At 41.8% G+C, this 65,245-nt stretch overlaps 3 protein-coding genes and 1 long non-coding RNA gene across 10 annotated transcripts in view; all 4 read left to right on the top strand.

The window, feature by feature from the left end:
• The first annotated feature begins 17,305 nt into the window (after positions 1-17,305).
• Positions 17,306-32,465, top strand: LOC129821256 (N-chimaerin-like). Of its 3 annotated transcripts, XM_055878707.1 has the most exons (8): positions 17,306-17,562; positions 17,717-18,046; positions 19,789-19,873; positions 27,702-27,875; positions 28,525-28,602; positions 29,460-29,597; positions 31,303-31,408; positions 31,555-32,465. In XM_055878707.1, the coding sequence occupies exons 2-8, from the start codon at positions 17,792-17,794 to the stop codon at positions 31,724-31,726; spliced, it is 1,008 nt and encodes a 335-aa protein (XP_055734682.1). In that variant the 5' UTR covers positions 17,306-17,562; positions 17,717-17,791; the 3' UTR covers positions 31,727-32,465. The 3 variants fall into 3 exon arrangements, with proteins under 3 accessions (XP_055734682.1, XP_055734681.1, XP_055734683.1); XM_055878706.1 differs by having other exon boundaries at positions 17,306-18,046; XM_055878708.1 differs by lacking the exons at positions 17,306-17,562; positions 17,717-18,046 and adding an exon at positions 19,344-19,546.
• Positions 32,466-36,340: 3,875 nt separating this feature from the next.
• Positions 36,341-42,393, top strand: LOC129821257 (acetylcholine receptor subunit alpha-like). Its single transcript, XM_055878709.1, has 9 exons — positions 36,341-36,600; positions 37,413-37,555; positions 37,661-37,705; positions 38,055-38,164; positions 38,549-38,744; positions 38,962-39,199; positions 40,684-40,907; positions 41,464-41,703; positions 41,796-42,393. The coding sequence occupies exons 1-9, from the start codon at positions 36,555-36,557 to the stop codon at positions 41,925-41,927; spliced, it is 1,374 nt and encodes a 457-aa protein (XP_055734684.1). The 5' UTR covers positions 36,341-36,554; the 3' UTR covers positions 41,928-42,393.
• A 401-nt stretch (positions 42,394-42,794) lies between these two features.
• On the top strand, positions 42,795-57,221 carry LOC129821258 (integral membrane protein GPR155-like). Of its 3 annotated transcripts, none has more exons than XM_055878710.1 (15): positions 42,795-42,940; positions 43,695-44,217; positions 44,414-44,813; positions 45,585-45,756; positions 45,851-46,006; positions 46,766-46,849; positions 47,052-47,172; positions 47,347-47,431; positions 47,534-47,624; positions 47,710-47,932; positions 49,296-49,426; positions 51,695-51,790; positions 51,891-51,955; positions 52,052-52,189; positions 53,664-57,221. In XM_055878710.1, the coding sequence occupies exons 2-15, from the start codon at positions 43,791-43,793 to the stop codon at positions 53,857-53,859; spliced, it is 2,385 nt and encodes a 794-aa protein (XP_055734685.1). In that variant the 5' UTR covers positions 42,795-42,940; positions 43,695-43,790; the 3' UTR covers positions 53,860-57,221. The 3 variants fall into 3 exon arrangements, with proteins under 3 accessions (XP_055734685.1, XP_055734686.1, XP_055734687.1); XM_055878711.1 differs by having other exon boundaries at positions 43,700-44,217; XM_055878712.1 differs by having other exon boundaries at positions 42,796-44,217; positions 53,612-53,804.
• A 5,280-nt stretch (positions 57,222-62,501) lies between these two features.
• Positions 62,502-65,245, top strand: part of LOC129821262 (uncharacterized) — a 5,755-nt gene continuing 3,011 nt past the window's right edge. The window contains exons 1-5 of one of the 3 annotated variants that reach the window (XR_008754290.1): positions 62,506-62,638; positions 63,468-63,587; positions 63,856-63,906; positions 64,391-64,487; positions 65,159-65,245. The exon at positions 65,159-65,245 is cut by the window's right edge and continues 20 nt beyond it. This is a non-coding gene — a long non-coding RNA (uncharacterized LOC129821262). Of the gene's footprint in view, positions 63,588-63,855; positions 63,907-64,390; positions 64,540-65,158 lie in introns of all 3 variants that reach the window. The other 2 variants (XR_008754289.1, XR_008754288.1) reach the window with 2 other exon arrangements.

Genomic DNA, 65,245 nt, shown 5'->3' on the forward strand with positions numbered 1-65,245 from the left:
TGAATAATGATGGATATGAATATCATTCTATTCATGGTGATGTATCCTGAATAGATACACAAAGGTAGAAATATGCAATATCCTTCTTTTGCATGTTTGGGTATTATTCTACACACTGGCTATTATTGTAATGCTCTCCGCCCCCAAACAAGATAACATTTGGTTGGTCCAGGCCAGACCAAATCTGAAACAATCCTAGACGTCTATATTTCACAGAGAAGTACAGCACAGTAAAGCACAATAGAGTACAGTACAGCACAGTAGAGTTCAGTACAGTAAAGTAGATATGTACAGTAGAGTACAATACAGTACATTATACTGTACTCTTGAGTGCTCTACTGTACTGAACTCTACTGTACAGTACAATATAATACTGTACTGTACTCTATTTAATTGTACTGTTCTGTACTGTTCTATAGTGTTCTCTACTGTACTGTACCACGCTGTCTAAACTTGTGAAACATAGACGTCTTTGATTGATTCAGATTTGGTCCGGCCAGGGCGGACTGACCAAATTTAAACTAAGTCTCAACGTTCACGGACAACACAACGTCTGGTGTCGGTCGGTGCTTAGTGGGTGAGGATGCTTGTTACAGTAAATGGAAAGAGTGTAGATGGTAGGTGTCAGTAAGAGTCAGGAGAAGTGACATTAATTGGGGAGATAGTGAGAGAAGAAAGAGCGGGCAGAAGAGGAAGAGGGAGAGTGAGAGGGAGGAGTTGTCCAGACTGTTTTCACACTCTTGCTTTGAAGACCAGATGACAGAAAGAGAGAAAAAAAAACTGTTATGAGCTGAACATAACAATATGTAAGTGGAAGGGAGGACAGTAGCAGGTGACCAGACTGTGACCCAACTGTTTGTTACTACTATGATTTCCCATTGTAGCAAATTCAATTGCAGTAATTATGTTACAGATTTGTTTTACTTTACTTCAACATTATTGTGTTTTGATGTACTTCTAATACTGTTTAAGACTTTTTCTGCTAAGTATTGTTGTCACATGTGCTCCCTGTCCGGCCTCTAGGTCACCAGGCTGCTCGTTATGGTGCACACCTGTCACCATCGTTACACACATTATGACACCTCCTCCTCACCTCCTTGATTACCTGCCCTATATATGTCACTCCCTTTGGTTTCTTCCCCATGTGTCATTGTTTCTGTTTCATGTGTTTGTGTGCTGTTAGTGTTTCTTGTTTTGTATTAAGTTCCGTTTATTTTATTAAAACACTCACTCCCTGAACTTGCTTCCCGACTCTCAGCGCACATCGTTACAATTGTCTAAGACTCATTTTCCATCTGTTTGACCAGAAATCAAAGCATTTGCTTATTCCTCATTTTTAGCATAGATAATGGTTGAAAAATGTATATATGCATTAATTTAAAATAAATAAATAGATATATCCTCTTAGCTTTCATTTGACACCAAATTTGATGTGCTCCTATGAACTTCACATGTTGGTTCTCATGGGTCCTTTTACATGGAAATTACTTGGTGCTCATGGGTCCTTTTACATGGACATCCCCTGATTCATCCCGTCCCTTCCTAGCTTTGAGTTGGTGAGCTTTATGATTCTTTACAATGAAATGCACATCTTTGTCTTTATGTGAAAATGGTCATGCAGCCTACAGAAGCACTGTCAGCGCTATCGCTTATGAAATATTCCGCTTGTGAAACATTTCTTGTAACTTTAATGCGCAGGGAGCTGCAGCTGTGAGGACTTCTCTCTGGTCATGCGGGGGAGTGTTACAGAGGTAGCAAGGTTGCATAACCACAGAACACTGAGAGAGATGGACAGAGTGGTCGCAACAAATGCAGGTATTAATACTAGGCCGCTGTGTGCTGTATGATCTGTGAACTTCTCAACCAACGCTCTCTGTAATCCCTCCCTGCTATCCTTCATCAGTTTCATGAAGAGAAATCAAAAGGCAGGAGAGTTTATCTGATAACTGGGATTAGATAAGTGTAAATCTGTGGACAATGTATTTGATTGCTTTTTGGAGAGGATTAATGTTGCTAGCGTATGCTGATCGTCATCACTTGTTCAGTCAGAGACAGAGCATCGTTGTCCTAATATTAGACATGGATAAAGATAGTAGACGTTTAACCAGAGAAGGGTCAGTCTGAGTTTACATTTGCTGGTTATTTAACATATTTAATGAGATCGACAAGTCATTCTTATCAAGGTTGACTGTCACAGTTTCTCTAATATAGCTAAATGAGCATGTGTTTCAAGTTGATGAAAGGTCATCGTTTGTTCAGGAGAGAGATACTGTATTACCCTATACCCCACATACCAGTGTAGTGTGGATTAACACACAGTACAGTACCTATGCATCCCATAAGCTGCGTGGATGTGTCCTTGTATAACCCTCCTGTGTGGAATCCACTGTGGATGGCAAAGTGGGATAGCAGCACAGCATACATCACTTTCGAGGCAACAGCCAAAATCACAGCCAGGTAATGTTTTTGTCTCAGAGAAATACGGTGTGAATGGTTTCTCTTTTTTGCTAGGCAAGCAAAAATGGTGAGATTTTCAGCAACAGTACCATTTCCCGGGGAAAGGTTGCCCAAGCCACAGCTGTAATAATATCAATAAACTGTAGTCTTCCCCTCTATGGAAGCTCTCAATGACATGTGGAGGGATGTGTAATGAGCAGGTACAGTAGGGATGGTACCATTCTGTTGCCAGATTTCAGTGGATTGTTCTCTTGCCCCTCAGTCAATTAGCCATTAGGCCATAGTTGATTCCAGCCATCACAGTTCCTATGAAGACATTAGTTATGAAAAAATTGATAAGCCCCAATTTAGAGTCTGTTTAGCTATCATTGCACTCATGTCATGATTAACACTCTTTGCCATCTTTAATTTAGCTAGGCATGTCATTTAAGAACAAATTCTTATTTACAATGACGGCCTACCCCGGCCAAACCCTAACTCAGACGGCGCTGGGCCAATTGTGCACTGCCCTATGGGACTCCCAATCACAGCCGGTTGTGATACAGCCTGGAATCAAACCAGGGTCTGTAGTGACACGTCTAGCACTGAGATGCAGTGCCTTAGACCGCTGCGCCACTCAGAAGCCCAACATATCACATAGAGTACAAGGAGTGGAATGTTACCTAAACAGACTGTTCCCCCAGCCTGGTCTCATAGACTAGACATAACATAGTAAATGTAAATCACGGACACTCAAATTAGTAGGATATGTTACGTTTGGTATGGTTACCTAAGACATACAAGTATGGTTACTTAAGGCAAAAATGAAAGTTTGGTCGGGGTGGATGGGTGGGCATATAACACTAACGTCAAGCAACGAAAAAGTTGGTAGTTCAAATCTCATCAGACAACTTTAGCAAATTAGCAACTACTTAGCATGTTATCTCACCTTAACCCTTTAACCTAACTCCTGAACTTAAGCCTAACCTTAACCTTAACCCCAACACCTAGCCTAGCTAATGTTGTCAACCTAGCCACATAGCTGGAATTCGTAACATATCATACGTTTAGCAAATTCATAACATATTGTACGTTTTACATATTGTATGTTTAGCAATTTCCTAAACTATAATACAACTAGTAACATACTGTATCATATGAAAAATTATGATAGACATCCACAAATTAATACATGCCATACAAAACTTAACATATCATACTAAATGGAGTGTCTGGGATTTACGTACTAAATAATACGAAGTTGTCACGTCCACTCCCACTCCCCCTCCAGCAATCGATGTTGCTCGTCTACTAAGCACTGGTCCTGGCAACCCATCCTGACGCACACCTGGCAACCTTCATTACGCACACATGCGCCTCATTAGGCACACCTGGACTTTGTGACCTCCCTGATTACTGCCCCTTCATATAGCACTTCGTTGTTATCACCAACAAGGCAATATTGTTTATGTTTCCATGTTTAGATGCATTTCTTGTTTTGGTTTGTTCAATGTTCTTCATCATTAACCTCTCTTGGGTAGGGGGCAGTATTTTCACCTCCGGATGAAAAGCGGGCCCAAAGTAAACTGCCTGTCACTCAGGCCCAGAAGCTAGGAAATGCATATAACTGGTAGATTTGGATAGAAAACACTCTAAAAGTTTCTATAACTGTTAAAATAATGTCTGTGAGTATAACAGAACTGATATGGCAGGCGAAACCCCGAGGACAAACCCCCCCCCCAAAAAATCAACCTACCACTATTTTCAATGGCTGTCACTTTTATTATAAGGCGAAGTCCTCCCAGATTGCAGTTCCTAGGGCTTCCACTAGATGTCAACAGTCTTTAGAAAGAGTTTCAGGCTGGTTTTTGGAAAAATTTGCCAGAAATTGTAGTTTTTCTAGGTGGCTCCCATTTTGGTTGTAGTGTTTCCACGCGCATGAATGAGAGCACGTTCTTTGGTATTTTTATCCGGTAAAGACAATACCGATTCTCCGTCTTAAATTGTATTGTTTATTTACGTATTAGGGTACCTAAGGTTTGATTATAAACGTTGTTTGACTTGTTTGGAAAAGTTTATTAGTAACGTTTGGGATTCATTTTGTATCCATTTTGATGGAGGGAAACTGGGTGGATTATTGAATGAAGCACGCCAGCTAAACTGAGTTTTTATAGATATAAAGAAGGACATTATCGAACAAAACCATTTGTGATGCAACTGGGACCTTTTGGAGTGCCAACAGAAGAAGATCATCAAAGGTAAGGCATTTTTTATATTGCTATTTCTGACTTTCGTGTCGCACCTGCCTGGTTGAAATATGTTTTTCATGGTTTTGTATGCGGGGCGCTGTCCTCAAATAATCGCATGGTGTACTTTTGCCGTAAAGCCTTTTTGAAATCTGACACAGTGGCTGGATTAACAAGAAGTTAAGCTTTATTTTGATGTATTACACTTGTGATTTTATGAAAGTTAAATATTTATAATTCTGTAGTTTGAATTTCGCTCTCTGCAATTTCAACACTACCGTCCCACCTGCCCATAAGAAGTTAAACTCACTAACTGCACTTGCTTCCTGACTCATTGCATCTACGTTACAGAATATTGCCTCCCAGAATAGAAGCAGCAGCCAACCGAGACATCGCCCAGATTCGCGGCGAACAGGAAGACCTACTTTGCCAACACCACAATCAGCTGGCGCAACTGGAGACGACGATGGATGAGGTCCTCTGCGTTCTTCAATGTCTAGATCTTCCCCAAGGGGCGTCACTCCCAACGAGCGGAGGATCCTCTACCATGAGTCGACCCAGCAAGCCAGTACCCCAGCCTGTTCAGCAGTCTGCCTAGGTCGGCGATGCCCATTTGTCCCTTTCAGACAAATATGACGGGACTCCATCCAAATGCCGTGGCTTCCTCTTCCAGTGCTCCCTCTATTTTGCTCATCAAACGGGAGCCCTCACCTCCAAGTTTGCCATGGTTATTTCCCAGTTGACCGGGCGGCGTTGGAATGGGCTACGGCCGTCTGGGAGAGAAGAGAGGAGGAGCTGGGTTTCTATGGGAGGTTCTTGGCTCAGTTCAATCATCCACCGGAGGGCAGAGAGGGGCGTGAGCGCCTACTGGAACTTCGTCAGGAGGACCAGACCGCTGCGGAGTACGCCTTCACCTTTCGTACAGTAGCAGCATCCAGCCGATAGAATGAGCCGGCACTCCGCACCTTATTCAAAAGAGTTCCAGACGGGGCTGGCATGCCGAGATGACACCCTCTCATTGGACACATTCATCCCGATGGCCATCCATCTGGATAACCTCCTTTGGGAGCGTCAGCACCCTCATCGCATCTCTCCCTCCTTCGTTGACCGATCTGAGTCAGTGCCTGAGCCCATGGATGTAGGAGCCACATGCCTCCCGCGGCTGAGCGACGCCGTCGGAAAACGACTGGGCTCTGACCCTTTTGTGGCCAGGAGGGACACCAGCTTCAACGGTGTCCGCTACGTTCTAACCCGAGAGTCACTAGAGCAGAGAGACGGTCCGGTGATCATCCGTCTCCTGGGGTAGGTGTGAGTATCCCATCATCTTCACTCTCCACCAAGCCTTCTTCGTACAGATTTCACTAGCTGGCTGTCCCTCATGTGTTGTTTCCACAGCTCTAGTGGACTCTGGAGCTGCGGGGAATTTTATTGACCAGGCCTTTGCCTCCTCCCTGAACATAACATCATACCCGCTCTCCTCTCCGTTTCTGGTTCAAGCACTGGATAACCGACCACTGGGATTGGTTGAGAGTCCTGTGGTTGCCTTCCAGGCCGACATCCCGGAGGTTTACCAGGATCTCCGTGAGGTTTTCTCCAAGACTTGCACCACCTGTCTCCCTCCTCATCGCCCCAGGGACTGTGCCATCGACCTGCTAACAGACTCTGCTCCTCCGCGGAGCCACATCTACCCCCTGTCGGTGTTTGAAACCAAGGCTACGAGAAGTACATCCAGGAGGCTCTTCAACAGGGTTTCATCCGCCCATCCACCTCCACTGGTTTGGCTGGTTTCTTCTTGGTGGCCAAGAAGGAGGGGGATCTTCGTCCGTGTACTGACTAGAGGTCTCAATGCCATCACCACCAAGTACCACTACCCCCTCCCGTTTGTGCCGGCCACCATTAAACAGCTCCGCGGGACCCAGTTTTTTACCAAGCTGGACCTGCGGAGTGCATACAATTTGATCCACATCCAGGAGGGGGATGAATGGAAGACGGCCTTCAGTACGGTGTCTGGACACTACGAGTACTTGGTGATGCCTTATGGTTTAGCCAATGTTGCGTCAGTGTTCCAGGCATTCGTGAACGAGGTGTTTTGAGACATGCTTGGGCGCCAAGAGGTCGTGTATATCAATGACATCCTGATCTACTTGGCCACCTTGGAGGAGCACATCGTCCACGTCCGGGTAGTACTGAGACGCATCCTGGAAAACCATCTGTACGTGAAAGCAGAGAAGTGCCAGTTCCATCAGGTCGCCGTCTCCTTCTTGGGATATCGGATCAGCCCGCAGGGAGTGGTTATGGAGGAATGGAAGGTAGATGCGGTCAGGTCATGGCCAGTCTCAAACACCATAAAGGGACTACAACGTTTTTTGGGGTTTGCCAACTTTTACCGCCGATTAATCTGGAACTTCTGCTCCATTGCCTATCCTCTCACCTCTCTCCTCAAATGTGGTCCCTGTAAGTTGGCGTGAAATCCTGCAGCTGATGAGGCCTTCCACCTGCTGAAGGGGCGTTTCATCTCTGCTCCATTGCTGAAACACCCAGACCCTACACTGCCCTTCGTGGTGGAGGTGGATGCCTCAGAAGTGGGCGTGAAGGGCGTCTTGTAACAACGTCAAGGTAATCCACAAAAACTGTATCCATGTGCATACTACTCTAAAAAACTGTCCCCTGCAGAGAGGAACTATGACGTTGGTGATTGGGAGGTCCTGGCGGTGAAGTTGGCATTAGAGGAGTGAAGACACTGGTTTGAGGGCACCACGGACCCGTTTCTCATCTTCACTGGCCATCGGAACTAGGAGTACATATGGACAGCGAGGCGACTGAACCCACGCCAATCAAGGTGGGCCCTTTTCTTTACTAGATTCAACTTCACCTTGTCATACCGCCCAGGTTAAAAAAACATCAAAGCCGGTGCCCTGTCCCGACTACACGATTCGGGAGAGGTTCCTGTCCTGCATGGTCCCATCATACCACCCTCCCAAATCATTGCCCCCGTGCTCTGGGACATAAACGTGGACATCCACCAGGATCTGGAGAGGGAACCCGCTCCGGCTACCTGTCCTCCGGAGCGTACCTATGTTCCCACAGAGGTAAGGGATCGGCTTTTGACCTGGGCGCACATATCCCTTGCCGCTGGACACGCAGGTATCACCCGCACCACTCAATCTATCTCCATTAACCTGTTGAGGATGGGGGCGCTGTTGTCACTATTTATGCTAATCGTGTAATTTTTGAAACGGCTTCCCACAAAATTCTTGATCGTACAATATGCATATTATTATTATTATTGGATAGAAAACAGTCTATAGTTTCTATAGGAGTTGAAATTTTGTCTCTAAGTGGAACAGAAGTCATTCTACAGCAATTTCCCTGACATGGAGTCAGATTTCAGAAATTTTGGCCCCTGATCTGGAGTCAGTTAAAAGGCCGCAGTTATTGCTATGAGTATACGGACACTGCTTACGTCTTCCCCTGGATGCCTTTACGTGATGACGATTTGAATGGGGTCGATTGCGCGTTCACAGGCACTACAAATTAAAAAACCCTGTAGCTAGGAACTCTTTTCTTGCTGCGTAATGCGCCTGGAGGACATCGACCCGCACTTGTTCCAAGCATTAGTGGAGGGAGTAATATTACTCTGGTCATGTTTCTACTCGTTATGGGAGTTAAAAACATCATAAGGTAGTTAATTTAAAGCGTTTTATAGCAATTTATATCCGTTTAGTGCGATTTTGGACCTTACTGACGCTCAAGTCTCAGTCTTATCTAAGGGCCTCTCTTTTGTACCTACATGTACAGATAAACCATTCGATACGAAAGTAGATCTGTTTAAATTCTTTCGCAAGATTAAACTTAAGCATGTGTTTTCACACAACACTGATTCGGGCCTAGTAACACATCAAGGAACTGGCACCCATTTTAAGCCCAAAAGCAAATTCTGTCCTATGGTTAACAACTCCTCGATTAATACCTATTGTAGGTTAGTCGAACAAGAAGCCATGTCAGTATATACAAGACAAACAAAACATATTCAGAAGAATCTCACGAGAACAGAAGAACTGGCACTCAAAGAATTAATGAAAGATTCATCTTTGGTTATAAAACCTGCAGACAAGGGTGGTGCTGTGGTTGTTTTAGACTATGAAAAATATAAAGAAGAAATTCAGAGACAACTCAGCAATGAACGTTTCTATAGAAAACTGAGTGTTGATCCCACACAGGTGTTCCAAAGGGATATTTGCTCTAATTTGGAGCAAGCCCTATTAAACAACCTTATCTCAAAACCTGAATATGAATATCTTTGTTGCAAATGTGCCATACGTCCATGCTTATACATTTTACCGAAATTACACAAACCTAAAACACAACAAGGCAACTATCCAGGCAGACCAGTGGTTGCAGGAATAGGCTCAATGCTAGAGCCATTGACAAACTTTGTAGACTCTTTTATTAAATCTCATGTGCAATCATTGCCATCATATGTAAAGGACTCTATAGACTTCATAAACAAGATCTCACCAATAACGGGTTTAAAAGAAGACTGTATTTTGGTCACATTAGACGTCGAGAGTCTTTATACCAGCATTCCCCATATGGGGGGGCTGGCAGCACTAGCACACTATTTGGGAGACAGAGATACTAATGAATATCCACCAACAAACTTCATTCTAGAGTTGGCTGAATATGTTTTGACGTACAACTATTTCAGGTTTGATGATGAATACTACCTCCAAACGAATGGAACATCGATGGGCTCTACTTTTGCTCCGAGCTATGCGAACCTCTATATGGGTCTTTTTGAAGAACGTTTTGTTAATAATGAAAACGAGAATCCATTTTTGAATAAAGTCCTTAAGTGGTATCGATATATTGATGACATTTTTTGTATATGGGTAGGAACTGAAGAAGAACTGTCAGAGTTTATGGCACTACTCAATGACATTGACCCTAATCTCAAATTCACTATTGAACGTGACACTAAACGTGTTCATTATCTCGATATGTGGATTGAGAAATAAAATGGAACCTTGTTTACAAGTCTATATAGAAAAGAAACGGACAGAAATACTCTATTACAGGGTGACAGCTTCCACCCTGAGCCATTAAAAAGAGGACTTCCAAGAAGCCAATTTTTTAGACTGCGCCGTATATGCCACTCCACAGATGATTATCTAGAAAAAGCAGCGGAGATGCGCATGAGGTTTCTAAAAAGAGGCTATTCGTCACAATGTGTGGATGAAGCTCATAACTTGGCATTGGAAAAAACACGAGATGAACTGCTACAAAAAAGACCCGCTAAAGCTACAGAACACTCCGTAATGTTCACAACTACATATACTTTGAATTCGCGAAAAGTGGGAGAGGTGGTCAAGAAACACTGGCATATTTTATCATCGGACCCAGCTTTGCCGGCTGAATTTAAATATCCACCACGTATTGTGTATAGGAGAGGTCGCAATTTACGCGATAAATTGGTTCATGCCAACTGCCAGCCACTTAAGAAAATTAGCCAAGCACTTTTACGCCCTCTACCAAATGGTAGCTATAAATGCAGAGGATGCGCACAGTGCAACAACATGATGAAGTGTCAATATTTCTGTCACCCACACACAGGAAAACGGTTCCAAATAAATGACATTATTACGTGTTCCACCACCCATGTTATTTACATTATTAAATGTCCATGTGGGCTCTGTTATGTCGGTAAAACCACCCGCTCTCTTAAACAGAGAATTAGTGAACATAAAAGTTCAATCAGGAGAAACGACAGGGAGTATCCAGTCGCTGTACATTTCAATGACATGAAGCATGACATTTCCACCTTTAGATTTTGTGGCATAGAGAAAGTTAAGATATCAGACAGGGGAGGTGATATTAATAATACTCTGAGTAAAAGAGAATGTTTTTGGATTTTCACCCTCCAGACATTGTTTCCAAAAGGACTTAATGATGAAATGCCTTTGTATGTTATGCTGTGAATTGGAACATGAAATGTGTGTCTCTTGTAGATTATTCTGACGTTTTTCATATGATGTACCCAATGACTAATGAACTTGCTATGTCCTCATTGAGATTATACAGAAGTGTTCAATACGCCTTATTTATACACTTTTGTAAGATTTATGAAATGCACATTGTTATATTTGGTAGCACTTATTTATTTTCCTTTGCTTCCAACCCCCTTCGATGTGTAGAACGGATGTGGGTGGAGCCAGGTCTACATAAGGGTGCAACTTTCAAAAAATCCCAAAAGCTCTGACGAAGGCCGTGTGGCCGATACGTAAAGCTTATTAAATATCGGTGATACTATCAAGAGCAGTGTGCGGTTTCCTTTTCCTTCATCTTGTTCAATTGATGCCATGCACCTGCAAATAAGATTGCTCAGATGTGCGAGTGCCTTTTTGTATTTGCGTTCACAGGCACTACAAATTAAAAAACCCTGTAGCTAGGAACTCTTTTCTTGCTGCGTAATGCGCCTGGAGGACATCGACCCGCACTTGTTCCAAGCATTAGTGGAGGGAGTAATATTACTCTGGTCATGTTTCTACTCGTTATGGGAGTTAAAAACATCATAAGGTAGTTAATTTAAAGCGTTTTATAGCAATTTATATCCGTTTAGTGCGATTTTGGGACATTTATTTCTGAAACGCTGTGAATTGCTGGGCACGCTTCCAGTTCATCCCGAACGCAGTTGGCATTTCCACATGGCAAGAGGACAGCTTTCCACCAAAAGACGATTAGACCCAAGAAAGGATCCTTTGCCCAAGATACTGATGGAAGAACAGCTCAAAGTAGGACATTTTTATTATGATAAATCGTGTTTCTGTCGAAAAATGTTAGTGGCTTAGGACGCCATGTTTTTTGACGTAGCTTCGCTTGGCGCAAACTGTATTGAAAAGTAAGGATAATTTAAAAAATGTAATTCCGCGATTGTATTAAGAATTAAATTGTCAATCAATCCTTGTCCACCCTATATTTTTTAGTCACGTTTATGAGTATTTATGTATAAGAGTAGATCACTGTCTAATATGGCGCACGGACATTTTCTCACCAGCTGGGCTACATTTCACATTGTCTAACCATGATTTTGGTGGCTAAATATAAACATTTTCGATCAAACTCTATATGGATTGTGTAATATGATGTTACAGGAGTGTCATCTGAAGAATTCTGAGAAGGTTAGTGAAAAAATTAATATATTTTGGCGATGTTGACGTTATCGCTCACTTTGGCTAGAATCAATGCTGGGCTGCTATGTGCTATGTGCTATGCTAATATAACGATTTATTGTGTTTTCGCTGTAAGACACTTAGAAAATCTGAAATATTGTCTGTATTCACAGGATCTGTGTCTTTCGATTAGTGTATGCTGTGTATTTTTACGAAATGTTTGATGATTAGTAAGTAGGTAAACACGTTGCTCTATGTAGTTTTTCTAGTCCATTTGTGACGGTGGGTGCAATTGTAACCTATGCCATCTACCTGAAATATGCACTTTTTTCTAACAAAACCTATCCCATACCATAAATATGTTATCAGACTGTCATCTGATGAGTTTTTTTCTTGGTTAGGGGCTATAAATATCTTAGTTTAGCCGAATTGGTGATAGCTACTGGTGTTGGTGGACAAATAAAAGATGGTGGATTATGCTAATGTGTTTTTAGGTAATAGATGTACATCTTTACATATTGTGTCTTCCCTGTAAAACATTTTAAAAATCGGACATGTTGGCTGGATTCACAAGATCTGTGTCTTTCATTAGCTGTATTGGACTTTAATGTGTGAAAGTTAAATATTTTTAAAAAATATTTTTTTTGAATTTCGCGGCACTGGTTTTTCAGTGGGGGTGGGGGGGGGAGTGCCGCTAGCGGCACCCTCATCCTAGACAGGTTAAGTACTGGTGGCCCACCTTGGCACAGGACATCTCTGTGATCAACTCCTGCTCCGTATGTGCCCAAACCAAGTCTCCCTGGAATGCCCCAGCAGGGAAACTCCTTCCTCTACCCGTGCCTCAGCGGCTTTGGACCCATCTATCGCTAGATTTTGTCACTGATCTTCTCCAGTCTGATGGTTTCACCACTGTTATGGTTGTTGTGGACAGATTCTCAAAATCCTGCTGTTTTCCAGGGGTCAGCTCCAGTACCTGGTGGACTGGGATGGGTACGGTCCAGAGGAGTGGTGTTGGGTTCTGGTGGATGACATTCTAAATCCCAACATCATCCGAGATTTCCACCTTCGCTGTCTGGACCGGGCCGCTTCTCATCCACAGGGCCATCCTCCTGGCTGGTGTTCCCCCTTTCTGGCGCTCGACGTCACCAGTCTACTAACCACGGTCCTGGCAACCCATCCTGGTGCACACCTGGCAAGCTTCATTACGCAGACCTGCGCCTCATTAGGACTTCATCACCTCCCTGATTACTTCCCCTTTATACAGTGCCTTCGGAAATACTTTTTCTACATGTTGTTACATCTCAGAAATCAACACCCTATAATGAAAAAGCGAAAACAAGTTTTTAGACATTTTTGCAAATTTAAAAAGAAAGAATGAAAGAAATACCTTGTTTACATAAGTATTCAGACCGTTTGCTATGAGACTCAAAATGAAGCTCAGGTGCATCCTGTTTCCATTGATCATCCTTGAGTTGTTTCTATAACTTGATTGGAGTAAACCTGTGGTAAATTCAATTGATTGGACATGATTTGGAAAGGCACACACCTGTCTATATAAGGTCCCACGGTTGACAGTGCATGTCAGAGCAAAAACCAAGCCTTGAGGTCAAAGGAATTGTCTGTAGAGCTCAGAGACAGGATTGTGTCGAGGCACAGATCTGGGAAAGGGTACCAAAAAATGTCTGCAGCATTGAAGGTCCCCAAGAACACATTGGCCTTCATCATTCATAAATGGAAGAAGTTTGGAACCACCAAGACTCTTCCTAGATTTGGCCGCTCGGCCAAACTGAGCAATTGGGGGAGAAAGGCCTTGGTCAGGGAGGCGACCAAGAACCCGATGGTCACTCTGACAGAGCTCTAGAGTTCCTCTGTGGAGATGGGAGAACATTCCAGAAGGACAACAATCTCTGCAGCACTCCACCATTCAGGCTTTTATGGTAGTGGCCAGACGGAAGCCAATCCTCAGTAAAAGGTGCATGACAGCCCGCTTGGAGTTTGCCAAAAGGCACCTAAAGAGAAACAAGATTCTCTGGTCTGATGAAACCAACATTTAACTCTTTGGCCTGAATGCCAAGCGTCACGTCTGGAGGAAACCTGGCACCATCCCTACGGTGAAGCATGGTGGTGGCAGCATCATGCTGTGTGGATGTTTTCAGCAGCAGGGACTGGGAGACTAGTCAGGATCGAGGCAAAGATGAATGGAGCAAAGTACAGAGAGATCCTTGATGAAAATCTGCCCTAGAGTGCTCAGGACCTCAGACTGGGGTGAAGGTTCACTGCCAAAGGTGCTTCAACAAAGTACTGAGTAAAGGGATACATATGTAAATGTCATATTTAAGTTTTATTTAAATAAATGAGCAAAAATGTATAAAAAACAGTTTTTGTTTTGTCGTTATGGGGTATTGTGTAGGTTTATGAGAAAAAACAACAATTTAATACATTTTAGAAAAAGTCTGTAAAGTAACCAAATGTGGAAAAAGTCAAGGGGTCTGAATACTTTCCGAATGCACTGTATAGCACTCTGTCGTTATCACCCACCAGGCAAAATTGTTTGTGTTTCCATGTTCAGACGCTGTTCTTGTTTTGTATTGTTCAATGTTCTTCGTCATTAAACTCACTAACCACATTTGCTTCATGACTCTCTGCGTCTACGTGACAGAAATGCTCCGAGACCAGGTTGGGTTCCCAGGCCAGAGTGGTACAGCTCTTTATGAAACACTGTATTGAGAACTGTGGACTATCAGACATCCACTCCCTTTGGGTTGTCAGGACCTCCTTTAAATGTTGAGCCTCTTCTTTTTATTTTTTTGACATTTGGGCAATTCTGGACTGCCCTAGTTATTATGGGATCAATCTACTGACCTCACAAAGAGCCTTTTCACAATCCATTATTAGAATGATCCTGCTCTTCTGATTAGAACATGATTATGTATCACAGATTAAGTAATCTGTTATGTAACTCTCCGAATTATCTTTGGTTCTGTTCAAGGCTGAGAAGAGATGTACAATTGTTCTCTCAGCCTCCTCCTTGTATCAGCCTCCCTCTAGTGTGAATCCATCCTTCTACTGCCAGCACCACTCCTCCTCCTCATTTACATACAGTAATACCTTTTTTTAAGAACATACTTAACAAGTATCTAGAATATTAACTCTGCTAAAATGCTATTTTTTTAGCAATGGAGTTAACCCCTAATCTATACTCCCAAAGTAAGACATTTATTTCCAGTTTATAGTCTATGTAGTTGTACCCAGTAACGGTTTATGACCTGAACATGAGAGAGAAACCCTGTCCACTTTAATGGCCCATTTGTGATGGTGCTAGGCCATAGAAATGCATTAAGAAGACATTACATTATATGACAATCTTGCTGTCCGCCACATATTACTTTTATTACTGAACCTCTATCCCAACTCGCAAATAATTTAGTCCTCATTTTGTGAAGAGAATATTACGAAAGATAAGATTAAGAAACATGTTTGTTTGTACATTTGTATTAGTGCAACAGAAATTCCAAAAGAGTTTCAATGCAACAGAAATGTATTTTCTATTTGCGTGAAATGTATTTCTAGAAACTCCACACAAAATGCTTGTTGTTGGATGGTTGTAAAGAAATCTTGTCTAGGACACATCAGAGACATCATCAGAGACATGGCAGGTGCATTGGGAGACAAATGAACCCAGATGCCCAGACTTGCCCAGATGGACACGTGTCTAGGTGGAGAAGCAAAAGGTATTAAGGTAACTGCTTTTGCATCCATCCTTTCTTGAAGAGGTCCAACTTGGGACATGTTTGAGAAACAAGTCCCGTCAATCAGTGTCAATTAGAGGAGCGTTCAAAGGTAGGCCACATCCTGGGTGTCAGATGCTCTCTCCATACCTAACAGCAGGCTACATAATTACTGTGCACAGCCTCCTAAAGAACCCAGGGTCTGTGAGTGTGGACGGCTGCATATGAAAGGGCTGCCTTTCATCCGCCTCTTACATGTAACTATCTACCTCCTGAAGAGAGAAGGTTCCACAGTGTGGAAGAGGAGCTCTCCATTGGAAGCCTCTGTTTCATGTCCAACCTAAGTCCCTTTCAGTTATGCACACAGCAGTTATGCAATGCCATCATACCTGCAGTGATCTTCAAAGCCAGCTCGTCTCTAGCAGCTCTCATTTTGCCCCATCTCTCTGTGTTGGGGGATACACACACCATCAATAAGCTCTTCCTTTATTGATTGCATGAAGAGAGAGTCTATGTGCACTCATACTGGGCTACTCCACCTCCAGTCTCTTTTAAGAGGTGTTAGGTTGGCTTTCTAACAACTGAGCCCAAATCAGCCTCTGGGATTGGGGAGTATAATCACATTTGACTCGCTGTGTGGATTGTAGCAGGTTTCAGATCATTCCCAACGTGGCACTTTAATTGTGCTCTGTATGTGATGCAGAACTTGCATACCATCCGTGCTGGCATCAGTAATAGAATAAATGAGCACAATTTCAGACCGAATCCTACTGACAGAGAGACTCAATTAATGTTTTCCTCTTCCATTTCTCATTATAGTAATTAAGAAATATCATACAAGTTGTCTGAATTTTATTTTTTTATAAAAAATGAAAAACTAGACTACAGTATCTATGAATTTTGGTATTAGAGAAATGTAAATTTGTTCAGTATAATTCCGTGATTAATGTTTCAATATTCAGCGCATTATTTTTCCATAGCCGATATTTGAAAAATAAACGATATTGCTCTTCAACAGAATTTCGATGAAAGTATTTCATGATTTCATTCATTGACATATTACTTTAATCTGTTTATGTATTTGAAGCCAGGAAACAAAACAAAGCTCGAAGGTACCCCAAGGAGCTTGTAATTGTGTGGGATGAGCACATCTGGGTTAATTCTCTCTGGGTTGTCTGCATGGTGACTGAAATATAGGCTTGCAGGCAGACTATTGCAGTTGAAAAACATGGCCTTGCATCACCTCTCCCTATTCATAGCGTTTCCAACTAAATTATTCATATTTTGTGTGAATTTTATTTAGTGAAAATGCATGTGTTTTAAATGTTTCATGTGCTATAAATTCATGTGGTTTAAACATGTATCGAAAAAGATTCTAGCTGAAAATATGAGATGTTTTTTTTGTTTTTCCTGTATATCATTTTGGAGTGTGGGGACAGGTCTCTGTGGTCCCTGGAACAGGAAATGGTTGGTAACCAGATTTTGAAAATAACCCTTTCTCCAACAGCCCACCTCTGTCGTTAGCTGTGAGCAGTGGCAGCTCATTGATGATGCGTGACTCATTCATTGCTCATTATCAGCCCACGCTCACTCTGACTCTTCCGACACAAGCTCTCCTGCTTTGGATCTGAAAGGGGGATTGTAGAGGGCGGGGAAACGGCAACGATGAAGCATAAGCAGCCTCCTGCCTCACTGTGATTGGCCAGTGCGATCCATCTAATCTGTTGTGACTACTCCTCTTTCCCCTCACTCTGGTAATGCTGGCAGCATCCATCCACAGTACACACTGTGCTGTCTCTGTTCCAGAGAGAATATATCAGTTCTGCACAGGGAGGAGAGGATTAACACAACATCAGCTCATCTGCGTAGACATTCAGGGAACAAATGAGCACCCAAGGCTTCTTCTCTTTTCTATCCAACTCCAACCATCACAGGACTTGAGACTCTCGTCGTTGGAGCATCGTTCGTGCAATTCTTACTGTGGTGAGAGGATTTAAAGGAGGACACATTTTTTGCGTATTGGATTTTGCGATTTGTGTGTGCTGTTTTTGTTCACTTAGTTGAGAATTGTCAAATTGGAACAATGCAATTAATATTACTTCGTTTAAACTAGCTCTAAGCATCCAGTTTTTTCCAGGGGGCCTCTAACTTTTTGGACTGCGCTAGAAGGTTTGCTGCTTGTTCATCTGATTTGGCCAACCTGAGTGTCAGAATGCCATCCAGGGAGTCTTACGAGGTCCGGAAGGGAGAGAAGTCCCTGGTGCAGAAGGCCAAGCAAGAGGCCAACCAGCAGGACATACTGGCAGCTGCTCTGGGGATGAGGATCTCAGGACCCCAGAAACCTCCAGCCACAATCTGGCAGCCTCTCAAACTGTTTGCCTATTCACAGCTCACCTCGCTGGTCCGCAAAGCCACGCTGAAGGACAACAGCCTGCCACACAAGTACGAAAAAGTCCACAACTTCAAGGTGAGGCAGATCGCCACAGGAACAGTAGTTCTGTTGCACCTCTTCATACCATTCCAATCTAAAATATGGCTTGTATTTCAGCATGTTGTAGACAGGCTGTGTTTTTTTGTAGTATGCTGCTGTGGTGGCAGTTGGCCACCAGAAGGTCTGTTTGGGGGGTTATGGGGCGAGAGAAAGCCTGAGAAAACAGGACTGTTTTTGGATCTGTCCACTGAGTGTTTTTCAAAAGGAAATCTGTTGGGCGGTCTGTAGTCCACTGTTGTGGGTTTCGTGCACCAGATGGGGAGATTAGGCGATGGAAGGGGGGGACAGTGGAGAGTGGTATCCCCATTAGGCTCCAGTCAGCAGACTTAGCCCCTGCTCTGCTCTGACTGTTTGGGTTAGTTAATGAAGTTGGGAGCTGGGGCAGAAACATTCCCTCAAAGGTTCTAGAACTGCTGACACTTACAGGACTCCTGCTTCCCTCTTCCCTTATTTATTTATTACTCTGCCATGCAGTCCATGCTGAATGCGCCGTTAAATAATTTTGAAGGGTCTGTCACACATTTAACTGTTTCAAGATCCCTTCGCAACAGGAAGCAGTCTGGGCTGATATGGTTAGGGTGTAATAGTTATTGACAGAGCATTAAAAATGAATAATCATCCTAAACCTTCTGTACAACCAAGATATCTCTTTGAAGTTATGATTACAAAATATGATTTAAAAAAATGAACATTGGAGACAAATTTAACCAAATAGGCCAGACATAACAACCAGTGGTAAGTTTTATGGGTTAATTAAATGTTCTGGTTTTTCCACACACACACACAAAAAAACGTGTTTTATTGTCACATACACCAGATAGGTGCAGTGAGATGTGTTGTTTTACAGGGTCTGCCATAGTAGTACGGCGCCCCTGGAGCAAATTAGGCTGAAGTGCCTTGCTCAAGGGCACATCGACCGATTTTCCACCTTGTCGGCTCAGGTATTCCAACCAAATAGAATAAGGTTTTCTTTCCCTCTAAACCATGGATCACAAAATAGATTCTAACCATCCTGCAAATAGTATAGTCTGATGAACTCAGTTCATCAGACTTGATATCATCTTCACCATTGTATATCGTGGCGGATTGTTTTACTGCTAATCCTCTCATGCTTTCCCTGCTCCCATAGTGAGTTTACACAGTGTATTGGTGAGGGCGCTAGTATTCTCACCTCATATCAAAGGGGCCGTTATTGCCTCCGTTGTGTAGGAAAACACCTCAGAGGGTGGCAGCACTGCCTCCTCCCCAGAGGTCTGGATCAGGCACTCCTGATTGGCTGAGCTGTTGTTATGTTGCCTGGCGGAGTGGGAGCTCCCTTCCCTGCGTGAGAATCCTTTAACCGTTGCCGTAGCACATTTCCATGACAACATTCCCTCCTCAAACTGGCACCGGGTCAACGGTGCCCACCCATCCTCCCCCGTTCTGCATCACCATCACATCACCACCACCACTATTCAGCCTGGCCACTCATTAATGGTTAGCATGGACTAGACATCCTGTCAGATTTGACTGGGCTCTAAACGCCCCTAATCTACAACACACGCACAGATAATCCCTTTATTTAACTAGTTTAAGATGCCGGCATTGTGGTTTTCTCCAGGGCAACCTGGGGAAGGTATGGTACCTGTGCAGTACATGACTGCAGCTTCTGACTGCCAGCTCTCTTTCTCTCTCTCTCGCTCTCTTTCTCGCTCTCTCTCTCTCTTTCTATCCTCCAGGTCCACACGTTCCGGGGACCTCACTGGTGTGAATACTGTGCCAACTTCATGTGGGGGCTGAAGGCTCAGGGAGTCAAGTGTGCAGGTACATACTGTGCTATACTTAACAGTAGACAGCCACTATACAGCTGCTGCTCCTGACTGCTCTTACTTAACAACACGCTGTTCTCTATTTATAATGGACTTTGATGTTCTCACCCGCAGTATGTGGGTAACCTGGTTTTTAATGTGAGTGTTTGTAAGTATAACCTTGTGAAATAAGAACTCAATATCAAGCATTTACTCAGTGTGATGTAATCCATACTCCCACTAATGTGAAAGCCGTGCTTTAAGAGCAGATTGTGTGTTACTGTACTAATGAATGAGAGGTCAAGTTGATGAGTTTGCTTATGGCTACCATTCCACTGTTCAAATGACAAGCTATAATGAAAATATTCCCATATTCTCACGTAATGTTCAAAGCAGTTGTTTTCCACTCAACGTCAGACTAATAGTGTACTTATATGCACTCTATATGCACTCTATATCCTGTCATATTGATCAGTCCATTATCATAATGTACAGTGGCGTTCGGACTCAGACTGTCTCTCTCTCGCCCTCTCTCCCTTCTCTCTTCGCTCTCTCGCTCTCTCGCTCTAGCTCTCTCTCTCTCTCTCTCTCTCTCTCTCTCTGTGCTCCAGTTGCAGGGGAAGTGGGGGGTTGAGAATGCCTCTGTGGATTCATGCGGAAATACTCACTTGATGGTCTCTGAATAGATTCACAATGTTCTAACACGTGTACGCCTAGGCCTATTTATCCAATCAGGGCTGATATTACTACTTGAGTGATTTTGCTTCCTTTTGAACAATAACCAGTAGCTGATGTTTTGGAGCCATTTACAAGATGTACAGTATAGTCATGAGATTCCTTTGTTCCCATCTAAGTGTTGAATTTTTTGGGGGGGAATGTATTATAGTGATTTCATATCATTTTTAATATCACAGTATATTAGGTAACAAGCCATTTTATAATGCTAGGATAACGTAAAAATGTGGCATAATTGTGGCATCCCATGAATGTCGTATAAAAAATGGGATCATATTTCTGCAGTGGATGCATACTTTGCCATTGTAAAGGTCCCTAAAAAGGATTAACTAATTAGCTTGAGAGCAAAAGTTTTTGGAACACACCACCCTTACAAAAAACTAAACATGTCAAATTTGCAGTTTCACATGTGGAAATCGTATTTTCACATGTGAAATTGCACTTTCACATATGAAATACAGTATCTGTTTTCACATGTTGAGCTTAAACTTCCTTCATTTGTGAAACCATATTTTCATATGTATTACGTTTAGAGTTCACTTGTTAACACCACCTTTTAACATGTGAGGAATTGCGAATTGCAGTTTCGCATAACATTTGTGGTTTCACATGTTAACTTTCATGTGGGAATTGGATATGCAGTTTCACATGTGAAAAACAATCACATGTAAAAATCTAATTTGCAGTTTCATATGTGAAAAACTTTCACGTGATTGTTTCACATGTAAGAAAACTTGACACTTGACATTTGTTTAAACAAACTTGACATTTGTTTAAACAAACATGTTTAAAACGAAAATGTTGATATCATGGATGGTTAGTCCATGTATTCTTAGCATAATCTATGGATTTAAGAGTGGTTGCATTTCTCCAGCCCCATCCCTCAGCTTTTTACCGAAACTGTGGTGAGGAGTACACTTTGTTAATGTTTAAATTAAGGATTGCGGCTTTAAACACCTTCAATTAAGTAATTGTGTCATTATATGGTGTAATCCTCTATTAAGTGAGTTACTTTTGCGCCATTAATATCAAGCAAAACTTCTGAAGTCGAGAACAACATTCTTCGAATTGCCAACAAAAATAATGATATTGAAAGCAAAATATAAACCCCAAAGTATTAATAGCAAAACCAAATATTGCAAGGAAATCCTTTTTAAATGCGAGGGTAAAAAAATAGTATTCAGTGATTAAAAAAATATATAATGATAACGCAATTAAATATAACGCCTCCCTCTTTTCTGCAATTTTTTGTTGTTACCCTGGCTTTTGCTTTCGCTGCCTTTTTGAAGTTTTGGCACATTCATTCCAGCAACATATCACCCTGCATCCCACTTCTGGTTTGCCTCTGAAGCTAAGCAGCGTTGGTTCTGGTTGGTCCCTGGATGGGAGACCAGATGTAGCTGGAAGTGGTGAACATAATCATGTGAAAAATAAATGTAATGTGGGGAGAAAACAAGTGAGAAATTCACGTGTCCGAAAACCATGTGTCTGATTTCACATGTACGAAACTAAGTCATTTCTTTTTTTGTATGGGATTTTTTTTGCATTGTTTTTTGATAAACAGAAGATCCCAGGTGTTGATAATTCCTCAATAAGGTATTAACGTGGACTGATGTGTGTGTTTAATATATTATTGATGGGTCACAGTGAGCCACACATATGTCTGTGGAAGCTGAGCCATGAATAATTTATGCGCTGCCTTAGAAAGCAGCTGACAATCGAATGAAAAGCTCCTATTTTTGTAGATTCTCTATAGAGTTTTTTGCCATTCCTTCAGACTAAACCCATGGTGACCAGAATCTAGGACAGTGAAGTCTTATGTGATGTTTGAATTTGCATTCCAAAAATGTGCTCCCCCTTTCTTTCTGTATGTGTTTTTGGGCAAGCGCCAGGAAGCCAGACCCTGCCAGTGCTTGTTGTGCCACATTTCCTCATCAGAGGACGCCCCCCAGTCTCATACCATCATGCCCATGAAGAAAACAAAGCTCTGGGCTCTGAGCACTGGGAAGGAACTCCATTTCCACCCGCATTAAAAACCAGAGAGCTAGGTCACACAGCCCATTCTCTATTCATCCCCAATCTATGCAACTACAATGGCGCCGGAGGGGAGGGCTGCCGTCTTATCGGCTCTTAACCAAGCATGCTATTTTGTTTGTTTTTTCGCGTTGTTCGTAACTTGTTTTGTACATAATGTTGCTGCTACCGTCTCTTATGGCCAAAAATCAGAACTGCGATTGCTCACCTCAAACTGGACAAAGAGTTCTTCTTCAATGAGTCGGACGGGAGGGATATAATACAGACACCTGACCAGGCCCAGATCCCCGTTATTCACTGGAGAAGGAAACGCAGATTTCACGGAAAGAGATCAGGGTGCCTTGCGAGGATCAGGCGACGAGTGGCTAATCTGCCCTTGCCTTCTGTCCTGCTAGCTAGTGTTCAATCGCTGGGAAACAAATGGGACTAGCTGAAAGCACGTATATCCTACCAACGGGACATTAAAAACTGTAATATCTTATGTTTCACCGAGTTGTGGCTGAACGACGAAATTAAGAACATACAGCTGGTGGGTTATACACTCCATCGGCAGGACAGAACAGCAGACTCTGGTAAGACACGGGGCGGGGGCCTATGCATATATGTGAACAACAGCTGGTGCACGATATCTAAGGAAGTCTCGATGGTTTTGCTCACCTGAGGTAGAGTATCCCATGATAAGCTGTAGGCCACACTATCTACCTAGAGAGTCTTCATCTGTATTTTTCGTAGCTGTCTATGTACCACCACAGACAGATGGCACTAAAACCGCGCTCAATGAGCTGTATACCGCCATAAGCAAACAGGAAAACGCTCATCCAGAGGCGGCGCTCCAAGTGGCCGAGAACTTTAATGCAGGGAAACTTAAATCAGTTTTACCTAATTTAAACCAGCATGTTAAATGTGCAACCAGAGGAAAACAAATTCTTGACCACCTTTACTCCACGCACAGAAACACGTACAAAGCTCTCCCTTGCTCTCCATTTGGCAAATCATAAATCAATCCTCCTGATTCCTGCTTATAAGCAAAAATTAAATCCGGAAGCACCAGTGACTCAGTCTATAAAAAAGTGGTCAGATGAAGCAGATGCTAAACTACAGGACTGCCTTGCTAGCACAGACTGGAATATGTTCCGGGATTCTTATAATACCAACATGTTTCAAGCAGACCACCAAAGTCCCTGTGCCCAAGAACACTAAGGCAACCTGCCTAAATAACTACTGACCCGTAGCACTCACGTCTGTAGCCATGAAATGCTTTGAAAGGCTGGTCATGGCTCACATCAACATCATTATCCCAGAAACCCTAGACCTACTCCAATTTGCATACCGCACCAACAGATCCACAGATGATGCAATCTCTATTGCACTCCACACTGCCCTTTCCCACATGGACAAAAGGAACACCTATGTGAGAATGCTATTCATTGACTACAGCTCAACGTTCAACACCATAGTGCTCTCAAAGCTCAACACTAAGCTAAGGACCCTAGGACTAAACACCTCTCTCTGCAACTAGATCCTAGACTTCCTGACGGGCCGCTCCCAGGTGGTAAGGGTAGGTAACAACACATCCGCCACGCTGATCCTCAACACGAGGGCCCCTCAGGGGTGCGTGCTCAGCCCCCTCCTGTACTCCCTGTTCACTCATGACTGCATGGCCAGGCACGACTCCAGCACCATCATTAAGTTTGCTGATGACACAACAGTGGTAGGCCTGATCACCGACAACGATGAGACAGTCTATAGGGAGGACGTCAGAGACCTGGCCGTGTGGTGCGAGGACAACAACCTCTCGCTCAACATGATCAAGACAAAGGAGATGATTGTGGACTACAGGAAAAGGAGGACCGAGCATGCCACCATTCTCACCGACGGGGCTGTAGTGGAGCAGGTTGAGAGCTTGGCGTCCACATCACCAACAAACTAACATGGTCCAAGCACACCAAGACAGTCGTGAAGAGGGGACGACAAAACCTATTCTCCCGCAGGAGACTGAAAAGATTTGGCATCCTCAAAAGATTTTACAGCTGCACCATCGAGAGCATCCTGACGGGTTGCATTACTACCTAGTACGGCAACTGTTCGGCCTCCGACCGCAAGGTACTACAGAGGTTAGTGCGTACGGCCCAGTACATCACCGGGGCCAAGCTTCGTGCCATCCAGGACCTCTATACCATGCGGTGTCAGAGGAAGGCCCTAAAAATTGTCAAAGACCCCAGCCACCCTAGCCATAGACTGTTCTCTCTGCTACCCCATGGCAAGCTGTACCGGAAGCACCAAGTCTAGGTCCAAGAGGCTCCCAAATAGCTTCTACCCCAAGCCATAAGACTCCAGAATAGGTAATCAAATGGCTACCCAGACTATTTGCATTGCCCCCCCCCCCCCCCCCCCCCCCCGAACGCTGCTGCTACTCTCAGTTATTATTTATGCATAGTCCCTTTAATAACTCTGCATACATGTACATATTACCTCGACACCGGTGCCCTCACACATTGACATTGACTCTGTACCGGTACGCCCTGTATATAGCCTCGCTATTGTTATTTACTGCTGCTCTTACTATTTTTTTAGCATTTCTTTTTGGTATTTTCTTAAAACTGCATTGTTGGTTAAGAGCTTGTAAGTCAGCATTATACTGTAAGGTCAACACCTGTTGTATTTGTCGCATGTGACAAATAAAATTTGATTTGATGATGGAAAACTACATATAATATTATATATGCTGCTGCCACTAGAGATGATGTATTATGCTGCTGCCATTAGAGATGGTGTATTATGCTGCTGTCATTAGAGATGGTGTATTATGCTGTGGCATTAGAGATGGTGTATTATGCTGTGGCATTAGAGATGGTGTATTATGCTGCTGCCATTAGAGATGGTGTATTATGCTGCTGCCATTAGAGATGATGTATTATGCTGCTGCCATTAGAGATGATGTATTATGCTGCTGCCATTAGAGATGGTGTATTATGCTGCTGCCATTAGAGATGATGTATTATGCTGCTGCCATTAGAGATGGTGTATTATGCTGTGGCATTAGAGATGGTGTATTATGCTGCTGCCATTAGAGATGGTGTATTATGCTGCTGCCATTAGAGATGGTGTATTATGCTGCTGCATTAGAGATGGTGTATTATGCTGTGGCATTAGAGATGGTGTATTATGCTGTGGCATTAGAGATGGTGTATTATGCTGTGGCATTAGAGATGGTGTATTATGCTGCTGCCATTAGAGATGGTGTATTATGCTGTGGCATTAGAGATGGTGTATTATGCTGCTGCCATTAGAGATGGTGTATTATGCTGTGGCATTAGAGATGGTGTATTATGCTGTGGCATTAGAGATGGTGTATTATGCTGCTGTCATTAGAGATGGTGTATTATGCTGCTGCCATTAGAGATGATGTATTATGCTGCTGCCATTAGAGATGGTGTATTATGCTGTGGCATTAGAGATGGTGTATTATGCTGCTGCCATTAGAGATGGTGTATTATGCTGCTGTCATTAGAGATGGTGTATTATGCTGCTGCCATTAGAGATGGTGTATTATGCTGTGGCATTAGAGATCGTGAGATAGAGAACCATTGGGGATCCCAGGCACGGTAAAGGTTAAACTACATGATAATGTGTTGATTGGCTACCAGCGGGACTGGCCCCTTACCTCTTTCCCCACCTCCAGTGTCAAACCCTTTTAGCCATATCAGAGCAGAGCTTATCCTCACTGGAGTGTCTTCTCCTTGCCATGGCAACAGAGCTGACAGTGCAGTAAAGCAGCGTCTTTCTGCAGGCTCCTAGGCTCCCTTGGGGCTCTCCCACCACATCATTGTGGGTGTGGGTGTGGGGGTGTGTGTGTGTGTGTGTGTCTGTGTGTGTGTGTGTGTGTGTGTGTGTGTGTGTGTGTGTGTGTGTGTGTGCGTGTGTGCGTGCGTGCGTGCTCACATGCACAACACCAGTTCAGCAGCCCTGTGCCTGGTGAGAGGCTGCCCTCTATTACACTGCCTGTCTCATACCCTTAAGAGAATCATCTCTTAAAGGTAATTACATTTCTGCATCAATGCACATGAATAAAGCCTGGTTAAATTTTTCGGAGGGCCCATATTAATCAAAATATGTATAGTTATACCAGTAGATCATAGTCTTTTTGTGATTTTTTTAATTATTGATATTTGAGGAGCAAAAATTATGACATATTTCCTCTGAATCTAGGTCTGCTGCGGCTGAATATCTGCCTGCACGGCCATTGTGTGCGAGCCCAGATTCTGGAGGAGAATGGAGCATGCATGTCCGACTCTCCCTCCTCCAGGCCACGTTGTTTTCAGTGGCATCTAATTCCTTCTAAGAGCCTCTGTTACAAAGCGGCGCAGGGGTCGCTCTGCGTCTGTTCTCTGTAGGCTGCTGTGCTGTGCTCAGTGTGCTCTGCTCCCTACAACCTGAAACCTGCTCTGATTCTGAGGCAGGCAGTTGCACCTCAGGCCCCAATCACTAGTACTGAAGACCAAAGCAGCGTGGGATGCTCATTAAAACTACATATTCACTGCTTAGAAGAGCATAAATGAGGAGCATGTTGAGCTACAAATTATTTTTGTGTGTAAAAATGACAAAACAAACCAAGCCACATAGGAAAATCTAGAATACATTTGTTAGCTATAAATGTGTTAGCTATAAGATCAAACTTTGTGGAATTTGTTATGAATAATTTTTATGCATGAATGGCACACTGTCTGAATGAGAGATTGTTTGTGGACCTGTGTTCCACTCCGGTGCTCAAGGTGACTCCAATAACACCCCTGGCAGCTGACCAGTGAGTGAAGTCAACAATAGGACAGAATTCTCCAGTGGTCCAATGACTTGCTGACGGCAAATATTGATCAAGAAGATGTTGGCCTTAGCAAGCAAAAACAAAACAAGCCAGTCAACTAAAATTGAAATTAGCTATTTGGGGGATGCAGGCTAATCATTTTGGTACACTTCAATGCTCAATCAGGTCTATTATTTCTCTGGAAGATAGTATCATTGGAAGATATCCCTCTTAGGTCGTCCACTCTGACTCTCCTCTTCCTCTTTTCTTTCAGATTGTGGTTTGAACGTCCACAAGCAGTGCTCCACTATGGTACCCTGCAACTGCGTGCCAGACCTGAAACACGTCAAGAAAGTATACAGCTGTGAGCTCACAACTCTGGTGAAAGCTCACAACACCAAGCGACCCATGGTAGTGGACATGTGCATACAGGAAATTGAATCAAGAGGTGAGCAGAAGATAGATGGCCATGGCTCTATGAAAATACTTTGAAATTACACCATTCACTCCCTCTTTCCTTTTCAGGAAATGTTATATTTTGAGAATTGTAAAGGAATTGTAATGTAATGTGATGGACTTGCACACAAACCCAATTCAGTGTAGGTAGTAGAAGGTGAAGGACTAATGATTGTAATGTTGGTCCTATCCATTAATATGACTTGGAGAGCTGATGGGAGGCCTGGTAATTGTACATGTGTAATGGAGAATAGTTTACTGTGTTGCTGCTGCTGCCTCAGTTGATTGCATTCCAGTTGAATCACTCAACGATGTAAAACCCTCATTTCTACCTCATTGTCTAGCCCGGTAATCTACGTCTGTAACTAATGCTATGTTTGATTTATGTCTTTATTATTTTGTCCAATGGTGCGGAAAACTATTTGCATCTGCCCATGTTATTCCCTGTGTGCTATTGTAGACATTCTTAATTTCTCATGCATATTGAAGAGCTGTTAATGACATTCTCTATGTTGCCCAAGGTGACCGCTGAAGGTGAATTTGCCTCTATTTATTTTGCTCTTGGATGCCCACTTCAGTCCTATGTTATGTTATGTAAATGCAGAATTTTTCATTAATCCCTCTCTATCCCTCTGTCATAGGTCTGAAGTCTGAAGGGCTCTACAGAATGTCTGGATTCAGCGATTCAGTCGAAGATGTCAAGTCGGCATTTGACAGAGGTATGTCTTCTTTTGACACCCTATCCTTCTGTTCGGGTGTCAACAAACCCCTCGGGTGCCTCTCACAGTAGCATTCTTGTCAGCTCTTAGCGCCTCCATGTGTGTTCAATGTGATGGGTTAAATTTAACTAATCTTTGAGTTAAATGTTGGCAATGCGATGTGTTTGCATATTTGTGATTAATGGGAAAGTGACACATTTGCGGAGGGATTAATCTCCATCTGGAGAGCATGGCTTGTCCTGACACGGTCCACTCACAGGATTTACAGACAGGGCCATGGGCCAGCTCTGGGGATGGCAAATTATTGGACTAGTCCAAAGGCCGTTATTGGACTAGTCCAAAGGCTGTAGCTGACCGAAATGTAATTCACCGTAGTATTAAACCTCCAACTTCATTTATCTACTCCAGTTAAAGAGGTAGTTAGTCCGCCTCGTTCTCTGCCCAGTGCAGAATGAGTTTAGAAATGGATTGGGGGGAACCCTGGAGTTATGGGCTAAACCTTAGCTAGACCAGTGTATGGGAGATCACCTATGACAAGAGTGTCATTCCAGTTCACAACACTGTGATATGTAGACCCTCAGAATTAGGCCATGGCCTCCTCTGGATACTGTGTAGGACTCAGGAACAGTCGGAGTAAAGCAGGCCAGGCGAGTCAAAGCAGAGGACCAGCCTAGATTTCATCCCCCACAGTGACACAATCCCTTTAGTCCTCACCTTACACTACACCACAAGCACACCATGCTGATTGAACTCAATTTCCTTGAGTTCAATCAGCAAAACAAATGTAATGCAATGTCTTATGCACATCCAGAGAGTTTTTCCCTCTTTTCTAACAAATGTGTTATATCTCTTCACAGATGGTGAGAAGACAGACATCTCTGCAAACGCTTATGAAGATATCAACATCATCACGGGAGCACTTAAACTGTACCTCAGGGATTTACCCATTCCTGTCATCTCATACGACGCCTACCCCAGGTTCATTGAGGTTGCAAGTGAGTTCAACAAAAGCAGCTTTTTCCTCTTCTCTGCTGGTTAAAACGATGTATAATTGTTTCAGTCACGCACCAGCACCATGGAAAATGTACCATGCAAGAACTACCATTGGTGTGCCTTTTCATATCTGTCGTTGAATTATGTAAATCCCTCAACATTAAAGCCATGATGCATTCAGTGAACATTTATTCAGGTCTTCCTTTTTGCTCTGTGAGTGTTCAGAAATGATTCTGCAAAATAGATCATGATGTTTTTGAGTTTTCGTTGTTGTGCTTTACTGAATGTCCACTAATTATGTATCATTATTAACAATCCTGGGCATTCAGTGGAGAATGTAATGTACTTTCATGCAGTCCACATCAAATGAGCATTAGGTGCTTCTCTCCCTTTGCAGTTGTTATGGTTCTGTTTTAGAAAATGACTCTTGTGTGGTAGTCAGTCTTGAGTGCACTCTGATGTGAAGGGGAAAACCCTCGTTCCATGTCATTTCGCCAATCCATGACACCCACCAACTCAGATTGTTCTGAAATTCTTTCTGTAGTTAGAAACAGGTAAGATTCACATTCCTGAAACATTCTTTTGTTGAAATGAAACGTTATCTCAGAGAAATTAAGCTAATTGATTGCACCCAAATTGGCCATTTTAATTTATAGGATTCAGATAATATTCAATAAATATAGTACCCAACATCCGATTTGGACCAAACTTCTTCCTACCAATGAGTAACACACGATGAATCCAAAATAATAGTCAAAAGCCACCCACTGACACCCACACACCACGCCAACCCCACCCCAACAACCAGTATACAGTATCAGTTCTCTATGTTTGACAATAGTATAAAGCTGTGATTTGGAGTATTGCTTCTCCATACTATGAAATGTATTCTCTGTGAATCTGGTGATGTTTTTTTTCCCTTGTTCAGAGAAATTAGTAATTGAATTCACTCGCATTATTTACCATAAAGTAGTGTGAAAATACCAGGTTTTGACCACTAGATGCCACTGTTCCTGCTATACCACCACACTCTTTTATCCAAATACTGGTCTCATTTGTTTTATTCAATAGTTCACAACATTGCCTTTGCAACTTTGGGTAGAAAACCAATAGATTTGGCTCATGATTAAAATAAATTGTATGGTCATCCTCACAATTCAAGCCAGTCCTCCATGAAAGCAAATCAGTTTGTTCTTCTTTTACGCTTTAACCTATGTCCAGGAAATGGCCCCTTCAAAAAAGGTCTGAATTAGTTACTGTTAGACCATTCCTGGGTGAAAAAGCAAACCATTAGGCTACAGCAGTTCTAATGATTTCAATGTTATGGTTAATGGTCGTCAAGGGTAAAAGGCCCAAACACACACTGTATAGTGTTTTGCAATTGTAATGGAATTGGGTTGCGTTGGGTTTAATGGTAAATGTCACTAATCACAATACATATAGAGCCACAGCTTCAGCTATAAATTCAAATGGCCAATTTGGGTGCAATCAATTAGCTTAATTTCTCAGAGATCAAATTATATTTCAGCAAAATTATATTTCAGGAATGCTTATCTTATCTGTGTCTAACTACAGAAACAATTTCAGAACAATCTGAGATGGCGAGTTTCAAAATCGTCTTTCTTGTGCGTTTTGAGAGTGTCTTGTGAGAGTCTGTAGACAGAGAGACTGCTCTGCTTTGACCCCGTGCTTCTGTTTGCTTCTCAGAGCTGGAAGACCCAGAGAAGCAGCAAGAGGCCTTCCGTGAGGCTCTGGAACTGCTGCCTGCAGCACACAGTGAAACCCTGAGGTACCTCATGGTCCATTTAAAGAGGTGAGTTATTGACACCATCTAGCTTCTCTACAAAACAATTCGTTACCCTGGTGATTTGTAAGAGCATGTTTGTTTATCTGAGACACATGGTTATAATTGAATGCTCAGATTGTTAATTGCCTCTCCTTGATGTGCCTCTTCTACAGGGTAACGTTGAATGAGAAGGACAACCTGATGAATGCCGAGAACCTGGGCATTGTTTTCGGGCCCACCCTCCTGCGTGCCCCAAACCTGGATGCCATGACGGCACTCAACGACATCCGTTACCAACGGCGGGTGGTGGAGTTCCTCATAAAAAATGAAGACATCCTCTTCTGAAAACATACATCCATTCTGCTGAGATATGGAAGGAAAGAGCCACATTTTTTTGTAAAACAGCTTGATGCTGCCTAATCACTTTTTTTGTGCCAGGACTTGAATAGTAAAGAATCTTTGTATTACATTTGTTATATATCCATTTCCACTTCCAGTGGATTAGTGCTGAACCACACTTTTTCTTCCCCTGTAACGGGTGTGGATGATGATGTACCTTAAACTTGCATGTCTGTCTCCCCATTTTTGTCGGGGCTTGTGTAGAACACTGATGGACCAGACTTGGCCGTGTCTTTATTTTGTATAGCTTTGTAGAAGTAACCCAGCATGTGGTAAAGATTGTGAAACATTGTTACTCTGCTATTATTTGTCCTGTAGATTTACAGTATCTCCCGCCCGGTTGCCTATTAGGCAATTGTTTTTGTGAACATTGTATACCTGGATGTGAAATAGACTACTGTATCTTCTCTGAACCTTTGTAATGATCTTTGACTGATCCTGTCTTTTTTGCATTTTCAGCTGTTTTATATGCAAGTCTTCTTTAGGGGAAATTCAAAGCCTCTTTCAATCAGAAAACAAGTAATCAGTGTACTTTTAAGTGTTCTGTTACATTTCCTAACAGTCAAAACTTTATTGCATTCAAACTACTACATTTGTGCAGTTAATGTTTTTTTATTGTAATATTTGTTTACTTAATTTGCTCATGTACATTTTTATTTATTAAACCTTGCTTTCTGAAAATGCACTGGTATGGCCTGAGTCATCTCAATTGTTCCAGTAACAATGAAGCTGTTGAATAAGCATTTATTGCAGTGCATGTTCATTTTAGAATATGGTAAATATGTCCAGACACCAGACATTGAGGTACATGGCATGCTACATTTGCGTGCACTTGCAAAATGACCTTGATAAAGGGGGCTGTTCCTCGCAATCTGCATATTGAAATGAACAGGCAGTACTATAGACGGCCCAGGGCCCACATGACCGTGTGCAGCGTCCCCTCAAACTATGCGTCAATCACAATGATTCGCTCTGAGATTAAAACAAAACCCACAATACCTTTAGGCACGGCCTTCTCTCCATCCAGATTTTTAATTGCTGGATACATATGCAAACATTGTCACTTGGGGTTTATGCATTTTAGGTTTAATTAACCCACAAGCAATTTCTTTCCACACATTTTCCAAAAGCCAGTGATGTCTTATCTTCCTTACCCGCGGCTCATTATAAGATCAAAGTGTACCCTTGCATTTGTGCTGCCAGTGAACTAAAGCTGTTGTTATTTTGGTTCATGTGTTTTTCCTGATTGAGTTTCCAACACTTTCCGCTGAGGGGTATACTATTAAATAGGATCAATGAGTTAGCCAGCTAACTTTAATAAGCAACCATAAAAAAACTTTGATTTTCTGATTCATTAAGAAGGCTAAACAGTCAGGTCCATGATTATTGGCAACCTTGATAAAGATGTACAAAAATTACTGTATAAAATAAATTATACAAATACCGAGCTATATTGTATGCAAAAAAAGCGGCATGAAATTAGAGCTCTTTGGCCATGCACACCAGTGGTGGGTTTGGCGTTGAAAAATAGAAGCATATGAAGAAAAGTATCTCATACCTACAGTAAAATATGGTGGTGGATCTTTGATGTTATGGGGCCATTGTTAATGTAAACTTTACTAAGTAACAGGACATTTTTGCCAAAAACCTGGGTGCCTCTGCCAGGAGGCTGACACTTGGCCGCAAGTGGATCTTCCAGCAAGACAATAACCCCAAGCGCTAATCAAAATCCACAAATAAATGGTTAATTGACCACAAAATCAACATTTTACAATGGCCCTCTCAGTCACTGAGCTTGAACCCCATTGAATTGATGGGGTGGTTTGAATTGATGAGGGCAGTCCATAAGACCAGACGATGGATATCAAGGATCTGGAAATATTCTGTATAGAGGAATGGTCTAACATCCCTCCCAACGTGTTCTCCAATCTCATAAAGCATTTTAGAAAAAGGCTCAGTGTCATTATCCTTGCAAGGGAAGGGTGCTAGAGTATTGAAAACAGGGGTGCCAATAATTTTGACACCTATCTCTTTTAGCACATTATTTATTACTTGTTAAACAAATGTTCTTTCACTGAGCAATTGTATTAGTATAAAATAATATAATTTCCCAAACAATTTTTGCATTCAATATTCCTCAGTATTTATATTATTTATTTAAAAAGTAATTTTTGCTCATCTTTATCAAGGGTGCCAATAATTATGGACCTGACTATATATGAGTTTTTGGTTGTTGAGTCAATTAGAGCATGCCCATTTTAAGCTTAACTTTCTTTAAAAGTAAAAGTAAATTCGAAAATATTTAGTTAGCTGGCTAATTCCTTGATCCTGCTTTGTAGTATACCCCTCAGGAGATCTCACTGGCCATGGTTTCTTGGTGGAGAACCACAGCCATCCTGAATGACAGCATATGAAATCCCATGTGAAATCCCATGATGTGAAATCCCATTAAATGCTCTGCCATTGTTCTCGAAGTGGAAACACTACGCTTTTAGGTTGGATTATTTAAAACGATCAAATTGAACCTGCCCCAAGCTTTTCTGTGTTTAGCACCTCATGCTTTTTTATTCTTTCCCATTTTGTACTCAAATCTTTGTGGCTACTGTATTCATGCGTCAGTATGATCTATACCTGTTCAGGAATTCTTGACATCTTTATCGCTGGGGTTTATCATTTACATTAGGTTTGAATTAATGGTGAAATAATGCAGCTCTAGTTTTGGTTTATTGGTCAACAAAATTGTAATTTATTGTTATTCTATTTAATTTCAGCTATTTATTATGCATCTCTATTAGCTGCAGCCAGTAGTAGACCAAACCAAGAAACCCATGTAAATGTTCAGACTACTGCTGTGATAATGTTATGACAGACCTAGCTTCATGCAGATCAAATAGAATTTGCTAAATATACCATGGGATGGCTGATTCATATTCACATTAATGAATCGAAATGTTTTAGTGCTTCTGATCCATGAGATAACTGTCTTCTCTCTGTTGATTGGATGAAGCTGTGTGACATTTTGTCCTGCATAGGCTGACCTACATTTCCAAATGCTAAAATATGCTGAAATATTGAGTTCAGCCATGTGAAGTGAAAATGTATGTAATGCTTGTCCCAGATACGGTAGTCGTATATTGAGTTCTCAATGTGGACATTTACTATATTTTTCTATAGCCTATGTCACTATCATATTGTAGAAATTTGGGGACATTTTTAAATTGCATAGGCCTACATTAAATAAAATTGCATCACCAAATACAAATATCCCGTACAATACAGCCATTGTAACCCTTCCCCCACCCATCATACCCATAAAACAAAATGTACATGAAACAATTGACCTACTGTAAAATACCCTTACAACATCAAAGAGCTCTTAGAATAGCTTTAATTGTAATTCATGTTAAATTATAGAATACATTGATTGTAAATATAATTTATCTTCAGAACATAAACAATACACGTAAAACTAAACGGCTATTTTTGGGGTTAAATATTGTGTCCAAATATCCCAGTAACACACTCCATGGAAAGTGTAATCCACATAATCTCGTAGGGAGCAGAAACAGGCAGCGGGAGATGCTCAATGCACTGCCATGCCGAGCAGATGTTCCACAGACACCACATGACTATTATTCAGATTAAGAGAGTGTTTTAATCACATGTAGAAAAGAGACTAAAAGAGGTCTGACTGAGAGAAACTCCCGCCGGGCTATATAAGGGCCGACTCCTGCTGAAAGAATGAACTGGTTCTCAACCGCAATGATAGGATGACACAGTCCCACTGCCTGATCACGGTGAGGTTGAATGAGCAGATTCAATGGGTTTCTCCAGGGTCACATGGGTTGGGTCCAGGCAGGAGGTACTTAGAGGTTGTAGGATTCAGGTGGTCTATGATTGGTATGGGGAGGGTGGAGGGGCTAGAGAGACAGATCTCTCTTGATTCAGACATTGACAAAATTGCAATTTGCCACTAAATAAGATGAATGATGCGGCTGGTTGAGTGACTGGCTGATTGAACAGGTGGAGGCTGTAGGGAAATGGATTTGCCTGGTCCCATCATTGCCTTGGTGGGGAGGGGCAGGTGTACAGCGGAGGTGGCGTGTTGGGGTGTGATGCTTGGCCATCTGGAAACTCATTGCAGTAGCTAGATGGGGTCGATGTTGTGGATATGTTGGTCCAACATTAGCCTCAGAGGGAGACAAAACCTCTTTATTAGAGATCAAACAGGACAATTTTGGTGACAGTTTGATTACTGTATTTGACATGTAAAATCATTGTGTTTTTCTCAAACTAATCGTATAGGATTCCCAAATAATTATTCTGGAAAGGACATTATAATGTAACACAAGTTAACCAGTGGGACCCGTATCAAATATCCTGATAGCCTGATTCTCAATATATCACAACAAATGGCATGATTTGGGAAAGCAGCCATATGCTATTACTGTCTAATAATATGGGAAGTATTGCACTGTGAGATATTTCAGTGCCAGATTAGCCAGCCATGTAGAGTTTATAACATGTGAAGGATGACAAAGAATGTGACCCTCTCAAATGACAGCTATTGGTGGTGGCTCATAACATGTGGTGTCAGCGAACAACAATACTGTTCCCCATTACAGAACATGAAGCAGCAAGTCAGCGTTGTCATTATTTAGACCACGTTTTAAAGTAGACAGAAATCAATGTTGTCACTTTACTAGCTGCTTACCCTCTATTCGAAGACTCAGGACATTGGATACCCCAGATTTGATGGGAAAATAACACAAAAATGAATCGCCTGCTTTTTGTTTCTCATCTTCTTATCATTCTGGCAGGTAAGGCATATTCTAACCATGCCTGTTGGCTGACTGACTGTTCTTCTGTCGACTATAACATACCTTTGCCAGGATATTTTAGGTGGTAATCTATCCTAAACCAATATTTGAATATCTCACAAATCTAGTTCATTCATGGGATATCTACATCAGATAATTTCTCATTGATTCTTGGTAATGCTTTATCCTTTAGTTAACCATAAGATTTCAAATCTTACTTGAGGTATATCTTAGCTACGATAGTGACTGTTGGATATGCTGGAATAGTTTAAAAGGCATCCCGCATTAGACTCTGTTGATTGACAGGGGCATGTGTGCTCTATCTTTCTGTGTTTGGCTCCACAAGTCGATTGTTTTGTGAAATACACTGTATATTTGCAGCCAATTTTCATAGATTTACCGTTTTGAATATCTCAAAACGTCTTTCAAGCTCTCGGGGTATGTTCTTGCGCAAAATAGGTTTAATTTCAAGGGCAGGCAGGAAAATGAAATGAGATACCGCTCCGGCATGGGTCAAATATGTAGCGGAAATAGCAGATGTCATGTCTGAAACACTATCTGTATTGACAGAGCTCTCATCTCTATCACCTCCAGCATCCCACGATGATAGTATACCACTGGTCTATAACAGTGTATGATTCAAAGTAATTAAGGAAGGAAGGAATGAGGGAAGGAAGGAAGGAGGGAAGCCCTTTAATAATAAATATACTATTTGCACTTACATTAACCACTGCCTATCAGTCTTCTGAGGCTGTAAACCCCAAACTGTACCATGCGAGCCGTACGCCAAGCTGTCTCTGTGTTCCTTGTAGGTTCTGCCTGGGGCTCTGAGGATGAGACCCGTCTGGTGAAAACCCTGTTCACTGGCTACAACAAGGTGGTGCGTCCTGTCGCTCACTTCAAGGACCCAGTGGTGGTTACAGTTGGCCTGCAGCTCATTCAACTCATCAGTGTGGTAAGAAAGATATCATACCATCCCATATCAATCAATATTTATCATACAATTCACATCACTGTCAAACACTATGTAGAAACTAAAATCAATTAAATTTCTCTGCAGGATGAGGTCAACCAGATTGTTAACAGCAACGTTCGACTGAAACAGGTTTGTTTCTGAAATTTCCTGTATCAACACGGCAATATAAATATGAGATTAAAGTATTTTTCTTTCTGGCTATTTTGTAAGAGAGTAATGATAAGGAAGTTGTAAGTATGGGTAATTAATAGAAGGAATTCCAGAATTATTTCATAAGAAACAGTAAACAATCCCTATAAACCGTTGATTTATATCAATTTGAAAGAAATTGTAACAAAACATTATCTGGAAAAATTCCAAGTTGAAATGATCACTCTTTGTCAATTTCATCTGAATCAGACTTAATTTCAGGAACTTCAAATAGTCTATCTGAAATTTTCTTTGTATGCTCTTTGTACCTTGCACTGTCATTTTCCAGCAATGGAAGGACGTGAACTTGCAATGGAATCCTGAGGATTATGGTGGAATCAAAAAGATAAGAGTGCCTTCCACTGACATTTGGCGTCCTGACCTCGTGCTCTATAACAAGTAAGATTCGGGCCATATTTGCATCAAATGTCTTTCTTTTTTACCATTCTCCCACTGTGATAAAATGTCACCAGACAGACAGACTGGATGTTATGATGTTTCCCATCTTTCCCTGTGCATAGTGGGTAAGAGCTCACATAGCATCGGGCTAAATCTGGCTTCTATATCACAGGTTCCCCCCACACCATATGCTGCGTCTGACACACTGCTGTTTCTCCCTGACAACCAGCTCCTATGCCACAGCAACCTGTACCAGTCTCAGCTCTGGTTGGTTGGCCTGTGTGGATGCTGTGATGGCAGGGCCATGCCAAGCCCTAGGCAGTGACGTCACTCTGTGTTAACATTATCTCCCGTGCTGATGCCCGTGTTTGTGTGTGCCCACAGTGCTGATGGGGACTTTGCCATCGTTCACGAGACCAAAGTGCTGCTGGAGCACACTGGCATGATCACGTGGAACCCCCCTGCCATCTTCAGGAGCTACTGTGAGATCATCGTATTGCACTTCCCCTTCGACCTGCAGAACTGCAGCATGAAGCTGGGTACCTGGACCTATGATGGCAACTTGGTTGTCGTCAATCCCGTAATAATCATAATCACTATTTTGTCATATTTCTCTAATTGATCCCCTGTGTATCTCCTGTGATACAGCTGTGTATACACATACAGCCCAGTGCTGATTTTACATATTGTTCTAAGTCCCAATACAAAACACCCCACGTCCTAAAACCTTCCAATAAGGTTGTGCCGTCTCTGGTCAGTTGCTTCCTTATTACATTTTTATTACCTGTCTCCACCAGGACAGCGACCGTCCTGACCTGAGTAACTTCATGGAGAGTGGAGAGTGGGTGATGAAGGACTACCGCAGCTGGAAACACTGGGTGTACTATGCCTGCTGCCCAGACACGCCCTACCTGGACATCACCTACCACTTCCTGATGCTGCGGCTGCCCCTCTACTTCATCGTCAACGTCATCATCCCCTGCATGCTCTTCTCATTCCTCACTGGCCTCGTCTTCTATCTGCCCACTGACTCTGGTTGGTATTGCACCACTTCAATCATTTCAGTTCTAAATCTCTTTTATATTTCAAGTGGCTGAAGATGAGCTGAAATACATGTTGTCATCATAGCTGCGACATTGATCCTTTATGTAGTGGTTGTGAAGTACCTGTATCAGCTGGTACAACTACACCCTTGTCCTCCTAACTGTCTCTGGGCGTCAGAAGTTCTTAGTAGCTACATTAGCTGTAACAGTGATGTGTCTCAACTAGCATCTGGCCCTGTTCCCAGTGTTGAGGCCTGCCTCATTACCCAGAGACCCTGTGTGCTGCCATGTCTGTGAGCAGGCCTTTCCTTTAATGTATAATACATCTCCGGCTGCCTAACTCGGATAGGGCTGCTGCTACAGTATGATGCAGTGGAGGGGCTGAGATGCAAAATGGAAATCCTCTTGGTTTACTGATTTGACTGAACAGCAAAAACAACACATAGTTCACATTCCACAGTAGAATCTCTGTGAATAAGTTTTGGACACACACCCCAGCAGACGTGTGAAGAATAGCAGGAAATTGGCTTCTGGTTGTGAAGGTGCTCAACTAAAAAATAACACATACTAGAAATTATATTGTATGTGTGCCTGTGTGTCTGTTTGCTTACCTGAGGTTGTTTGTGTGTAAGCCTATGTGTAAGGAAGGCTACATGGGATGGGACAAATTAAACAACTAATTGCTTTACTCCTGCTTGTAGCTATGGTATAGGCAATATTGTTCAGGCTCCAACTCACAGTTCTTTTTTATAAGCAGAATTCCTACCCATCTAGTGGAGGACTGAAAGAGAGGTTGGAGGAGCTCAATTGGACCAAGCCTATAAGAGTTGTGACAGAGGCTACTCCTCCCTGTGGTCAGAATGAGTTAGTGCCCTAAAGGGTGTGATGCCACTGACAGTCTCTTGCTATCAGTCTCTCTCTGAAGCTGCAGTGTGCAGCGATGCAGAAGATCAATTATCATAATGATCACTTCACTCACTTCACACCCTCTTGTAATTAATCTGAGAGAAGGCGACCAACCAGAGGAGGGATTAGCTCCCCGAATCCTGAGACCAAATGACTATTTATTGATTTTTTTTTTTCAATTAAATTGTAAAGGGTGTCACAGTTGAGTTGCACTGGAGCAATGCTGTGACTGTAGTATTTGCTTTACCCATTGTTACCTCGTTATTAACTGCTCTCACAGTGTTCAACAACAGTTAGATGTTATGAAGCTCAGTTGTCTCCCTATGAGCACATGTTCAGTCTCTGTTATGAGCCTCGATTCTCCATTGAACTGTTCAAAGCTGTCTGCGTGCTGTATGAATGACTGATTTAGTATGTGGCAATTGTAATTGTGAAAATGATAACCTTATGTCACAACGGAACATAGTTTGCATTCATCGCAAACTCCAATTGTGCCTTTCTTCATAGATGAATGCTTCTGTATGCGTCTGCTTTTGCAGACCTGAGTGTTGTGAACATGTGTGTCCTCAGGTGAGAAGATGACTCTGAGTATCTCTGTCCTGCTGTCTCTGACTGTGTTCCTGCTGGTCATCGTTGAGCTCATCCCCTCCACATCCAGTGCTGTGCCGCTCATCGGGAAGTACATGCTCTTCACCATGGTTTTCGTCATTGCCTCCATCATCATCACTGTCATCGTCATCAACACCCACCACCGTTCCCCCAGCACTCACACCATGTCCCCCTGGGTTCGCAAGGTGGGAACAGCTGGTACATTTCTAACAATTCGTTTTTGAAATCTAAAAAACATATGAACGGTCTTAGAGTGTCTTAAGTTAAATGGATAAGAGCGTCTGCTAAATGACTAAAATGTAAATAATAAGTTTGAATAGCATGGTGCTTTGCTAACAATAACATTTGGGTTCATTTGCAATGTGTAAATGGCATGACACAGCCAAAGGATGACTTGTGCATTCGATTTGTGAATCTTATGAGTGTGTGAGAGTTTAGAAATGTATCTATTTTTAAGCATACAGTATTCACAAATTGTTCATGAAACAACATGGCAGACACACTGTGGTATCAAGTCTTCATAATAGTACCAACAAAAAAAAGTGCCCTCCCCAGTACTGCCATCTAGTGACAGAATATAGATGACTGAAGTTGTTTACTGTATAACTGTATAGTTGACTGTATTTTCTGATTTGACCATGATATTGTTACATTGAGGAGCCAGATAAGTGTCTGAATTTGGCACATTGTAGGTATTTTACCTGTCTCAGTATAACTTCTGTTCTTCTTTTTTCTTCACAGATTTTCATTGACACCATTCCCAACCTCATGTTTTTCTCAACAATGAAACGTCCTGCAAAGGAGAGACAGGATAAAAACATCTATGGTGCTGACTTTGACATCTCAGACATCTCAGGCAAGCCCACCCCTACTGCAGTCACCTACCAGTCCCCCATCACCAAGAACCCAGACGTACGCAGTGCTATTGAGGGGGTGAAGTACATCGCTGAGACCATGAAATCTGATGAGGAGTCCAACAGTGTAAGACTCTGGAATTAATTTCCATCCTTCCCACAGATTTCTCCTTAAAGATATCCGTTTACGTGTTTCTAATTGTTCTCCTCTTTTCCCAGGCTGCTGAAGAGTGGAAGTTTGTAGCCATGGTGCTGGATCACATTCTGCTGTGTGTGTTCATGGCAGTGTGTATCATTGGCACACTGGGGGTGTTCGCAGGCCGTCTCATTGAGCTGAGCATGACACCCTAGAGGTCTGCGGTGTGTCATGTATAGTGCCAGACGTTTTTATTGACCTGACCAGGAAAAGCTCTGGGCCCAAGTGACTCTAAAAGTCAAATATTGCTGTGTGAAGACTTGCTTGCAGCTGTTTTTGACCCTCATGTTAACAGTATAAACATGAATTATTATTGGGTGGTTTGCAATTTGTCACACCCTGATCTGTTTCACCTGTCTTTGTGATTGTCTTATACCTGTGTTCTCTGTTTGTCTGTTGCCAGTTTGTTTTGTTTTGTCAAGCTTACCAGCGGTTTTCCCTCTGCTCCTGTCTCTCGATTGTTCCTGTTTCCTAGTTTTCCCGGTGTTGACCATTCTGCCTGCCCTGACCCTGCCTGCCGTCCTGTATCTTTGCCCCACCTATCTGGATTACTGACCTCTGCCTGCCCTTGACCTGCCTTTTGACTGCCCCTGTTCTATTAATAAACTGTTGTTACTTCGACTTTGTCTGCATCTGCGTCTTACCTGAAACATACAATTAGCTCAGATTGCTGGGTGCATGCATGTTTATCCATATTTTCACTAATGTGTGTTAATTATAGAGCAGTTGATCCACATTCTAATCAAGTTTATTGTAATCAAGTTCTAGTTCCTCAATGTATTTTGTTATATGTTTTCATTAATCTATAATTCAGTATTTAAATAAAGTTTATACTTGACCCTGGTAGTCAATTTTCTATATCTGTTTACTAAGTTGAATTTTGTGCATATTTTGTAAAAAAGAAAATCCTTATTGACAAGTGAAAGAACAATCAATGCTATCAACAATTAAATAGTATCTCAACAGTACTGCTGCATGTGAAACATTGTGGAACGTTGAGGTCTGAATACTACAAAAGACTGAATTTTGACCACGTGATAGGCCCATGTGCAAAATTCGGCTAAATTGTTTCCCCCCGGCCCCCAATGTAGTCTAATGTGATTGGTGAAGTAGTTTGCTGTCAGAACAAGAAGGAAATTGCGGGGTGTTGTGACATAGAGAGATACCGGTAAGTTGTCTTGTCTTTTTTTACAGTCACTTGTCGACTAGTCTAAATAGCACCCCGTATATTGGCATTTGGCAAACTAGCGTGTCATGTTGTCACCTATTTATAAATATCGCACGTACTAACTGGCTAGAGTTAGGTGAATTGGCTAGCTAGCTAGGTAATTTAGTTAGCCAACCCTCTCGAACTCCATGCCTTGATTGTCTGTAGGTACTGGTAGCTAGCTACGTTAGTTGTCTTTTTAAAGAATGGCGCTCTATTTTTCATCAAGCTAATAGCAATGCTAGCCATTTTTTTTAACCATACATTAATTAGCTCAGATTGCTGGGGGCATGCATGTTTATCAATATTTTCACTAACGTGTATTATAGAACAGTTGATCGATTATTAATTTTTTGTAATTGATACGTTGTATCTAACATTTTACATTGTGAGAAGGATATATCGCTACAAAGTAGATACTGTAATACTGTTTACGAGTTTGTGCCTAATATTGACGTTACAGCTTTAAAAAAAACTGTAAATGGTGGTTATACCCTCGCTTCAGGACTCAACTTCGTGAGTCTGTTGGGACAATCATCGGGCTGAAAGGTTTACCTATGTAACTACCATGTATAAATGGTTCAAATCGAAATCTAATCAAATGTTGTTTGTCACATGTGCCGAATACAACAGTGCTTACTAAGTTACGAGCCCTTTTCCAACGATGCAGTTTTAGAGACGCCAAATTGAAATTGTAGTTTGACTGTTCTCCAAGTATAGATTTTCAGTAACTGGTAGTGACACCAGCAACCCCATCAGCGTGGCCAGGCATGAGAGCTGATATCTGAGGATTTAAACCACCAGCGCCACAATGGAGGTCCCTGCCATCAGTAACAACCTCAACCTTTCAAATGGGGACTTGGATCCCTCTGACACCCCTCCCACCATGTCCATTGACAAGCTCTTCCCAGCACTCTTGGAGTGTTTTGGGATCATCTTGTGTGGCTATATTGCTGGTCGAGCAAACATCATCACATCCACACAGGCCAAAGGATTGGGGAACTTTGTGTCCAAGTTTGCCCTCCCAGCATTGCTCTTTAAGAACATGGTACTCTTGGACTTTGGGAATGTCATCTGGCCGTTTTTGTGGAGTATTCTGATCGCCAAGGTGTCTGTGTTTTTCATTGTGTGTGTGATTACACTACTGGTTGCCAGTCCTGACACTCGCTTCAGCAAAGCTGGCCTATTCTCCATCTTTGCTACTCAAAGCAATGACTTTGCTTTGGGATACCCGATTGGTGAGTGTTGTATTAGTCTTTCCATCCTTCCAGTTTCAGTCCTTTTAAAATTGATAACCTCCTGGCAGAATCTCAGAACAAAGGAAATATGTCTTTATGTCATTCTTTAAAATCTTATTGGTTTGTGACAAAAAGTTTGATTTACTCTGCTCTCCTCCCTAAAAGGGAACTTCCTGAACTGTACCTTTCTTCACAGTTGAGGCCTTGTACAAGAACACACACCCAGAGTATCTACAGTACATTTACCTGGTAGCACCAGTGTCCCTCATGCTTCTCAACCCCATTGGGTTTGCATTCTGTGAGATCCAGAAGTGGAGGGATCAAAGAGACCGGCAGCAGCGCAAACTCCAGATAGTGGGTGTGGTCATCCTGCAGGTTCTGAAGAACCCCATGGTCTTCATGGTTGTTATTGGCATTATCTTCCACTTCATCCTGGATCAGAAGATCCCTGCTTTCATGGAGCAGTTTGTGGATGGCCTGGCCAACTCTTTTGGAGGAGCAGCTCTGTTCTACTTGGGCCTCTCCATGGTGGGCCAGTTGGGGAAGCTCACCAGGTCCACGGTTGTAGCCCTTATCCTGCTCATCACAGCAAAACTGTGAGTGTTTACGGGGATTTATGATGGATTGTTTTGAGTTTAAGAATGTTAGGTATTATACATGTAGGCTTTGATTATTTAATATTAATAATGGCCTACACTTCATACACATTCATACTGTACATAAAAACACACTGTAGACATAGTGTCAGGACATGAGACCACATCTCCTTGTAATTAAGTGTTAGGTGTTCTGTGTACTGTTATTGACTCCGAGCTAACTGTGGACTCGTATTGGTCTGCTGCACACCAGGCAACCTTGGCACATGACTACCATTTTTGTTTTGTGTAATACAAACATTCTTGAATACATCCACGTTTCAGTATTTTTGACCTTGAAACCTTTATTTATTCTCATGCAATCTTGAAGGGGGAATCTGCATTTCAAACGATAACAAAGCGGAAACCCCACCACTGTTTTGGTAAACGGCTGAGGGATGTCTAGACTGTCTCAAAATGGGCAGCCTAAAGAGAACAAGAGAAAATAAACAGTCCAAAATGAAAAGCTGCTCTCTGTGTTTTACTAGCATCGTGATGCCTTGAAGATGTTAAACTGAGGCAACATTATAGGAGGAAGTAAGCCTCAAGTCCATGACAATGGAGTAGGCTAAAGCACAAATAGATCTGGGACCAGGCTATGAGCCAGACCCTTGAAAATATAGTCTCTTCCTTCTTACCTGATGATTCCTTGTGAATGAATCAGGCATTTATCTTGTAACATTTCGCAACCGCAACATTACAATTAAACTTTACGTGTTTGATCTTCCGGAGGTTGGTGATGCCGTTGATCTGTCGAGAGACGGTGGAGCTGCTGGACGCTGACAACACCAGCTCTAATCTCGAACACTCCAGCCTCTCCAACTATGCCTTCCTCTATGGAGTCTTCCCTAGTGCCCCCAGTGTGGCCATCTATGCTGCTCACTATAACATGGAGCTACAAGTTGTAAGTCATCTACTCTCTCCTATATGGATAGAAGTGTATGTCATATGAAGACATGGACAGTGTCACATTTTTTTTGTGTATTGTTTTCTAACAGGTTACCTCAGGGATGGTAGTAAGCACATTTCTCTCAGCTCCCATTATGTATGTTTCTGCTTGGTTGCTGACAATACCATGGATGGACCCTAAGCCATTGATAGATTCTCTGCAGAATGTCAGCTTTAATGTCAGCATCATCAGCTTAGTTGCACTGGTGAGTTTTCCCCCTGCCTCCCATCATTATCAAAGAACTATCATTAACTGTAATCTTTACTTTTCAACTGGCTTTGTGCTGGTTATTTATTTTATTTCAGGCAGGGTGGTCGGACGTCAGGAAATTATAACCTACAAGCAGGTGTTTATTGTACTAAAGCTTCTATTCACATTATCCCATTCATATTGTGTTATTTGGGGGCAGTTGGGGGGACAGTAGTTGAGGGGGGGTATCAGGTGATACTGTTAGATGATACTGTCTAGACTAGGCTACGTTGATTCAGTATTGAAAATGGAAACAATGATATTGAAAAGCTTAGAGCAGGAAGTCTATGAACAGTAGGGGTGGAGATATGACTTGCAACCAGGCAGTTCAAAGTCATCAGCAGGATGTCTCTGTCTGGTGCCAATGATATGATACTTGAGGCTTACTTCCTCCTATAATGTTGCCTCAGTTTAACTTCAAGGCAACACAACGCTAGTAAAACACAGAGAGCAGCTTTTCATTTAGGACGGTTTATTTTCTCTTGTTCTCTCTAGGTTGCCCATTTTTTTGACAGTCTAGACTGGTCATATGACCTTTCTTATAACCTGTGATGTAGTTTCACTGAATGTTACTGCTCTAGAATGTATGTGGTGTTTATTGGGACCGGATATGATGAAATTGCCATTGCAGTTTACATAAGTATGCTATACTTTTCTGTATGGTATGTGTAGACAAGCATATCTAATGTTGAGATCTCTTATCTCTTTGTTACAGGCTTGGACAGTTACTGTCATGTTCCTGAGTAAGAAATTTAAGAGACTACCTCACATGTTCACCGTCAACCTGTTCTTGGCACAGGCAAGGCTTGCCTTTTTGATTATCTGTTAGTTTTCACAAAACATCCATCCCATATGCATATTGTATCAGTATGTCCATTGAATAATGTTGTACATATCATATTGTCCATAGTACAAAGCCAAATTAGCAATATCACTGTCTAAATGTCGTTTTAGGATCGCTTGCTGCTGTCTATTGACGTTTTGCCTCTCCGTGCGTCCAGATTCTAGCTTGTGTTAGCATGATCATGTGGAACTTTGTCGTGAGACAAGACCGCTTCATTGGACACGTGTTGACATTCACACTGTTGTACGGCTCACTGTACAGTACTTATGTATGGCCAGGTATGTCTGTCACACACACAACCATCAACATTTATAATACCACCATTTTCTCTTATAGTATGCTTTTGTGTTGTATGTATAAAGTATGTTAACATACTGTGATTTTTAAAATGTGAATGGTGCGGTGTCTAGCAATGATTCTCTCACCATAGAGTCCATGTTGCTTTGTTTTAGGTCTGATAGCACTTTCCCTTGTGTTGATGAAGAGAGGTGGTGAGCTGAAGGTTGCGCCAGGCTTCCTGGTGATTGCAGGCTGGGGGTGAGTCATGAGCTTTCCACTGAATAATTGAATTATTGGAAACCAAGGGACCTTTTTTGTTGAATCTGCTGCTCAAACACAGTTTGTATCTTATGTCAACAGAGTCCCAGCCCTTGTGGCAGCAGTGCTCCTCGTAACTGGGGAGAGGATGCCTGACACCATCGATTCGGCTTTCTTTTATGGAAGACCCCAGGTGAGACAGACTGGGGAAAGAAGACGGCGTCTCTCATAGAACATGACCTCATCATCCTGACCTTCTGTCTTTGTGTTTTCTGCAGATCATCTGCACCTCAGTTGTGCTTGCCTTCAGCATAGTGCTGGGCGGTTGCTCTTTGGTGGGCCTCCGTCGAGGCACGTGGGACTCAAAGTACCATGTCCTGGAGAGAGACTCTATGCTAGGCACTACTGAGGATCTGAGGCCCCAGACTGGCCCAGATACCCAAACTATCCCAGATATCCGTGACATGTTTGAGTCAGCCGGAACTGGAAGCATCAACATAGGTATATGTTAGCTGGATTTATGTCATGTGTATATAATACTAGTTAATCAAGTGTATGATGCGGATTACATTTTTTCTTATGGGGTATTGTGTGTAGATTGATGAGGAACATTTTTAGTTAATCAATTTTAGTATAAGGCTGTAACGTAACAAAAATGTGGGAAAGGAAGTGGTCTGAATACTTCCCGAATACTTTTGTATTTACAGTGTATGTGGACACCCCTTCAAATTAGAGGATTTGGCTATTTCATCCACACCCGTTGCTGACAGGTGTATAAAATCGAGCACACCGCCATGCGATCTGCATAGACAAACATTGGCAGTAGAATGGCCTTACTGAAGAGCTCGGTGACTTTCAAAGTGGTATCGTTATAGGATGACACCTTTCCAAAAAGTCTGTTAGTCAAATTTCTGCCCTGTTAGAGGTGCCCTGGTCAACTGTAAGTGCTGTTATTAGGAAGTGGAAACGTCTAGGAGCAACAACAGCTCAGAGGCGAAGTGGTAGGCCACACAAGCTCACAGAACGGGACAGCTGAAGCGCTCGGCGCGTAAAAATCGTCTGCCCTCGGTTGCAACCCTCACTACCAAGTTCCATAATGCCTCTGGAAGTAACGTCAGCACAAGAACTGTTTGTCGGGAGCTTCATGAAATGGGTTTCCGTGGCCAAGCTGCCGCACACAAGTCTGATCACCATGCGCAATGCCAAGTGTCGGCTTGAGTGGTGTAAAGCTCGCCACCATTGAACTCTGGATCAGTGGAAATACTTTCTCTGGAGTGATTAATCACGCTTCACCATGTAGCAGTCCGACAGACGAATCTGGGTTTGCGGATACAAGGAGAACACTACCATAGTGCCAGCTTGAAAGTTTGGTGGAGGAATAATGGTCTGGGGCTGTTTTTCATGGTTTGGGCAAGGCCCCTTAGTTCCAGCTACATCATACACGATTCTGTGCTTCCAACTTTGTGGCAACAGTTTGGGGATGGCCCTTTCCTGTTTCAGCATGCCCCTGTGCACAAAGCGAGGTCCATACATAATTGATTTTTCGTAATCGGTGTGGAAGAACTTGACTGGCCTGCACAGGGCCCTGACCTCAACACCATCGAAAACTTTTGGGATGAATTGGAACAACGACTGCGAGCCAGGCCTAATCGCCCAACAGCAGTGTCTGACCTCACTAATGCTCTTGTGGCTGAATGGAAGCAAGTCCCCGCAGCAATGTGGTGGCTTGTGGGGTGGCAGGTAGCCTAGTGGTTAGAGCGTCGGGCCAGTAACCACATACCACATACAGGTGTCCACATACTTTTGTTATCAGTCATCACCCTGTGGGTCACTAACCGTGTGTCTGCTCTGTGGTCTCCCTCAGGTCAGTGTGAGACTGGCTGTGAGTCGCCAGGCTGTCTACTGGCCGAGGAGGAACAGCAGAGGCAGGTGGCAGACAGACAGGTGGCCCGCCATGTGCTCTTATGCCTGCTACTGACCGTCAGCCTACTAGCTGTGAGTGACTGACTCACTATTACAGAATGACGCTGAGACTGTTACTAAACCCTATTGTACTGTACTTTACTGACCTCTAATCTTCTTTACTGTAATGTGGTGTTCAATTTTGTGAAACAGAGAGGTCTTTGATTGGTTCAGATTTGGACTGACAAAATGTCAACTACTTTTTGACGTTCATGGACATCCGGTGTCCGTCTGTGCTCAGTGGGTGAGGACGCTGGTTACAGTAAATGGAAAGCGAGGGGCCTCGTGGATGTGTGTCAGTAAGAGCCGGGACAGGTGACATTAACCCAATGAGTCCCACCGCCATGCCAACACAATTTGGACTTCTAACCCCTTTTAAACATTGGGTGTTAGAACTACAGACTTCTTGGTTGTACAATTTGGATTCATCCATTAATCTGTGATTTTTTTTTTATATATTTTTTTAATTACAAAAATGTTTGTAGAGTCCGAATGGTTTAAGATAGAAATTTATTAAAAGCTATCTATGAAAAGCTGAGGCTCTCAAACACGCATGTATTTTACTCTATAACAATCAAGCTACACAAGAGTCATCAGAAGGTATGGGGTTCTTCTAGAAGATCATAGGAAATCCAAGGACAGTGTCTCTAATACTGTAATAAGCTCACATAGTTGCTGTCACGTACTCCAATCTCCACACAGTTGTCACTGACTAGTTTGATATTAATTTCCCACTGACCAAACAATTTCTGTACTTAAGAGCAGTCATATAAATTCATTTTTTATCAGGTTTTTGCTTTGCCGGACCTTTAATTTTGTAACTTTTTTTAACCTTTATTTAGCTAGGCAAGTCAGTTAACAAATTCTTTAAAACTCATGAATGCAACTGTTTGTCATTGTTTTGTGTTCTACTTGTTATCCTGAAAATAAAATTGTAAATACTTAATTTTGAGGCTAAATATAAGGGCTGGACATGCAGATAAATTAAAGTCAGATAAATGAAAGCCCCCCCCAAAGTTCTGGGGTCTCGGGACTGATAGGAGTAACTGGAGAGAAAAGAAAGGTAGACAAGGAGAAAGGCTGGGTGAGAGAGAGGGAAGGGGTGTTCAGACTGTTTTCATAATTATCAGCTGAACAGTATGCCATTGGAAGGGAGGGCAGTAACAGGTGTCCCAACTGTGGTTTGTGACTACTATCATTTCTCATTTTAGCTCATTTAATTGCAGTCACTCTGTTACTGATTCTTTTCCGGTGATTCTATTTTGGATTTTATAACAGAATGACACGTTTAAATCCCATAATAAATCATTAACAAAATTGTTATCAGTAAAAACACTATAGTTGGTAGGTTTACCTTTTACTTGTTACTTCAGTGAATTGTCATTATCCTCCCTCATGAGGGAGAGAAATTTGAATATATCTTAAAGATATGTGGGTTTTTTGATTCCAAATGAGAAGACACTAGGCAATATTTTGTAAACTTACAGAAGGCAAATCAATTCTGCAAAATTAAATGTAAATATTGATATTAGTTGGTATGGGTCTTAAAGGGATAGTTCACCCAAATTCCAAAATGACATATTGGTTTCCTTACTCTGTACGCACTAAGCAGTCTAAGGACAAGCTATGACATCAATCCATGCTTTGGTTTAGTTTCCCTGGCACTGTTTCCACATTCTAACGTTTTAGCATTTGTGGCACAAATCCATTCAAGTCATGGAACCGGTATTAGCATTTTTTTTGCACATGTTCAAAACATCTATAATTGACTTTAAGCTTCACAATAATTTTTAGATACTTTCGGGTGATTTGGACATAATGCGTGAAAAATGCTAACATCGGTCCCATGACTTGAATGTGATTTGTGCCACATGTGGAAACAGTACCAGGGCAACTAAACCAAAGCATGGATTGCTTTCATACCTTGTCCATAGACTGCTTACAGGGTAAGGAAACCAATGTGTTAATTTGGGTGAACTATCCTGTTAACTTCAACATTGTGTTTTGATGTTTTTCGAATACCTTTGTAAGGTTTGACCAGAAATCAAAGCCTTCGCTTATTCCTAATTTTAGGATGAATGGTTGGAAAATGTATATGCCTTCATTTCTCAAAAACATCCTCATTTGACACCAAATTTGTTGTGCTCCTATGAACTTCACATGTTGGTGCTCATGGGTCCTTTTACATGGAAATGGCCTTGTGCGACAGAACCTGTATGTTGAGTTGTTTTACGGCTGTCCTGTCCTTCAGTTTTTGGCGAGTGTGACAATCCCTGTTTCAATCTCTCTCCCCTGTTTTAGAACCTGTCCAGCTGCCTGTGGTGGCTCTTTAGTCGAGTTCCTGGGAGACTTTACTTAGAGCTGCAGTTCTTCTGTGCTGTGGTCAACTATGGACAGGTACCGTACATATAGGTCTCCATAGACACATTGGGATTTGGAGCCACTGTATTTACTCAATAGTGGTGGTGTTTACATATCTGTGTTTTGCTGTTCTCAGGGCTTCATCTCGTTCGGGCTTTTTGGGCTGGACAAACATTTGATAATACTGCCATTTAAAAAGAAGTAAGAGGCTCACTGACATGCATTTCATATGATCGAGTAGTGAGCTGTGTATTAAATAAGAAGCCTTGAGAATACTTTTTTTGGACCTGTGCCCAGGATATCCTGTCTGTGGCATAGAAGGAAGCCAGAGGAGCAGCCTCAACTGGTTGTATCTGATGACATCATGATGACCTGCACTCAGTTCATCAGATACCACAAAGAGCAGTGTGTCCAGGACATTGTCCAGAATAAGAGGTGAGGGTTCAATTAGTCACCTTACAGGGCTGCTCTGTTCAGAGATTCAATAGACCCCCTGCTTTTACTGTGCATTTCCTAAAACGACAGTCTGACACAGTTTGTGTAACAACTGCATTATACCCATTGATCATCCCTAATATGAATATTTTTTTTGCATGGGTTGTGTTGAGCACTTCTCTCTTGCGTTTGTTTCGGTGTGCCATCTTAGCTACAGTTCCTATAGAAAGTATTCACATTTCACATCCCTTTTTCCACATTTTGTTTTGTTACAGCCTGAATCTAGAATGGATTATATTGAGATTTGTTTTTTTTGTCACTGGTCTACACCCCAAGACCCCATAATGTCAAGGTGAAATTTTAGTATTACATTAATTAATTAAAAAAGAAAATGTCTTAAGTCAATAAGTATTCAAACCCTTTTATGGAAAGCCTAAATAAGTTCAGGAGTGAACATCTGCTTAACAAGTTACATAAGTTGCATGGACTCACTCTGTGTGCAATAATAGTGTTTAACATGATTTTTAAATTACTACCTCATCGCTGTACCCCACACATACAATTATTAAGGTCCCTGTCGAGCAGTGAATTTCAAACACAGGTTCAACCACAAAGACCAGGAAGGTTTTCCAATGCCCTGCAAAGAAGGGCACCTATTGGTAAATGGGTAAAAAAGAAAGAAAAAAGAAGCAGACATTGAATATCCATTTGAGGATGGTGAACTACAAAGATTCAGGTGTCCTTCCTAACTCAGTTGCCGGAGAGGAAGAAAACCGCTCAACAATTTTACCAATAATGCCAATGTTGACTTTAAAACAGTTAGTTTAATGGCTTTGACAGGAGAACTGAGGATGGATCAACAACATTGTAGTTACTCCACAATACTAACCTAAATGACAAAGTGAAAAGAAGGAAGCCTGTACAGAATAAAAAAATATTCAAAAACATGCATCCTGTTTGCAACAAGGCACTAAAGTAATACTGCAAAAAGTGTGGCAAAGCAATTAACTTTTTGTCCTGAATACAAAGTATTATGTCTTGGACAAATACAATACAACAGATTACTTAGTACCACTCTCCATATTTTCAAGCATAGTGGTGGCTGCATCATGTTATGGATTTGCTTGTAATCATTTAGGACTCTGGATTTCTTTCAGGATAAAAAATGTACTGAATGGCACTAAGCACAGGCAAAATTCTTAATACTTATCTAATCAAGATATAGTGTTTTATTTTGCATTAATTGTTTTACAAATTCCACTTTGACATTTTAGTATTTTGTGTCGATCTTGACAGAAAATGACAAAATCAATTTGAATCCCATTTTAATACAACAAAATGTGAAAGGGTGTGTGAATACTTTCTGAAGGCACTCTATCTGCTCTCTCTCTCTCTCTCTCTCATTCCTCTTGGACCTGTCAGCTGTGGGGAGTGCCTAACTGGCCCGTTGGTGAATCCTTCCTCTGACACACAGGTGTGGGGAGAGGACAGTGGCGAACACTTTTCTTGGCAGTGAGCTGGTAGAGTGGCTGTTGCAGGTGGGTCTGTCACAGGACCGAGGAGAGGCGCTGCTCTACGGGATCCGGCTGCAGCAGGGTGGGGTGCTCCAGCACATCACCCAGGAGTATGGCTTCAAAGATGACAACCTGCACTACTGCTTCACAGCATAAGGTGGGCCCTGGTTAGGCCCAGTCTCTGTTTTCCAGAGGCACAGGATGAAAAAGAGATCAGCTATCTACCAGACCTGAATCCAGGTCGCTACCTACATAGCACTAGCAGTATTGGTTGACTTGAAGAGTCTGCTGATTTAAAAAAAAAAAAATAATAATAATAATAATAATAATTGTTTTTGGACATGGAAGTATGCATCATAACAAGCATTGAGCACTTGTTAGTTCTTTTAAACTGCCTATTTTTTGTGGGTTTTGTATGGTACTGTATGCATAACGAGATTTAACAGTTGTCAAAGAGGCAAAGGTAATAATGATCGGCCCAAATCATGAATGTCAAATAGCTTGCATTATCGTCTCATGTTATACAGACCAGCTTGTATGCACTTGATGACACTAGTATACCGTAAAGCTCAGGTTTTTATTTATTTAGTTTGGATCACAAGAATGGTATTTGTCAGGTATTGAAAATGTAAGGCTGTAATGGGCCTCTCGAGTGGCGCAGAGTTCTAATGCACTGCATTACAGTGCTAGAGGTGTCACTACAGACCCGGGTTCGATCCCGGGCTCTATCATAACCGGCCGTGATCGGGGAGTCCCATAGGGCGGCGCACAATTGGCCCAGCGTCGTCCGGGTTAGGGGGGAGTTTGGCCGGGGGGGCTTTACAAGTGGGCCGTCATTGTAAATAAGAATTTGTTCTTAACTCACTTGTCTAGTTAAATAAAACATGTAAATGCATGCTGCTGTGTATTATAAATACCCTTAATTTGGCAATAATTTATAACTTAAAATACATATGGCAGCTAGATCTATTTTTTATATATTTGAATAATGTCAAATTTTAGGGACGCAGAATTGTATTGTTTGATATCTCCGTCCGTCTGTACATTATTAGTCACACGCGATATCTCGGACACTATTGGGTGATTTTGACGAAACTTGGATAAATGATGCATCTTGCCATAGAGACCCGGCGTTTACAAAATTACACTAATTGGCCCAAGGGGGGAGCTGTAGTCATTAACTGAGAACTTTGAACAAGCACATCTCCTGTCCCGTCATTTTGTACATGCAGTGCCTTCGGAAAGTATTCAGACCCCTTGATTTTTTCCACATTTTGTTAAGTTACAGCCTTATTCTACAATGAACTAAATAAAACAATTTCCTCAGCAATCTACACACAGTACCCCGTAATGACTAAGCAAAAACAGTTATTTTTTGAAAATGTATTAAAATTAAACAAATACCTTATTTACATAAGTATTTAGACCCTTTGCTATCAGACTCGAAATTGAGCTCAGATGGATCCTGTTTCTATTGTTCATCCTTGAGATGCTTCTACAACTTGATCGGAGTCCACCTGTGGTAAATTCAATTGATTGGACATGATTTGGAAATACACACACCTGTCTATATAAGGTCCCACAGTTGACAGTGCATGTCAGAGCAAACTGAGCAATAGGGGGAGAAGGGCCTTGGTCAGGGATGTGACCAAGAACCCCATGGTCACTCTGACAGAGCTCTAGAGTTCCTCTGTGGAGATGGGAGAACCTTCCAGAAGGACAACCGTCTCTGCAGCACTCCACCAATCAGGCCTTTATGGTAGAGTGGCCAGACGGAAGCCACTCCCCAGTAAAAGACACATGACAACCCGCTTAAGAGTTTGCCAAAAGGCACCTAAAGGACTCTCAGACCATGAGAAACAATATTCTCTGGTCAGAAGGAAACCATGATTGAACTCTTTGGCCTGAATGCCAAGCGTCACGTCTGGAAGAAACCTACCACCATCCCTACGGTGAAGCATGGTGGTGGCAGCATCATGCTGTGGGGATATTTTTCAGCGGCAGGGACTGGGAGACTAGTCAGGATCGAGGCAAAGATGAACGGAGCAAAGTACAGAGAAATCCTTGATGAAACCTGCTCCAGGACTTCTGACTGGGTTGGAGGTTCACCTTCCAACAGGACAATGACCCTAAGCACTCAACCAAGACAATGCAGGAGTGGCTTCGGGACAAGTCTCTGAATGTCCTTGAGTAGCCCAGCCAGAACCTGGACTTGAACCCGATCGAACATCACTTTAGAGACCTGAAAATAGCTGTACTGCAACGCTCCCCATCCAACCTGACAGAGCTTGAGAGGATCTGCAGAGAAGACTCGGAGAAACTCTCCAAATACAGGTGTGCCAAGCTTGTAGTGTCATACCCAAAAATACTTTAGGCTGTAATCGCTGCCATAGGTGCTTCAACAAAGTATTGAGTAAAGGGTCTGAATACTTATGTAAATTATATTTTAAGGTTTTTATTTTTAATAAATTAGCAAACATTTCTAAACAGTTTTTTTTATTTGTCATTATGGGGTATTGTCTGTAGATTGATTGAGGGGGAAAGAACTACTTCACAATTTTAGAATAAGGCTGTAACGTAACAAAATGTGGAAAAAGTCAAGGGGTCTGAATACTTTCTGAAGGCACTGTTTATGCAGACCCTCATGAGCAACACGTTTCCCGTAAAGACCTAAACTCAGCAAAAAAATAAATGTCCTCTCACTGTCAAATGCGTTTATTTTCAGCAAACTTAACAAGATTCAACAACTGAGATCATAAAATGAACAAGTTCCACAGACATTGAATAATGTGTCCCTGAAGAAAGGGGGGGGTCAAAATCAAAAGTAACAGTCCTTAGTTTTCATAACTGTGACCTTAATTGCCTACCGTCTGTAAGCTGTTAGTGTCTTAACGACCGTTCCACAGGTGCATGTTCATTTATTTGTTTATGGTTCATTGAACAAGCATGGGAAACAGTGTTTAACCCCTTTACAATGAAGATCTGTGAAGTTATTTGGATTTTTACGAATTATCTTTGAAAGACCGGGTCCTGAAAAAGTTTACGTTTATAAGCTCCGCCCATTCAATATTTTTTTATTTCTGCATCATTCATGGGGGACAACATGTTTACTGATGCCTTGTTAACTTATTTTAATGATTCTTGGCTCAAAGAATATATATATTTTTTTTTTAATACACAACTATAATTCCAGTTTGTTTTGGTTTTAGGTTTGTTGAGAGAAAAAGAGTACAAAACCGAATGTGCCAGATGAAATGCAATATTCTTTATTACTGGAGTTATTTTGGAGTCAAGTTACTTTTTCCTTAATGGGATTGTGCTTATTACGGTAATTGAGCCATGTATTCACCTTGTTTGGCATTATGAATGTTTGAATGATGGTTTGTCTTTACATTTTTTCATGTCACTTGACTAAAAGAGAATGTACGGTATCATGCACTTTGAAGCTAACTAATGCGGCATGTTCTTCTATGATTCCCAGCCTGTTTTTTTTTTTACAAATAAACTGCTGTATTACACCTCTGGCTTATTCGATTCCTTTTATACTGGGTTAAAACAGAACTGATGGATACATGCTGTGGTAAAGTGTGTGTGTGGCTCTTCCTGCAGGGCCTTTCAGGGTGGAACAGGATGCCTGAAGAGAGAATTTGACAATGAAAAGATGTCCTGTCTTTTTACTTCAAATAAACCTATACAAATCACTCAGTAAATTGCTCAATGGTTAAACAAGGCCAAGCTCTTCCCTCCACTACTAATGTTTCGTATACTAAGTGTATTATTTTGCATAGTGGGACATGCAGGAGTTGGTCTTGAAACAACCATTGGCCATTTTAGATATTAAAGACCGATCTTAACTGTAAACCAGTGGCGGTCGGTGTCGTTTTAAGATCAGAGATGACAATAATTTTTTTATGATCGTGGCCTTATTTCTATCACAGCATATTGGATGACTCATTCATATTCCATTCACCCAGCTAAATGTAACATTGATAGGTTTAGGTTACGACATGACACTCATTTTCCCAATACCCATCATGAGGTTGCTACAACCTAGCTTATGAATGAAAGTTTACAGCGTAAGTGCACAGGTCCAGACAAATGTGAGTAATCAAGGTGACAATGACACATTCAATACAGCCTTGCACACTCTTGCCTGCATCTCGCTGATCTAGGGTTTAATTGTTAGTCCAACAGTTGCAAATGAGAGTTTATATTGGACATACAGTTGAAGTCGGAAGTTTACATACACCTTAGCCAAATACATTAAACTCAGTTTTTCACAATTCCTGACATTTAATCCTAGTATAAATTCCCTGTCTTAGGTCAGTTAGGATCACCACTTTATTTTAAGAATGTGAAATGTCAGAATAATAGTAGAGAGAATTATTTATTTCAGCTTTTATTTCTTTCATCACATTCCCAGTGGGTCAGAAGTTTACATTCACTCAATTAGTATTTGGTAGCATTGCCTTTAAATTGTTTAACTTGGGTCAAATGTTTTGGGTAGCCTTCCACAAGCTTCCCACAATAAGTTTGGTGAATTTTGGCCCATTCCTCCTGACAGAGCTGGTGTAACTGAGTCAGGTTTGTAGGCCTCATTGCTCGCACATGCTTTTTCAGTTCTTCCCACACATTTTCTATAGGAATGAGGTCAGGGGTTTGTGATGGCCACTCCAATACCTTGACTTTGTTGTCCTTAAGCCATTTTGCCACAACTTTGGAAGTATGCTTGGGGTTATTGTCCATTTGGAAGACCCATTTGCGACCATGCTTTAACTTCCTGACTGATGTCTTGAGATGTTGCTTCAATATATCCACAGAATTTCCTCCCTCATGATGCCATCTATTTTGTGAAGTGCACCAGTCCCTCCTGCAGCAAAGCACCCCCACAACATGATGCTGCCACCCCCGTGCTTCACGGTTGGGATGGTGTTCTTTGACTTGCAAGCCTCCCCCTTTTTCCTCCAAACATAACAATGGTCATTATGTCCAAACAATTCTATTTTTGTTTCATCAGACCAGAGGACATTTCTCCAAAAAGTATGATCTTTGTCCCCATGTGCAGTTGCAAACCGTAGTCTGGCTTTTTTATGGTGGTTTTGGAGCAGTAGCTTCTTCCTTGCTGAGCGGCCTTTCAGGTTATGTCGATATAGGACTTGTTTTACTGTGGATATAGATACTTTTGTACCTGTTTCCTCCAGCATCTTTACAAGGTACCTTCAGGCGTTTGGAAATTGCTCCCAAGGATGAACCAGACTTGTAATGGTCTACAATTTTTTTCTGAGGTCTTGGCTGATTTCTTTTGATTTTCCCATGATGTCAAGCAAAGACGCACTGAGTTTGAAGGTAGGCCTTGAAATACATCCACAGGTACACCTCCGATTGACTCAAATTATGTCAATTAGCCTATCAGAAGCTTCTAAAGCCATGACATCATTTTCTGGAATTTTCCAAGCTGTTTAAAGGCACAGACAACTTAGTGTATGTAAACTTCTGACCCACTGGAATTGTGATTAAGTCAGTTATAAATGAAATAATCTGTCTGTAAACAATTGTTGGAAAAATTACTTGTGTCATGCACAAAGTAGATGTCCTAACCGACTTGCCAAAATTATAGTTTGTTAACAAGAAATGTGGGGAGTGGTTGAAAAACGAGTTTTAATGACTCCAACCTAAGTGTATGTAAACTTCCGACTTCAACTGTATACAGTTATGTTTATCCCGTTCCGTTTGCTTCCATTTAAGAAAGGTTTTTCAGTGGAATGAATACACCCCTGATCACATGCAAACACAGTTCACTGTTATAGCAGCCACATACAAACAGAATAATTTCTTCTCGCGTCTATGCGCTCTCTACCTCCCACCTTTTCCCTTTCTTGTGGACTTCCATATACAACACATGTGACCAGGCAAAAAAAACTTTCCAAGACCAACCTTCATATCATAACCACTACACACAGCCTACATTGTAGTCACCATATTAGCTAACGTCATGGTGAGAAAGGATCCTTAATTTACATACATTTGCATAAACTTGAAATGGTACAATAACATTGCTAGGTAGGGTGTGTGGCCAGCTCCATACTGTACCTCTCAGGGTCAGGAGTTCCAGTGATGCTGTGCACCCCCGGCAGGTTGGGGTCTGTTAGTACGACAGACACCATGCTTCCTGTTGTCATGAAAATATCCTCCATGTTTATGCCACTCTCCTTGTCCCTTAGGATCTCCATCATTGTCTCAGCAGTGATATGTCCTAAATACTCAGATTCATTATCAATAGTTCGCAAGCTATATGGATTCAATGCTGTTTGAAATTATCTCATCAAACTCAATTCGTCTACGCTTGACTCAAACAACTAAACCTAAAGACGTACATAATCCTCATATTTAACCAACTAACCTTTACTTTTCTCCAGTAGGTTCTGCACTTCGCAGTAAGGGCTGCCAGAGGTCTCTTCTGGCTGTAGTCATGAAAGAGTACGTCTCAGCGAAACTGAACTGGGCCTTCCCATCCCACCAGCCTTGGCTCTTGGCATACTCCCAGGGTGTTCCTTGTCTATATTGGTTGTTATTGAGTACTGATTGGAGATATTACGATATAAAGGATACAACATATTATCAACAACAAAACTCTTATTGCTCAGTCTGCAAGTTTTCAAGTTGGGAAAACTCAAACCCTGATAGCTAATAACCTTCCACTCTCTCTGCTGCCCAGTACTTCCCAGACGTCTCAATCATCCAGGCCTCAGTCTTGTCTTAGATGAGGAAGCTATTGTGGTAGGCAAAGCCAGACTGGTCGTCCATGCGGTTTCCTCCGCGCAATTTCTCCAGCAGCTCAGCCTTCTGAGCAGTCTCAGCTCTCTCCAGACCAAGTGTGCAAAGACATACCCATCACATTGATGAGTCCTCATTCTTTGCAACCTTGTCCCCATTATTTGCTTCATAGTGCGATGCATTTTTATTTTACAAGCAATAATTAACAAATACCGGAGCAATACTTAGTTGAAGAATGACAACTACAGACAGGAACATACACTGCACCGTATTTTTGTTGTTGTTTTGGCTCTGTACTCCCAACACTTTGAAATGATCATGACTATGAGGTTACATTTACACTTTAGTAATTTAGCAGATGCTCTTATCCAGAGCGATTGCATACATTTTCATTGTTGTTTTCCATACTGGTCCCCCGTGGGAATCGAACCCACAACCTTGGTGTTGGAAATGCCATGCTCTACCAACTGATTCACACGGGACAGGTTAAAGTGCAGACAAGCAGCTTTAATTTGAGGGTGTTTTCATCCATATCGGGTGAACTGTTTAGCAATTACAGCACTTTTTGTACATAGTCACCTCATTTTAGGGGACCAAAAGTATTGGGACAAATTCACTTAAATGTGTATTACAGTAGTCAAAAGGTTAATATTTGGTCTCATTTCATAGCACGCAATAACTACATTAAGCTTGTGACTACTAATTTGTTGGATGCATTTGCTGTTTCTTTTGGTTGTGTTTCAGATTATTTTGTGCCCAATAGAAATGAATGGTTAATAATGTATTGTGGCATTTTGAAGTCGCTTTTATTGTAAATAAGAATAGAATATGTTTCTAAACACTTCTACATTAATGTGGATGTAACCATGATTACTGATCATCCTGAATGAATCGTGAATGATGATGAGTGAGAAAGTTGCAGATGCAGAAATACCATACCCCCCCCCGAATTTTTTTTTAACAACCCCTGTTATTGTTTCATGTGTAACTCTGTATTGTTGTTTGTGTCGCACTGCTTTGCTTTATCTTGGCCAGGTCGCAGTTGTAAATGAGAACTTGTTCTCAACTGTCCTACCTGTTTAAAATAAAGGTTAAATAAAAAAATATATATTAAAAAAATATTGTAATGGTAAAGAGGTTACCGTGTCCTGAGGGTATGATATTTGTCTGTAACTCTCTCACTCATCATTATTCATAATTCATTCAGGATTATTCGTAATCATGGCAGAATCCACATAAATGTAGAAGTGTTTAGAAACATATTCTATTTTTATTTTAAAATAAAAGTGACACAGTACATTATTTACCATTACTTTCTATTGGGAACAAAATAATCTGAAACACAACCAAAACAAACAGCAAATGCATCCAACAAAAAATATAGTCACAAGCTTGATGTCATTTTTGGGTGCTATGAATATGGGACCAAATACTAAACTTTTGACTACTTTAACACACATGTAAGTGAATTTGCCCCAATACTTTTGGTCCCCTAAAATGGGGGGACTATGCACAAAAAGTGTTGTAATTTCTAAACGGTTCATCCGATATGTATGAAAATATCCTCAAATTAAATCTGACAGTCTGTCCTTTAGCTCCTCATAGTCATTGTATCATTTCAAATCCAAAGTGCTGAAGTACAGAGCCAAAACAACAACAAAAATCACTATCCCAATACTTTTGGAGCTCAGCTGGCAGATATTCACTTGACAAAATCCATGCCAAGGGCCTCCTCGTCCTCGGCACTCTCTTCCCATACTCTCTGCCCCACACAAACAAACACATGACCATACACTGGACATTGCCTAACTGAGATTTCAATCCGAAATAATCTGTTGATTTCAGTTTGGTGCTTGTTACCTGTCGCTGCAGCCAAGTACTGGATCACAAATTGTAGACGACAATATAATTTTTACATGTCCCCCCGTTCGTTTTTACTTTCAGTTTATTTAGTTATTTACCAGAATTCACAAGTGCGCAATTAATGAATGTTGTGAACGCTTCAGTGTTGTTGGTGTTACGTCAGAGGTCACGCACAGAGCTGACCCGGAAAAAGATTTGAACCACGTTGTTTTGTTTTTGTCAGCGCCAGCTAGCCAACATTTCGCTTTGAATCCCCTAACTAATCATTCTTCAGCCATTGGGAAGTAATTTGCTAATTGTAAGTGCATGAAATATTTTCCATCCCGCATCGAAGTTAAATATATAAAAAAGTGGGTGGCTAAATATTTGTTCAAGCCTAGCCTTCCTCACAAACTGAAGTCAACAGATTATTTCGGATTGAAATCTCAGTTAAGCAATGTCCAGTGTATGGTCAAGTGTTTGTTTGTGTGGGGCAGAGAGTATGGGAAGAAATCTACAGTAGCTAGTTTAGCTAGCTAACAGTTGGTTGCAGATGTTCCAGATACATTTGATTTCCATTGTTCCATTTATGCCTTTACATAGGACTTTTTATTCGTCTCTCATTATTTCCCCACTGAAAGATATTGTAGCGAACGGAGGCAAACTCGGGTCGCAGGAGTAAAAGGCAAACACCCAACGCATCGCTCCATTTAAACTGGGTTAACCCACTTGTTGGGAATAATATTGTATATTATAAACTGGGTGGTTCGAGCCCTGAATTCTAATTGCCTGACAGCCGTAGTATATCAGAACGTATACCACGGGTATGACAAAACACTTATTTTTACTGCTCGAATTACGTTGGTAAACAGTTTTATAATAGCAATAAGGCACCGCTGGGGTTTGTGATATATGGCCAATATACCACGGCTAAGGGCTGTGTCCAGGTACTCCGTTTTGCGTGTTGCATAAGAACAGCCCATGGCCGTGGTATATTGACCATATACGACACCCCTTCGGGCCTTATTGCTAAAATATAATTAACTAAAATTGCTACACTGCCTCCTCCGAACGCGAACGAATGTCCCGTGCTTCGACCATATATTTTGTCTTGTGTAAAATCACAGCTCTAATGTATCATATAACAGATATAACCATTGTCTGGCTTTTGTGTTGTTAAAACCTTTCTCATGGACTGTTGATGGGAGATGATCGTGTGAAGAATGGTCTCAACTTCATGTATGAAGCTCCATCTGGGCCAGACAAAGGTAACTACATCCATCTTGGTTCTGCATCTTTACCATACTGAATAATACAAATCAAACCATAATAGTGCACTCCTTCCACCCACACTCTGCAGTCTACTGAGAAGGGGAGACCAAGGAGGTACAATGTTTAATAAGAGTCCATCTCTTGTTCACAGTTGCATACTTGTTTCTCAAAGCAAGCATTGCTAGTTTGGTAAATGTTGTAGATTGAAAGGCATGTGTTGGTTTATTATTGTTCAAAATGTTACATTTTTATATTATTTTACAGGAAGGAGAATCAGAATACAAGTTTGAGTGGCAAAAGACGTCCCCTCGAGAAGTAAGTAGCTAATTGTGTTGATCAACATAAATATTCAGATGACTTGAGTCCTACTATTAGAGGTTACCTTTGCATTTGGTGATACTTTCGCTTTCATCTTTTTAGGTATGCCAAGGATGTCATGGCTAGTAAACTTTTGCGTAAATTATTATTGTGCATTTTTCCCATTTATGTTGAATTAACTTATGACATACCTATTCATGACAATCTACTGTTACATGTGATTACCCTCATTGCTAGGCTAATTATTGATAATACATATGCTAAATATTGATAATACATGTGTTGGCATTTGACACTTGGTGGTGCTATAGTCAAAGGATGATCTCTAACTCGGGATAACGATGTGTTTATTTACATTATGGCAGGTGTCTGAGTAGTATATATGCATTGCTTGTTGTCATCGCAATTAGGTTGTATGGGAGGTGTTATAAGTGATGGAATGAATGGATTTAAGTCCAGTCTAATGACCTGTGGTTCTCAGGTGCGCAATGTGAGATGCATCATGTGTCACAAATAGGGCCATGTGAACAGTGGCCTGTCTGGGATCAATGCCAGCGCTGCGCCCACAGGGAAAGCAGGTACAAATAACAATCTGACCTACCTGGATGAATAGAGGAAAAAAGTCGAATGGTAATTCAAAATAATATTTCACAGATGTAGCTAATGGTTTATTTTAAACTAAATGTTATCAAGTTTTTTTTCTTCATATTTTCATTCTCAACCATAAAATCTTCATTTTTATTTTTGCACTGACTTTGAAATAATATGAATAAAGAACTTATGATGCAGCTATTGCAGACAAATTGCAATAATAATGTGTTCCAATAGAATGGGCATTCAGTATTACATTGGATATTTGTGGTAACTCTATACTTGTAGCAGTAGTTGCCATCACTCCTGGTGTCCTGTAGAACTTCCAGAGTGGAGCTGGTTCAGACTCCTACAACCAGGAAGTGAAGTAGTAAAGTAATGTTTACAGAGGGAGAGTCCTGCGCATGGAGTTGATGGTGGAGGGCGATAATGGAGCCCCTCCTGTGCTGGGAGAAAAATGCATTTATTGTGTATTCTGATTCCCCTAACCACTGCTTTGGGAGAATGATATTGTATGATTTGCTCAGCCTGAAGACGAGTGAGTTGATTTGGTGTCCCTTTCTGTTAACAAAGCCGGCCCTGAATTCCCCACTGTGGAAGCAGTGGCGGATGTGGACAGACGTCAATGGGACTTTGAGGCTATGATTTGTGTTAACAGGTCCGTCGATGCACCCCTCCGAGTTAATGGCAGAGATGTGAAACAGTGGGTTTGCCCTGAAGAAATGTGTCCTTGGAAGAAATTCTA

Source organism: Salvelinus fontinalis, chromosome 23 (assembly GCF_029448725.1).
Source record: "Salvelinus fontinalis isolate EN_2023a chromosome 23, ASM2944872v1, whole genome shotgun sequence".
NCBI classification, from domain to species: domain Eukaryota; kingdom Metazoa; phylum Chordata; class Actinopteri; order Salmoniformes; family Salmonidae; genus Salvelinus; species Salvelinus fontinalis.

Excerpts from the sequence above, each read along its gene's own strand:
- LOC129821258 (XM_055878710.1), top strand. The coding sequence starts at position 43,791 with ATGGAGGTCCCTGCCATCAGTAACAACCTCAACCTTTCAAATGGGGAC. Across the intron at positions 44,218-44,413 it reads TGCTTTGGGATACCCGATTG|TTGAGGCCTTGTACAAGAAC; the intron begins GTGAGTGTTGTA and ends CTTTCTTCACAG. Across the intron at positions 47,933-49,295 it reads AACTGGAAGCATCAACATAG|GTCAGTGTGAGACTGGCTGT; the intron begins GTATATGTTAGC and ends GGTCTCCCTCAG.
- LOC129821256 (XM_055878706.1), top strand. The coding sequence starts at position 17,792 with ATGCCATCCAGGGAGTCTTACGAGGTCCGGAAGGGAGAGAAGTCCCTG. Across the intron at positions 19,874-27,701 it reads TCAGGGAGTCAAGTGTGCAG|ATTGTGGTTTGAACGTCCAC; the intron begins GTACATACTGTG and ends CTTTTCTTTCAG. Across the intron at positions 31,409-31,554 it reads CTCATGGTCCATTTAAAGAG|GGTAACGTTGAATGAGAAGG; the intron begins GTGAGTTATTGA and ends CCTCTTCTACAG.
- LOC129821257 (XM_055878709.1), top strand. The coding sequence starts at position 36,555 with ATGAATCGCCTGCTTTTTGTTTCTCATCTTCTTATCATTCTGGCAG. Across the intron at positions 36,601-37,412 it reads TCTTCTTATCATTCTGGCAG|GTTCTGCCTGGGGCTCTGAG; the intron begins GTAAGGCATATT and ends TGTTCCTTGTAG. Across the intron at positions 38,745-38,961 it reads ACTTGGTTGTCGTCAATCCC|GACAGCGACCGTCCTGACCT; the intron begins GTAATAATCATA and ends TGTCTCCACCAG.